Genomic DNA, 72,089 nt, shown 5'->3' on the forward strand with positions numbered 1-72,089 from the left:
AATCGGAAAAATAAATGAAAAAAAATTATAACTTTGCTGTTTTTTAATTTTTTGTTTAGTTCTTAGACATATAGTAATGGTAAAATATTTCCGATTTACGGTTTAAATTTCATTAAAATCGGACGACTATAGCATATAGCTCCCATAGGAACAATCGGAATAAATAAATGAAAAAAAATTATAACTTTTCTGTTTTTTAATTTTTTGTTTATTTCTTCGAGATATAGCAATTTTTAATTATTTCAGAAATATGGTTTAAATTTTATCAAAATCGGACGTCTATATCATATAGCTCCCATAGAAATAATAAAAATATATGAAACAACTATCTAATAATTGAGCTGCAAATCATCATAGTTTCAATGTTTTTCAGCATATATTCAAGTAAATCATAATTTAAATGTTTTCAAAAGTATTAAATTCATGCGATAGCTGCAAGGGTATATGAACATCGGCTTGACGAAGTTAGCTTTCTTTCTTGTTTTCTTTAATATTGGAGTTGGAGTGGTTGCAAAAGTATGACTTTTGTGGCAAGGTTGTATGAAGTTGGACCGAGTTCACTGTATTGAGGAGTTCGAGCTTAAAAAACTTTTGTTCAACCACATTTTGGAAAACCCGCAAGCTTAGCAGAAAAACGGATAAAACAGCTAGATTTCTCAAGTCCGCAACATCTAAGCGACTAAAGCTACGGATACGTATTATAAATCGCTAAAAAGGTTGTTTACGTTTTAAGTAATTTAGTTCTTCAAGTAAAATAATTACGGAATTATATGTGCCTAAAGCGCTTCCGGTGCCTGCTATTTTCTTTCTCATGCCCATCTTCAGTGCTATGATTATTCTTTCATATTATCCAAAGTAGTGGAAACACACTAATGTTGTTATGATCCCGAAAAATGGTGCCTCCCCCCGGCCTGATAACCAATTTGGCCTTGTGTAGTTAATCATGCTCTGAAAGCATTGCTGCGGAGTATTTCAGGACTTGTTTGGCACTGCGGCTTACCTTTAAGCCAAGCCAATTTTTCCTTTGACATAATTCAATCTTGTCCGTTTATTTCATGTCGGCAGAACGTTTCTGGTAGATGTTTGTGGATAAAAATCTGCAACACGACCTATACTGGCTGGAGCTCCTCAAGGAGCACACGCACAGCTCTGTTCTTTGCACCATTTTCACATCGAATCTTTTTTCACCTCTCACAGCTACGTTTGCCGATGACACTGCGTTTCTGGCGACGAGTACTTCCCGACGAGAGGCGGCAGAAATGGTGCAGGACTTACTAAATAAACTTGAACTTCCTTATGGAATATCGATGTTCATCCTGCCAAGTCTTAACATGTAACCTTCTCACTCAACAGGCTTAACATTTATCGACTCGTTCTGGACGAGTGGACACTGCCACAATTAAATACCTTAGTCTTATAGCCTGATTCCATTGCCGCATTAGTGGACTTTTTAAATGTGCCTGATTCCATTGGCGCATTAGCATTTAGTAAATGCTACTCCGACATGTGAGTGGCACTAACAGCTGATCTGGGCTTGTATACTTTTGAATTTTGGCAAATCCAAAAGAAAATAATTAAAATTATTGAACATGAGTGAGTTTACTAAACTCTGTAATGCTCAGCAGGACATCCATATTGCGACCGAGACATTTGCCAACTTGAACGACAAAGAAGAGAAGCTGATTGCGTTGTTATGACGGGTTTGCAATGGAGGCTACCTCAGTTTCTAAAAAAGGCAAGGATCCCCGTAAATGTGGAAGTAATTTTATGCCAGAGATCCAGCAATAAAGCATTGTGGTACTGCGAGCAGAATTTGCAGCGTGCGCTCTAGGTTTCAGTCATTCTTTTACAAAATAGATTTTATATTCAAAAGACATCAAAAATTGCGCCAACCTTGCTTATAGAAAACAGCTGTTGTAGTGGTGGCACGAACAAAATATCGTTAAACATCGGTATTTTCCAGTATTTTTTTAAAAACTTTCGGGGCGAATGGTTTTTAATCGCATTTAAAAATCGCATTTATTTTAAATGCGGCATTTAGCCTTATGGGATTCCCTGTGTAAATAAATGCGCATTTGGCTAAATGCGTTTTAATGCGGCAATGGAAACAGGCTATTAGTTGCTCACCTAGAAGCCGCATATAATGGCGGCTTGTGCTGATGAGGTGGATCCTTCCCCCAGACAGTGGACTCCCCTTAACAGGCAAAACAAGAATTTTCAAGGCTATCCGGCACGCCTAATGTAAAAAAAAAATTAAAGCATAATTCTGTAATATTTAACCATTGCTTAATGTCGAAGAACTAAAAAAACAAGAAAGAAAGTAAACTTCGGCAAGCCGAAGTTCATATACCCTTGCAGCTATTGCAAGAATTTAACATTTTTGAAAATATTAAAATTATGATTTACTTGCGTATACGTTTAAAAACATTGAAGCTATGATGTTTTGCAGCTCAATTATTAGATAGTTGTTTTATATATTCTTGTTATTTCTATGGGAGCTATGTGATATAGTCGTCCGATTTTGAATTTTTTAAACCGTAATTCTGAAATAAATAACCAATACTATATGTCGAAGAATTAAGAAAAAAATTAAAAAACAGCTAAATTATAATTTTTTTTTTAATTTTTTCCGATTGTTCCCGTGGGAACTATATGCTATAGTCGTCCGATCCGGCTCGTTCCGACTTATATACTACCTGCAATAGAAAGACAACTTTTGGGAAAGTTTCATGCAGATAACTTTTAAACTGAGAGACTAGTTTGCGTAGAAACGGACGGACAGACGGGCTGACAGACGGACGGACAGACGGAGATGGCTAGATCGACTTTGCTAGTGATGCTGATCAAGAATATACATATATACTTTATAGGGTCGAAAATGTCTCCTTCAATGCGTTGCAAACTTCTGACTGAAATTATAATACCCTCTGCAAGGGTATAAAAATGTATGCTACAAATGCTTTTCATTTTTTTTAATACCCTTGCAGAGGGTATTATAATTTCAGTCAGAAGTTTGCAACGCAGTGAAGCAGACATTTCCGACCCTATAAAGTGTATATATTCTTGATCAGCATCACTAGAAGAGTCGATCTAGCCATTCCCGTCTGTGCGTCCGTCCGATCTACGGAAACTAGTCTCAGTTTTAAAGCAATCTGCGTGAAACTTTCCCAAAAGCTGTCTCTCTATTGCGGGTAGTATATAAGTCGGAACGAGTCGAATCGGACTAAAAAATAAATATAAAAAATTTAAACTTCGCTGTTTTTATTTTTTTTTTTAGTTCTTCTTTAAGTTTTGCCTAAATTAATAGGAGTTTTCAACAATAACAAGTAAATAATGACATAAAAAAATTTTTTTTTCTCATTAAATTGGTGATGCATAATTTTGGGAGAGAATTCTAGCAAAGGCAGTGTTAGCTGCTCTGAACTGAAAAAAAGTTACCGTTTTTGACGTTGAAACCTTGAAAACAACTTTTTAGGTCTGTGTCAACCGTTGAAAAATATCAAAGTCTTAGTGCGCATTGTCTTAGGGAATATTATGCGTTACAACTCATTGTATATTTTATTTGAATTGCATGCTAAATTGTTATCGGAACCAAAGGCGATTCGGCCCTCGCTTTGGTTTCCCATTGTTAGTTATGCAGATTCTATATGTTCTGCATTACAAGTCGGCTATGTCCACGCCTAAGTAGTTTAGATTGTTATACATTCCCTACTGGACATAAAACGCATAAAAACGCATTAGTGGTCCATTTTGAAATGACAAATTGTCAGATCAGCCAAAATCGGAAGGTGGAAGATATATAGATAGATGTTTCCAACGGATGGACTGTGTGGAAAGAGGACGTACGTGATTGTTTTTGTTCTGATCGATTACAAAGGCAGCGAATAAAGAAAATTGAGGAGGGCACGCAAAATTATTCTTGTAATTGCAATTAGCTATTTTGAAAGCTACACATTTATATGACTTTGCTCCTCCTATATCAATGAGAAATGCAACAACAAAAGAGGAGCGTGCGCAATCCTGGTCTAGAAACATGCGGTAAGAAACGTTAATTCTACCATCTGAAAATAACAACTATCCAACTATGTAATTACGGACCGTCCAGCAAATGGATTGGATGGCTCTGTGGGAATATTGTATTTCTTAGTGTTTCAGCTTTTGTATCCAAAAGTGTTCATTATCGAACATTTCAAATAAGTGTTTTAGTTTATAATGTATTGGTACGCATTCTTGTCATGTGTTAATAAGTTTCCAAAATAATATAAACATAACGTACTTCATGGCGGACGATCTGCAAAACTACAAATTGCAATTGCAACAGGTGTGTTATATTGTTATCTTGTTTTTGTAGATATATGTATAATATAAAACTGCAATCATAACATGAATTGTGTTCATCGCTTTATCCCTATCTTCGTCAGATCTAAGAGTTCAGCAAAACAACAAGTCGAATTTAACGCTAAAAAACTACTACCATTTTAAACACTGCTCTTATTCTAGAGGAGAGTCGATCTAGGCATGGCCGTCTTTTTGTCCGTCCGTTTGTACGCAAACTAGTTTCTCAGTTATGAAGCTATGTACATACATGCATGAACCTTTCGCAAAAGTTGTCTTTATATTGCAGGAAATATAGAAGTCGGAACGAGCCGGGTCGGTCAACTATAGCATACATTGGTATATCTTCCATGGGAACTATCGGTAAAATAAATGAAAAAAAATAGAACTTTACTCATTTTTATACCCTGGCAGAGGATATTATTATTTCAGTCAGAAGTTTAAAACGCTGTGAAGGAGACATCTCCGACCCTATAAAGTGTATGTATACATATATATATATTCTATATCAGCATAGCATGTATAGGAAAGTCGATCTAGCCATGTCCGTCCGTTTGTATGCAAACTAGTCTCTTAGTTTTAGAGCCATCTGGATGAAACTTTCACAAAAGTTGTCTTCCATTTGCAGATAGTACAAAGGTATGTACATAAGTCGGAACGGCCGGATTGGACAACCATAGCATAAGATCCATAGAACAAAATTATAACTTTGCTGTATTTGATACCTTTGCAGAAGGAATTATAATTTCAGTCAGAAGTTTGCAACGCACTGAAGCAGACATTTCCGACCCTATAAAGTGTATATATTCTTGATTAGCATCACTAGGAGAGTCGATCTAGCCATTCCCGTCTCAGTTTTAAAGCAATCTGCGTCAAACTTTCCCAAAAGCTGTCTTTCTATTGCGGGTAGTATATAAGTCGGAACGAGTCGAATCGGACGAAAAAATAAATATAAAAAATTTAGATTTTGCTGTTTTTATTTTTTTTTTTGTATTTCTTTGACATATAGTAATGGTTAAATATTTCCGAATTACGGTTTAAATTTCATAAAAATCGGACGACATAACATAAAGCTCCCATGAGAACAACAAAAACATTAAAAAAAAAAATTAAAAAAAATTTAACTTTTCAATTTTGTAATTTTTTTTTAAATTCTTTTTGAACGTTTTATTATTTGACAGTTCAGAATAACGCTTTTAATTTTATTAAAATCGGAAAACGATATCATATAGATGCCATAGGAACTACCGAATAATTGAGCTGGAAATCATCATAGCTTCAATGTTTTTAATCATATACGCAAGTCTATCATAATTTTAATGTTTTCAAGAATATATAATTTTTGCAATAGCTGCAAGGGTATATGAACTTATGGTTGCCGAAGTTTGTTTCCTTTCTTGTAATGGTTAGTTAATGGTTTGGTTCAGTTCTGACTAAATAATTTCTACAATATAGGGTCTTAAATATTTTGTAGCCCAATGTATAGCTGCTAGCTCGGGTTCTTTTCTGTTTTTGTTATGTGTTTCTAACATTTTCTCTTGTGTATGTTTTAAAATTTGAGGAATGTAATCGTGCTCTATTTTATTATACAGTACATCAAAAGGTTTTTGGTTCGTTGTAGAATGAATGCTCTGATTATATTGTTGAGCGGATCTTATTACTATTTCGGAATAGTCGGTTAAATGAAATTCTTTAATGTATCGAGCTAACTCTGTTAATGTAGAATGTGCCCTTTCAACTTGTCCGTTTGAGGTACTGTGCGTAATGTAAAGTTAAGCCGCACCTTTGTGCAAAAGATTTAAATTGGGCCGAGGTAAAGCTCGGTTCATTATCGGTCACTATTATTTTTGCTTTGCTTTTTTAATTTATTTTGGATTTCTTTTACTACTAAAAATTTAGAGTAAGCGTCAATACAAGTTATGAAAGCAAGACTTATCGCGTAAAATATATCAATGTGTAAATTTTCCCCTTCTTTATTTGGGATTGGGGCTTTTCCAATTGTCTGTTATATTTGTCTGTTATATTTGATTTCATTGCAAAATTTTACAATTTTTGTTCTTTTAGTTTTGTAAGTAAGACCGAAGTCTGAGACCGATTCGTTACTGTTAGTTAAGTTGTTGATCTGAATCCTTGATAGGGCGTCTGCAACTACATTAGTTGTACCTGCATTATAAATGACTTTTGGAGTGAAACTTTTTATGAATTAGTAGCTGGGTTTAAATGCGTTAACTGTGGCTCTAACCATAGTGCTTCCTCCCGTCGTTGTCCTGCCTTTTTAGAGGCGGAGGGAAACGTAGGCCCAATACCTCTGTGGATCGCTGCCCGATTTAAAAGCGTGTCTTTCAATTTGCTTTGCACCCGGCTCATAGTGCTTGGTTTACCTCGCGACCTTCGGTATCCTCAAGTCAGCCCTTGCCAGTGCGTGATTCGCGCCAAAATGTATTGCCCCCGCTAAGCCAGCCAAACGTTGGAACTACTCAACAACCTGCACAGAACAGGTTTATGGAATTAATTGATAAGTTAAGAAAGCATCAAGAGAATGCTGCGATGGCTAAAGCGGCTGCAATTGACAAACTGTTTGATCAAATGATGTCGATGATGACGACGACGTTGCAAATACTACAGAGCGTGATGTTCAAGCACGCCATCCCGCTGGGGTCGACGCTTTACGATGACTAATTACGGAATTTGGAACGCCAACGGCTAAGTTGGCAAATCTCTGGAGGTTGAGCATCTTCTACTTATTTCGGAGACACATTTTACCAGCCGTTCTTTTTTCCGTATGTATGGATATGCTGTATACTGAGCTGCCGTTATTGTTAAGTCCCCCCTCGACTATAACCTGAGCGCCACAATATCAGAGACTCATTTGCAAGCAGTTGCCATAAAATTGGACACTGGGTTCGGCAGAGTTTCGTTCGGTGCTGTCTACTGTCCTGGACATCATCATTCTTGGTCAGCTCATGAATATCTGCCCCTTCTGCTAGAAGTGTTCCTATTCCTCCACCATCTTAGTCTGCTTTGAAGCCAGAAACTGCTACCTTGGCCAGAAAAGGTCATGCACTCCGCGCGTCTGGATGTGGACAAGGCATACCATCGGCATTGCAAGGTGGAAGGCTGCTGTGTCAGAACTTAAAAAGTCCTCCGTTTAGCCAAATCTGAATATCGGTGCCATCACGGGTTTTGCGCTGTGGGAATGCCCACAACCTAAAAAGACAGCCGCTTCAGAGATTCTCACTTAAACGTAACGATGGCACTTGGGCTCACAGTGATTCCGAGACTGCTGAAGTTTTTGCAGATGATTTGGAAAACCACTTCACTCCATGTGACTTTGCATCAAGCCAATAAGTCCAAACAACGATCTCTAGATTAGGACTCTCTTTTGGCCCTCCTGTTGATGTGCGTCCAGAAGACGAGGGTGAGGTTCGTGATCATATTAGATGACTAGTTTCCTTTAAGGCACCTGGCCTGGACGCGATTGACAGAAGGGTAGCAAATGCTCTGCCTAGCTCAGTCATTACGCAGCTCTGCCAACTCTTTAATGCCACCCTAGACCTTGGCCATTTTCCAGCCCCTAAAAACATGTTCTAGTCACAATGGTACCAAAAAAGGAAAAGAACCGTGCTTCCTAGTTTACTATCGGCTGTTTAGTCTCCTATCCACTTTTTCCAAGATTTTTGAGCGGATCATGCTTGCTAGGCGCTTAGCTATAACAGCGTTTGAAGCACTTCCAGACCACCAGTTTGGCTTTCGTAGTCGCCATTGTGCTGTTGAGCAATTGCACAGAGTAGTAAATCATGTACTGGGTGCTCTGGAAGATCGCAAATACTGCTCAGTTGTCTTTCGTGTTGTTCGACAGGCCTTTCACAGGGTTTGTCACGAAAGTCTCTTTTACAAACTAATGCCACTTTTGCCTAAGGGATTATGGAAGTTAATCATGTCATTCTTTTAAAAAATGCAGTTTCCTGTCGATAACCGTGGACGTCGTTCTGGACTACGCCCAATTCGTGCTGGGGTCCCGTAGAGAAGCGTCCTTGAAGCGGCGGATCTTCAAAACCCAGTTGCACGCGGTACACTCCTGGTCACCTATGCAGATGACACTGCATTTCTTGCAGTTGGTAGTACCTCATCGTCTGCCTCCCGACGTGTCCAGACATTCTTAAATTAATTCGAGTGTTGGGTTTCTCGGTGGAACATTGCACTGAACGTCGACAACACGCAGCACCCCAAATTTGCTCTCCGCCCTGGTCGTTCGCTTAACCTCTACCTTGTTGTTTTAAAGGACAAATTGACCGCGTGTGTGGCTCAGCTAGATAATAAATAACTTGCTCGGTCACAGCCTGGGGTTCATCTCTTAAATGGGTACAAACGTGAATATCAAAGGCGCTCAGGAGGATACTGGGGGTAAAATGGCACCATTGTGAAATCGAAAATCGTGTGTTGTTTCAGGACACGGGAGTGCCGACGGTTAAGGAGACAATTTGTAACATTTCAAATCGATAAAGAGATCGCTTGCAGGATTACACGAACCGTCTGGCTAGACGCCTTGCTACACCCAGCGGACCCGTGGGTTATTAACTGTGATAGACAAAGGCGTTTCTTATAACAACACAAGTGTGCTGACAAGCTTTTACCTGTCCTGCACTTAATACCCGAATATTTGGGATCTTTGAACACTCCTAAGCATACACGAAAACAAGGACTATCCTTGTGGGGCGTGTAAAATAAATTATTGACAAAAAAGAAAAAAATTCCACTGGCGCATTAGCATTCAGTTAATGCTACTCCGACATGTGAATAAAACGAACAGATGATCTGGGTTTGTTTACTTTTGAAATAATAGTAGTTAATTATGTCCTGACCATCCATGCAGAAGACACTGTAGCTACGCTTATAAACATTATCCAATGGATTCAAAGTAAACTCCAAGAGCTGACACGAACCAAAAACTTAAAAAAATTACTGATTAAACAAAAGACATTGTAAAGGGCTCCCCTAAAAGTAAGCCTTTGGAAAGAAAATGGCGTTTCCCAGTAGAAGTTTGTGCTTCTACAGTTCTTAAATAACCATGATATAAATAACAAGGTCCTTTCGGAAACCCAGCACAAAATGTACTTCACTTGAAGTTTTCGTTTCTGACAGAAACATTTATGTGCTGGTGGTTCTAGAGAGTCTTTGGTTTCTCAAAAATACTATTTTGGAACGACGGGCTTTAAGTTAAACCTAAGGCAGCCAATAAGCTACGGCTTATAAAAAAAAATGGTTCCATGCTAGGATTTTATCCTGCCAAGGATGACAATAAAAAAGGTCATTAAGGTCCTATTGGAATTAGTTAATATTGCAAATTGTATGTTGAATAATTGCACTATATTTTCCCTTGTATATTTTGTAGCTTTACTTGTGTGTGCTGTGAAACGCCAGAAAGATATTTTTAGAGAAACATCTAATCAGATTTTTTTGTTTTATTAAGAGCTCCAAGAGCAGATTTTGAGTCTGCGTCGGCTTTGGCAGCGTTTGCTGTATTGGTACCACTGTGTTTGATTGTAATCCACTTAGCAAATGAACAGTAATTTCTGGATCCAGTTTTGATGTCTGTTGCTGCATTATTCCTGCAGTGTTTTGGTGAAGAGTCGTATGACCCGTTGTTGTAACTTATCGCCTGAACATAAAATTTCTCGGGGTCGTGGTTGATGGTATGCACAGAAAGTTTTGTCGGGTGACTGGGTTTCGAGCAGCAATTTTTTGTTGTCTTAAACAAGTTTTTAACTCTAGATAGGGCAGCCTTTATAGCTGGCAGAGTGGTTTTTATATTTTTTGACAGAATGGTCCTCCCTTTTTACAGGGCAGGTGTCAGTTGGATCTGTAACTTAATTTGTATACCCGTTAATCGTAGAGTAAAAGTATTCGTTGAAAAGTATGTAACAAGTAGAAGGAAGCGTTTTCGAACACGACACTCTTAGTATATATACTCTTGATCAGATTTAATAGTCCAGTCGATATAGTCGTTTCTGTCCGTATGAACGTCGAGATCTCGGAAATAATAAAAGCTAGAGATTTGGGATTTGATATGCAGCGCATGTTTGTTTCTAAACGTCACTGAATAGTATGAAAAACTGAGTTCGATTTTAAACTGTTAGTGTCGTGCTCTGCCGCTGCATAAGATAGGGTCGTTGTACCGGGGGGTGTCCAGATTGTTGGTAAGGTTGTATGGGTCGAGAAACGGGTCTTGGACTCTACACGGCTCATTGAATTCCTTCATATAGAGAAGAAGGCGTTGTTACTGATTGACAAGATCCGAAGTTGTCTTGTTCTTGTTGCCAAGTTTTCCTCATTTAAAAAAAAAAGGTTTTGGGTCTTACACGTTGTTGTTTTGGTTTTTTGTTTTTATTACAATTCTCTATTTACATTACTTTATAATTTTACAGAAAAGTGTTTGTATAATCTGATCTGTACAAAATATTATATTAAAAACATTTCTTCTTTTCTAATTTATAGGTCGAAGCGGCTCTTCAAACAGATCCAGAAAATGATGAACTATTAAAACTCAGAAGTGACCTTCAAGAAGTTATTACCCTTACTCGAGATCTGATACAAACCCAATTAGAAGAAAAGCATAAATCTTCATATGTGGAACCGTCTTCAACTAAAAAAGCGTCATCCAACTATTTTGATGACATTGAAGCTGCACTTTTAGAGGCCGAAAAATTAGTCTCTGCTGCCAAAACTTGGAGGATTGGAGACAAGTGTCAAGCTAAATGGAAGGAGGATCGTCAGTACTACGACGCAACTATTGAAGACATAACAAGTAAAGGGGAAGTCAAAGTAATTTTTGATGCCTATCAAAATCGATCCACTACACATGTCCACGAGCTAAGAGAACGAACTACACGCAACGAAGTGTTTCCTTCAAACAAGTATTCATTTAAAAACAATATCAGTTAAAGTTAGTAACACATTTTTCTTACAGGCGTCACAGGCCCAATCAAAAAGAATATTTAAAAAAACGAAAGCAAAAAAAACAACAGCGTTTTAAAGATTTGGAAGAGGAACGAGAATCAGACAAAAATAAATGGCTTAATTTTTCCACTAAAAATCAGAAAAAAACTGGACTGAAAGCGAAAAGTATATTTGCCTCTCCGGATAATGTAAGCGGTAGAGTTGGCGTCGGAACATGTGGAACAGCAGGAAAAGGCATGACTGATTTTACTATAGGCGAGAAATATAGAAAGGGTCTTTAAACTGTGAAATCTATATGTTTTAAAGCGCTACAAAATAAAAGATTCCAAATAAAATATAAAAAAAAATTAAAAATAAAAACCGACCCCGAAGTGCTGGTTGCCATAAACTTAAAAATATGGTTTAATAATACGGTTATTAATATATATATTTTTAAATTTTACGCTTTTTAGGAGTTATATGAAAAAAAATGTTTTTTTTAAAATTTTTTTTTCATATAAAATTTAAAATTTTATTTTTTAAAAGATTAAAATTTATACAAGAAAAGAAGCTAGTTTAGACAAGTTTATATACCCTCAATTACTCGATCCTTCCTATGGCAGCTACATAATATCGCTTTCCGATTTAAATATAATTAAAAGCGTGAGTCTAAACTATCAAATTATAACTATGTATGTCCACAAGAAATTAAAAAAAAAATCAAAAATAGAGAAGTTAAAAAATTTTTTAATTATATTTTTTTTAATGTTCTGATTGTTTCTATGGGAGCTATATGATATAGTCGTCCGATTTTGATCTAATTTAAACCGTAATAATCCATCACTAAATATCAAAGAACTATAACACAAATGGAAAAACAGCAAACTTAAATTTTTTTTATTTTCTTTCCCGATTATTCCTATGGGAGCTTTATGATGTACTCGTCCGATCCGGCTCGTTCCGATTTATAAACTACCTGCAAAAGAAAGACAACATTTTGGAAAGATTCACGCAGATAGCATTGAAACTGAGAGAATAATTAACGTAGAAACGGACGGACGGAAAGACGGTCATGGCTAAAACGGCTCTCCTAGTGATGGTGGCGCATTTTGGCTTCGGCCGATTTTGGTAACGATACAAGATGCATCGGCGAAGGTACATTCGTAATCGATCTTTTCTCCAGCTTTTAAAATATGGGGTTGTTCGGGCCTTTTAAGTTCTCTCTGTTGCACATTTTCTATGATTTGTTAGTCCTGCATTTTTGGGTTTCCGCAACATTTTGTTTGTGTACATTTTTGTCTACTCTTTTTTAACACGCTTTAATAAATGATAAAAAACTTTAAATACCTGACGATAGAAATACTAGACACCCAAAAAAAAGCGGTGCACTGTAAGGAAATTAATTACGTAAATTTAAAAGTTGAAATCTAGAACAAACACATATGTATTAAGTGTCTCACTCTGGTGAACAAGTTCAGTTGATCAAGTTTGCTCACAAGTTTCCATTGCTGAAATTTTTTTTTGGTTTTCATACTAGCCTATTTGGCCTATGTTACTGTTAACATCCCTTTTTTCAAAGATTATAAAATCAGTACAATGTCATATGGCATATTATTTAAGATCATACAAATTTTTATTTATGTAACATTAGGAAAGAACTAGTCAGCAAATAAACAATTAAGCGAACAAAGATTATTAAGCAAAACATCATATTGGTTGACAATGTTGACATGCTGCAAGCAACCAAATCTCCTGGGATGAAAGCTAAACAAATTTGCAGACTAAAAGGCATAAATACAAAATCAAGTTGTCTGTAATTTGATTGCAATTTTGTATGCAAATAGTTTTAATTATATATTCTTTAAAAAATTTAAATTTCGAATTATATCTTAATAAAATAATGTTCCGATTGTTGCCACGGAACAATATGATATACTATACATGGTCGCACTTCTTTGTGTGAGTTATTTTTTACTCATCTTGTCGGCCTCTGCCGCCCCGCTGTGCTGCTCCCGACCACTGATATACCTTCTGTCAAAAAAGTACTGGGACTGGATTAATTAAAAAGCCTGTGCTGAACATACTTTGTAATATTTGTTGTTGTTGGTATAACTGTTCTGCAATACAAAGTGAAGTTTGAAGTAGTTTGCTTATATTCGTTGGTTACGACAGTCTGTGTTTTAGTTGCTTGCGTTGAAAAGTATTGAAAAGATAAAAGAAAGCGTTTCCGACTAAATAAAGTATATATAATCTTGATCAGGATCAATAGTCGATCTAGCCATGTCCGTCTGTATGAACGTCGAGATCTCGGGAACTATAAAAGCTTCAGGTTTGCGACTTGGCCTGCAGATTCTAGTAGTTCCTAGGCAGCGGAAGTTTATTTCAAAACGGAGCTACGCCCACTCAAACGCCCACAAAGATTGTATGTACTGTCACTCTGAGACATGTTAGATCCTAGGACTCTCTAATCGAGCTAATACCTTAAAAGTTATGGGGTTTTGAAGTCCACCACCGCCATTCTGCCGATGCTCGGCCGCTGCTGGCCGGTAATCGTTGCAGTAGACCTGTTAGAGGGAGGTTGGGGTGCTGCACGCCCTTAGCTTCTAAAAGATTTCGAAGCTAAAAGAATAAAGAAAAGGCCCGTGGGAGTCAGTCCTCCCAGTTGAGGCCCGACTAGTGTGCCATTTTCTTCTTTAGCTCCCTCTTAAAATACAAGTGGCTTACTTAATAAGCTGACTAAATTGTATTGTATTTGTGTTGTATTTTATTATAAAATGTCATCCTAACGCAACAAGTTTGGAACTTATAAGTTAATGCGCTAGTCACTAAGTTTTGGAAATATTAAAATATTACATGATACCTAAAACTAACTTAAAAAAAAACAACTAAAACTAAACTAGTTGGGTCACTTTTAGTCTCAATGACCTGAACACCGCGTAAGCTTGAGGTTCCTGTACCTCTCCACTTATTGTACGCCCCGTCACGCTGTAATATTGCGTCTTTTATGTTTATTGGAAACCATGGTTTTTCAGAAGAACGAATAACTTTACTTCGGACAATTACGAGACAGTTATATAAATAATAAATGTTGTGTTTGTAAAAGAATAACTTGTTCCTCTACTTTGGAAAGGGAATATATGTTATTCCAATGGCACGAAATAATGGTTGAGTCCAAGAGGTCATAGTTGATATATCTAACGTCCTTAAAAATTATTGTTTGGTCAAAGAATTGTAGGTCAAGTGCATAAGTCAAGAATATGAGGTCATCTTTTGAAAAGGATGGGACAATAAGTTGATCATATGTAGATACTCTGTCTGTATCAGACACAAAAAATAAATGTAAAAGCAAGTTGAGGGTTTTGGTGAAATGGGTACGGGACACGGAGTTAACCAGCTTCGTCAGCTCCCTTAAAATATCGCTATTAAAATCGCCCGTTATAATGACGTCTGAATAATTTAATGACACGTCTGGGGGATATTTAAAAATGGTCATAGTCAATTCGACAGTTGGGTCGGTATAAACACCCAATTAGCAGTTTATCAGCATTTCTTTGGTATCTAATTTCTATAAGTAAGTATTCTATTGCATTTCTGGTTGAATGTTTACATACAAACGTGGAACTAAACTTTGTTGCAACCCCACCCCCATAACTATCACGATCTGAGCGATGCAAATTATAAACATCACATTCAACTAAAAAATCACATAAATATGGAACAAACCAAGTTTCAGACACACATATAACATCGACGTTCGAATTGATAAAGAGGTATCTAAATTCTTAAATTTTTCGTTTGAGGCTTTAGTCATTTATATGACACACATTAAGACCAGCTCTCTTCTTTCCGAGAACCCTTAATATCGCATGGCTATTTGATCGATTTGGATTTATAATTATGTTATTTCTGTCACCCATTTTAAAATATTTAATTTAAAATTAGAGCCACTGATTCTAAGACTAAATAAATATAATAAAATTGATGATAATTTCTCAAAAGTAGAATATAAATATAAAAGCCTTTTAGGCGCGAAATGAGTTATCATTTGAAGTCCCTGAACTGTCAGCTTCCAGAGCAGCTAATTCATCGGTGCAAATCTCCATTTGAGCTAGTTCGCCCAAGTTTTGCACGCAAATCACCTCCCCTCCTTCTTTCTGCTTTACGTAGATATCTTCACGCCGAGAGAAAACAGCTGCTTTTGCCTCTTGAGATGCATCGCCCGCTTAAAGATTTCGTATTTTGGTTTGTTCAGCTGTTCGTTTATATATATGTCGGAGATTAATTAGAAATGCAATGAAGAAATATTATTTGTAAGTCTCTGAGTGTATTGAATAAACGAAGTTAAAAATAAATAAGGAAGAGAGAAGCTATTGAATGAGAGCGCGGTGGGGAAGGAGAGTGAAATCCCTACTGAGCGTGGCGCAATGAGAGGTAGAGAATAATGAGCGAGAGGAAGGCAGTTCAAGAAAGCCTGCGAAACGGAACAGACGCTCGTGCAGAAGAAGAACATATAATTCCATAATGGCAGACGAACCAGACTACATCAGAAGTGGGATCACCACCCCTACAAGACAATTCGGAGAACAGTTGGCGCACTCTTCTGAAATCCCAAAATAGTGATTGCGGAACTTTTGAAAGCAGCACAATCCACGCCGGCGCCTAGCACGCACCCTGTCTCGGCAGTGCTACCATCGTTCAACCCCGAAGCAGCATGGTGCAAAACGGCTCGCATGATTCTATGTGAACATCCGCAAGAAGGTGCATCTTTGGTAATGACGCTCAGCAAGTCGTTGCTCGGTAGTGCATCGCAGTGGCTATCACAAATATGCTTCGCCGGAATGAGCTGGGCGGAATTCAAGGAATTGTTCATAGAGCGCTATGAAGGCAACGAGACGCCGGCGGCATTATTGCTAAACATGCTGAAGGGACGCCCAAGCCCCAACGAATGCCTATCAGAGTACTCCAGCCGAATGGTTACATCTTTATTAACCAAGTGGAAAGCGATGACACGTCGTTGGTTCTGGCACGTTCGTCGCAAATTGATTCCAGACTGCAGCGCTTAGTGTTTACAACAAACATAAAGACAAGAGCGGAGTTACAACAACAACTCAAAGCGCATTCGTTCTTCTGAAATTCTGAATTCTCTGGAATGGACATGGGCCCCAAAAAGAAGAGGTTTAAAATGCAAACGCCGATTAGATGCCATAGTTGCGGAAAGCTGGGACACAAAGCAATAGAGTGTCGCAGGAGGAAAGCAGAAGAGAGGAACGAGACAAGAGCAGGCCATGGCAACGGCAGATCAACGATGATGGGAGAGAGATCAACTGTGACATGTTTTAAATGCGGCAAAGTTGGAGACATCGCATCAGTGTGCACGAAGGGACCAGCAGCAGCGAGTAAAAGCAGCGAGAGAAGAGTGGACATGTGCGCGATTCTTCAGCCTAACGGAACTGCAATACAATTCGGTGAGCGGTTTCCATTTTTCTTTGATTCGGGTTCCGAATGCTCGTTGGTAAAAGATAGTTAGGGACAAAATTCAGCAAATGTTAGAAGCAAATGTAATACGACCTAGCAGTTCTCCGTTCGCTAGCCCAATGTTACTAGTCAAAAAGAAAGACGGGAGTTACAGACTATGCATCGATTATCGTGAACTAAACGCAAACACTGTGTCAGATAGACCAGATTGATCGCCTGCGAGGTGGAAAATATTTTTCTAGCTTAGACATGGCCAGTGGCTTTTACCAGGTGCCTATTTACTCCGATTCCGTTGAAAGAACTGCATTCGTGACTCCGGAGGGTCAATACGAATTTCTATCAATGCCGTTTGGACTGAAAAACGCCTCATCGGTCTTTCAGCGCGCCATAGTTCGAGCCTTGGGAGATTTAGTCAATACGTATGCAGTAGTCTATATCGATGATGTGCTAATTGTTTCGAATTCCACAGATGAAGCATTCGAAAGATTAGAGGCAGTGTTGAGCGTCTTATCAAAGTCGGGGTTTTCTTTCAATGTAAAGAAATGTCAGTTTCTCCACACAGAGATAGAATACTTAGGTTTTCTAATCAGGGACGGTGAGCTAAAACCCAACCCTCGAAAAATCCAAGCACTAACTCAACTACCTAAACCAGCTTCAGTCACACAGATTAGACAGTCATCCTATTTCAGGCAATTCGTACCTAGATTTTGAGAAGTAATGAAGACGCTATATGAATTAACTTCAAAGTCAAATGCATTCGAGTGAAAAGAGCAGCATGAGGAAATTCGTCAAAAAATCATTAAGGTGCTAACTAGTGACCCTGTGTTGATTATATTTGATCCCAAGTTTCCAGTCGAATTGCACACGGATGCAAACGCTAATGGGTATGGCGGTATGTTAATACACAAGGTGGATGGCAAGCGTAGGGTATTCGAATACTACTGTAAATGCACCACGTTGGCAGAATCCAAATACCACTCATATGAGCTCGAAACATTGGCGGTGTATAATGCTATCAAACACTTCCGGTAGCGGTAGAAATTTCACCGTTTACACAGATTGTAATTCCATCATAGCGAGTCGTGAAAAAGCAGTATTAACCCCGCGGGTGCATCGATGGTGGTCATTCATGCAGCCCTTCGAATTTCAGGTAGAGTACAGAAAGGGGAGCCAAATGGCTCATGTTGATTGCTTATCAAGAAATCCCGTCGAAGTTGTTGCGCAGGCAAATGCAAGCAAAGTTGTGGAAGTACGAGTTGACTTGGCAACTATCACTCACAACTGGCTTGTATCTGAACAGCAGCGTGATCAAAATATATCCAGAATTATGAACGAATTGAATAGTGACGAAATGCAGAAAGAGCTTGCAAACAAAGATTTCCGCCATGTCAATTCAAATTCTTTCCCGCCAAAAGAAAAAACATCGGATAGAAACTTGCGGTAAGGAACGTAAATTCCATCGTCTTGCAATAACCGGGAAAATTTCGGCACGGCAAAACCTTACGGACCATCTCGGAATGAGATCGCGGATGGTAAATGGAGCTCTGTGGAACAAGAAGTGTGCTCGGCTTCTTTTTCCATTTGATTGAATACGATTTGTAAGCTACATCAGCAGAACAGCCGGACAAGCTTATGGAAAAGTAATTAATGTTGTAATATAAAACTGAAAGCATTCCGGCTTCAAAGTATGACAGGAAGAATCGGTTATCGAATGCGAATTTGCGCCTCTGGGTTTTTACCATAAAAACTCAAGCGACAGGGATCCTCAACACGAGTATTGCCCAGCAGGTTCGTCGAGCTGGTGCAAATGGCAACAAGCTGAGGCTGACAACACTCCTGAAAGCTTCGTCTATTAACACCAAGTTTTATACCAGCTGATCATCCGATTTATGATGATAATTTTATCGATGTCCGAATTTTATCCGGAACACAAAATAATAATGAATAACAATTCACTGTGATGGACTTTGGTCCGAAGCATATTCACGCTGGAACAAAAATAATTAAAATTGCTAATTATCTAGCAGTCGCCATTTTTAATAAAGGTCATAATTGGTACCAAAGAATTGAACGCACTAAGCAAGGATTTGCTAAAAGAACTTCCGAAGACCTGAGTTATGAGAAGAAGGAAAGTCCAATGTATGGATCTGGGATCGCCGATTGATGCAAAGTGAATATTACATATTATTTTTAGAGTTACTCCATTATAATTGTTTCCTAAACTTTAATCGCGTTTTTCTCAAAACAAATTTTTTTGAGGTGGTTGACATTATATTTCAAGTTCTACCAAATTTTAAAGTTTGATATATATCTTGTCTAAAAACTCGTTATCGCATCTACTTTGGATTTAAAAACAATTTTGATATAAACTATTTTTAAATATATCGAAAAAGTCGAAAAAATTGATCAAAAATCATTGACTTTTGTTGTTCCTTCTTTATATTCTCATAATGTCAATAAAAACATAGGAAAAATTAAAAATGTTTTTCATTTTTATTTTTTTACTTCAAAAAAAATGTCCATATGAATTTATATTAATATTTGTTTGTTTATTGAATTTTATATTTATTTATTGAATTATTTATACACATATATATAAGTTGATATTTAGCTGATCAGCTGGGCTATTGTGCAGACTGAGAACTGGGAAGAATCTAAATCTGGGATGGACGGGAAGCCGTCCTCGCCCTCATTGGAAAACCAGCTCCGTCACAAAATATCACGATATCCTGGTGAGCAATGAGTTAGTTTATGGAACTCCATAACCATGATTTTAAATTAATTTCGTTTCCATTTGAGATAGTTAAAAATGAAATTAAATTGTTGTTGTAACAATGGAATCAGGCACATTCAATGTGTGGGAAAGAAATCAGCGGGGTAAATATATTATAACAATAAAATTTGAGGTTAACTGTTAAAAGAAAAAACTAAAACCGATATCATGGAATTGGCCGAATAAGATGGTCAATGCAATGCAATAAGGCCATTTCCCCAAAACTGATTCCGGATTCCTCAAAAACTTATGGGATTATGGGATTTTTTACGAAACTTGGCCCTAAGTTGGTGTACCCAATATGTTCTTAAAACGTAAAAAACCGTTTACGTTTAACACTCCTCGCCAGGAATAGAATGTTAATGTCAGAAATCCAAAATTGTATGATCACTATCACTCTTGCTAAAAATAATATCATCAATCCTACTATTTTTAATCACAATGACTTAAAGGCTATTTTTGACGAACAGCTCACAGAGGTCCCAATAGTCAACCTTATGGATGTATCTAGGATTAAAATTCTTCAAAATAATATTCTTGTCCACGTTATAGTCCAGTATCCTAGAGTTAAGCGTTGTTCAGACGAACACTGATAAATATTATGTCTAAGATTTAATGAGCTCTGCACATGTCATGTAGAAATATGTAATTCGATCAAGAGCCATAATTTACGATCTGGGACCCGACAAGGGTTCAGTTTTTCAAATGCACTTGTAATCTGTAACAGCAGGCCACTTGAGCCTTCACCGAGAGTTCTTGTGCGGGGGGCAAAATAAATAACTCACCCGTCCAGACTAAAAAGATTAGGTCTCTGCGTAGACCATAGCTAAGATTAGAATAAGATTTTCACATAAGTTTCTTGTCAAGAAGTTTTAAATAAAATGAAACAGTTTCAATACAGAACTCAAACAAAAAGGTTGCATTTATTTACTATCCTTAACATTTTGGTCCTACGAGCAACTCTACAGTTTTCCCCCACCAGTGGTAAGAGACTTAGAGGAAAGCCAGCCACCTTAATTGACTCTTGTTTTCCCCTTTATGGTAAGAAACAGAGTATAAATTTAAAAGCAAAAGGACAAATAAGAGTCCTTATTGTTTAAAGCAATTTTCAAAAATAATAAAAAAATAAAAATTTTTTTGTGAAATTGTGGTCGAGAAATCGACAAGTTAAATTTAAAAAAAAAATATAATAAATTGTCTTCGAACAATTTTATTTTGAGGCGTTTTGGGGCCTTACAAAAAAAAGTGATTAATTAAAATCTGGCGTATTCGAGGCCACACATCGAAAAAGTGAAAAAAAAGTATATATATATATATATTTAAACTATCAGTGACAAAAAACAAATATTAAAAAAAAAAAACCCAATCTTAACTGTTCAAAAATAAATAAATAAAAAGATTTAAAAAAAAAACCTTAAATCATCTTTAAAAACAACAACGAAGACCCTCAAAGAGACGACAACTGAAGGAAGGCCAGCAGTATCAACAACAGGAGCGGCAACAGAGACAAGGACAACGGCAGCAGCAGCAACAACGACCATCAGCAACAACAACCGCAACAACAAGCGCATCAGCAACAACAGCATCAGCTAAAACAACTACAACGGCGACAACGGCAGTGACGACAACAAATACACCAGCTAAGTTAATCTTAAAATTTATTTTTATAAGTTACGAGCATTTTAATATTAAGAAAAGATAAATCCGTTCAGACGCTCTCGAGTTTTAACGAACAGCAATTTATTTTTATATATATACATATCCAAAACTAAAGTCAAAACCATGTTGTCCGCTGAAACTATTGCCTTAATAAAAAGGCAAGTAGAAATTACAAAACTAATTCATACCCTTAAAGAGCTACCTAGTCTATCATTTGAATATTTGAAACAGTATGAGGAATTAAGGTCCGAATGTGTTCAAAATCATTCGGTTTTGGTTCAAATTGGAGTAGCCGATCATGACTACTTCAAGAAGAATCATTATGAGAAAATGATGATAGATCTCTCAAACATAAAAGATAGGATAAATAGGGTTTTAAACAAAGCTGACAAAGTTGACTTAGAGGCCAGTAGTTCTAAAGTTGTCAATAAATTAGATAGGGCAATAGTACAGGTACGGGAATACTTAAAAGAAACTTTTAAAGACATTAAGCTAGATAATGTTTCAACTTTTGAGATTAGAGTCCAGAAATTAGAATTTTATTGGACAAAAATAGTAGGTCTTAAACAAGTCGACCAAGTAGATGTCACTGATAGGGGTTATGACGAGGAGTTGAACGAGTTAGAGTTCGACATCTCGTCAATAACCAACACAATGAAAAAAAAAATCGAACAAATTGTGCCCGGAAAGGTTAACGTTGGAAATCATAAAATTTATGATTTGCCAACGTTACCTAAAATTCAGGTACCCACGTTCTATGGAGATTCCAAAGACTGGGACCTGTTTTATGAGTTGTTTAATGAACTCATTCATTTAAGAGAGGATCTAAGTCCTTCTCTTAAGTTCAGTTACCTAAGATCTCACTTAAGGGAGAAGCCAAAAATGTGGTTTCTCACTTATTGTTGGGATCTGGGGAGAATTATGAGGCCGCTTGGGAGTTATTAACCAAGCGGTACGAAAATAAAAGGAAAATTTTTTCCGATCAATTAAACCGCCTTCTGGATCTTCAAATCGTAAATGTTGATTCAGTTAGGCAACTAAAAATATTTATTGACACGATTAACGAGTCAATACATATGATAAAACTGAAGGCACAACTTTCTGATGAAGTGGATATTATGTTTGCACATATAATAATTAGGAAGTTTAACAAAGAAGCTCTTCAACTATATGAGAGCCATGTTAAAAAAACTAAAGAGATTCAAGCGTTATCGGACGTCATTGAATTTTTAGAGCAACGGCTAAGTTCGATAAGCTCAGTTCAGGATGAAAAGCCTGTAAAAAAAATATATAGTAGCAATATAAGAGAATTAGCTACTAATAATTGTGCCATATGTAAAATTTCGGGACATTTTATATTCCAGTGTCAGAAATTTAAGGTTTTAAATCCATCAGAAAGGATGGAAAAAGTAAACAGTGGTTCTCAAAGCACCATAATTTCTGAAGAATCTGTGCAGATTCTAAAATTGCAAAAAATTCGATCTCAAACAGAGATCAGTGGAGTATCCTCCACAGGAAAGTGCATCTCGAAGCACAAAATTCATTTTTCAATTAAATGTAATGCTTCCCAAAAAATTTTAAAAGTTGAAGCATTAGTACTCCCAAAACTTATGAGGGCTCACATAAGTGAGCCCACAAAGTTAATGTTGACAAAACAAAATGAGAAAAATATAATTTGGCCGACCCCGACTTTAATAAGCCGGGGCGTGTAGATCTAATTATTGGAGCAGATCTATATACTGACATTCTACAGAGTGGAGTGGTCAAAATAAATGGCCTCCTCGGCCAAAAAACCGATTTCGGGTTGATTATCTCTGGATGTAAAAAATCAAAGGGACAGAAGACAATTGTAGCAACCACCATAGAATTAAAAGATATGGATCGGTATTGGGAAGTAGAGGATGAAGATAAAAATGATATCGAATCTGAAATATGTGAAAATAATTTCACAAAAACTACAAAGATAGATTCAGATGGGCGATACATTGTGTCAATTCCATTTAAAGATGATGTCACCTTAGGGGATTCAAAGAAACAAGCGATGGCTCGTTTCATGAATCTGGAGAAAAAATTAAAGAGAAACGAGAAACTAAGGGCAGACTACACTAATTTCATTAATGAATATATGAATTTAGGACATATGGTCGAAGTGCAGAATGAAGGTAAGTATTTCTTACCGCAACAAGCCGTGATCAGAGATTCGAGCTTGACGACCAAATTAAGAGTAGTTTTTGACGCTTCAGCAAAAACTACTAATAACAAAAGTTTGAACGATATAATGTGGGTTGGTCCACGAGTTCAAAAGGATATTTTTGACATTATCGTTAAATGGAGAAAATGGGAATATGTGGTATCCGCGGATGTTGAAAAAATGTATCGTCAAATAAAGATTGATGATGAGAATCAGCAATACCAGTACATTTTATGGAGAAACTCTCCAGATGAAAAAATAAAAAATTATAAATTGGCAACAGTCACTTATGGTACTGCATCCGCACCATATTTAGCTACCAGAGTTCTGGTAGATATTGCTGATAAATGTAATAATAATATTTATTTGGATAACGGAACTAATTTCGTAGGAGCCTCAAGAAAATTAGATCAAGATTTAGTTAAAGCAATCAAGGAAAATACAATGATTGCCGCGCAGCTCGAAAAAGATAGAATTGATTGGCATTTTATCCCCCCGGCAGGACCTCACTTCGGAGGTATTTGGGAAGCTGGAGTTAAATCCATGAAATACCATCTGAAACGGGTAATCGGGGAAAATAGTCTGACATACGAAGAAATGTCAACACTTTTATGTCAGATAGAAGCATGCTTAAATTCAAGACCATTGTATACCCATGAAAATGAAATTGATCAAGATGAAGTCCTAACACCAGGACATTTCTTGATTGGTAGACCACCGCTAGAAATAGTTGAACCAATTGAAAATGAGAGAATTGGGAATTTAGACAGATGGAAACTAATCCAGAAAATTAAAAGAGATTTCTGGGTTAAGTGGAAAGAGGAGTATTTACATACTCTGCAACAGAGGCACAAGTGGAAGAGAGACAGTCCTAATATAGAAGAGGGACAAATTGTGTTATTAAAAGATGAGAATACTCATCCAGCCAGATGGCCAATAGGCAAAGTAGAAAGGATCCACAAGGGCAAAGATGAAAAGGTCAGAGTTGTAGAAATAAAAATAAAAGATGGATTTGTAACTAGACCAATCACTAAAATTTGTCCTTTAGAAGGAATTAAGTCTGTGGACAAGGTTGAATCTGACCCTGAAGAAACAAAACCTGAAAGACGAACAAGAGGTACATCGACAATATCGAAACTTTCTTTTATAATGGTTTTGTTATTATGTATATTGTGTCAATTCTCTTACGCTTCAGCTAAAGTTGATCAGCCAAAATATGCAATTGAGAAAATAAACAAAACTTCGGCTATATATCTAGATCCAATGGGTGACGTAGAGATTGTAGCCTCCTCTTGGAATTTAATTATATTTTATAGTATGGACGCTTATTTCGAGATGATTAAAAAAGGTAAAGATTTAATCCCAAAAATGAGAGTAATTTGCGAAAGGCTTCTTAGTTTTGAGGATCAGTGTGTTTTAGTTCTCAATAACACAGAAAGGCAGATCTCAGACTTAGAAGAAAATAATAAACTTTTTATGGCTCAGGGGAAATCAAGAAATAAACGAGCTCCGTTTGGATTTATGGGATCGCTTTATCACATTTTATTTGGGATAATGGATCGAGACGACAGGATACAAATGGAGGACAATATGAAAAACTTATTAAGCAATCAACATAATCTTAATGAGTTAAGTAGGAAACAAACTTCCTTAGTTGATTCTACGACTAATATTTTGAAAAGATCTACTGAAGGAGTTAATTTCAACTTTAAAGGAATGAATAAAAGAATTGAGAACATGACGGCGGTATTGCAGGAATCTTATTATGTGTACAAGGAGTCCATCAACTTCTTCATGATAACAAAACAATTAATTAACATTATAGATGAATGCGAAAAGATGTAATCCGGAGTCATAAGCCTGTTAATTGACATCAATCATGGTCGACTTAATACCAATATATTGAAACCTAGTCAGTTGAAAAGTGAGATTTCCCAAATAAAAGAGAATTTAATTCTGCCAGGAAAAAGAACAGGTACAGAATTAAAAGAGGTTTATACTTTACTCACGGCTAGGGGGTTATTTGTAGATAAAAAGTTAATTATCAATGCAAAAATACCTTTGTTTGGAAGACATGCTTCGGTGCTTTATAAAATTATCCCAGTACCAGTTAGGCTAGATGAACGTATGATTACAGTACATGTCGATTCTCAGTACTTAGTTTACAATTTTGAAATAGATGCTTATCACCTCATGACAGAACCAACCATTAATAAGTGTCAAAGATGGCAATCTAATAAAAGGGTTTGTGAGGGAAGTTGGCCTTGGAGTAGTGCTAACGACAATAGTTGTGAGCTTAAGCCTCACAAACCAAATAAGCAATCAGATTGCAAATATAAATCAGTGATTGAGAGTAAATCATATTGGGTCGAGTTAGAAAGGAAGAGCAGTTGGCTTTTTAAGGTTCAGAACCATTCTAAGGCTAGAATTCAGTGCAGCAACTCGAAAATAGAAATAGTGGATTTACCTGAGCAAGGAATATTAACGCTAAGGTCAGATTGTACTGCTCGAACTGATGACAAAATATTAGTTGCCCAACACAGTATTCAGCTAGAAGATCAGGGAACATTTCCGGTGTCTTATATTGGAGAGGTTAATGATGTACCGAAGATAGTTTGGAACCAGCTCGATTTGCCCTTAATAAATCATACTGATGAAATCAATCGATTAACACAAGAAATACAATATTTAAAGACTCACAAGTTAGAATTAAAAGAATTAGACTTCCATCATGTAACTGGACATGCTTCTTTAATTTTGGCAATTATTATAATACTTGTATTAACTGTATATTTTATAAGAAAAATAAATGTACGAAGGCAATTACAAGCCATTGTCATACCAAACGGTATAATTAATATTTAATCAATTTATGTTATAAATAAATTATGTAAAAGAATGTTTTGATCAAAAATAAATAAATTAAAAATTCAAATTTTGTAATCCTAAAACATAAGTCATTTCAAGCCGTGCAAGGTGTTAAATTTATAATGCAAAATAAAATATATCGAATAAATACAGTCCACTAATTTTATATTGCAATTGAATCAATTATGTACTTACAACACATACACCACAGTTTGCCGGCCCTTGCCAGAATGTTCAGACGAACACTGATAAATATTATGTCTAAGATTTAATGAGCTCTGCACATGTCATGTAGAAATGTGTAATTCGATCAAGAGCCATAATTTACGATCTGGGACCCGACAAGGGTTCAGTTTTTCAAATGCACTTGTAATCTGTAACAGCAGGCCACTTGAGCTATCTAATATTATCGCTCTCAGATGTGCCTTCACCGAGAGTTCTTGTGCGGGGGGCAAAATAAATAACTCCCCCGTCCAGACTAAAAAGATAAGGTCTCTGCGTAGACCATAGCTAAGATTAGAATAAGATTTTCACATAAGTTTCTTGTCAAGAAGTTTTAAATAAAATGAAACAGTTTCAATACAGAACTCAAACAAAAAGGTCGTATTTATTTACTATCCTTAACAAGCGTATTTGTAAAAAAGTCCTGCTCTTCCCTGTCGCGCACTACCACACGATGCCACAAATAGAAGACAACATCGTGGCGGAATGTAGTGACGGAATCCTGGCAGCCTCCGATTGCACATCCACCAACTTGGCCACATTTTGCAAAAAAGCGCCCCACGACTCCTGCGCCACGCAATTACATGCAGGTGGGGCGGCTACATGCCGGACTCGGCCCAGCAATCTGGAACCCCTTACAATTGTGGACGACGGGGTAATTATCGGTAATGAGAAACTGACGAGGATCACCATCGATGACGGTCCCACAGTAACCATCGTTGGGACCCACCTTATCACCTTTGAGAGAAAGGATGTGATCAACGACTCCGTATATTTGAACCTCAATCACTCAGTGAATATGAGCCCGGGAATTGCGGCCTCCCCCTTAATTAACATCACAGGACACGATCACATACTGAGTCTTCCATTGCTTCAGCGGATGAATGAGCATAGCCTGCATCTAATGCAGGAGCTCCGGGAAGACGTGTCGGATGGAGGTTCCCCGAGGATTTGGTTCGCCGCAGGAGTTGCCGTCAGCCTCACACTATGCGGCTTAGTCCTGCTCCAACAAGACTGCAGGCGCAAACGAGAGGCAGCCCAGCTACAAAAATCCATCGACGAATTGGCTTTCAAATTTAAGGGGGGAGTAGTTAACAACCAACTCCCAGCTTAGGCTGAGCAGGCCAGTTCTTATTACTCTATTAATATTAATCATTTATCATGTTTATCATTCTCTAGTATTAATCACTTTTTATTATTATTATTATTATTACACTTCTCCCTCATGCATGTCCGCCCTAAATTGGGTCCACTTTATTGACCCTAGAGCTGAGTCAGCACATTGTGCCATTCCTAGCCGTGGCTCCCTTTCATTGGATGACAGCGATCGTATGACTTCTGCAAAATGTGCAAGGTCAGCGGTCTGCCACGGGCATCCGGCTATGCATGAGCTTTTGTTCAATCTTAAGTTTTAGTTTTTAATTTGGATTTGAAATAAAGAGCACTAGCTCTGTCATAAAACTCCGGCCTTAGCCGTTAAATTGATTCTGATTATTGAATTTGGTTACCGTGCCTTAAGGGCAGTGACTACGGAGATAAGTATCTCCCACCATACCTTCGGAAGAAGTAAGGAGTCGAAGCGACCACCCGACTCCCCAGTGGCTGCCAAACCAGGTGGTCACCAATACCTCAACCAGCGGCAGTATCCTACTGCCAGCCCCTCACGGTTATAACAACTACCGGCTCTACCCCTGCCACGGAGGAGACGCCAGCCGGCCCGGACATCTAAATAACTTATATACTCACAAGTGTCCAGACTGATCTTACTGATGGCGATTCTTATAAGCCAAATTTTCCATTGCACTGTATGTCTTTTAATATTTGCGAAGTCATTTGCAGTACACTCGTCTGAGCAGAACCACCAATTCGTCAACAACGGTAGATAAATTATGAGCTGCCGAAAACAGTCTATTCGCAAATTACAAAATTGTATTAAGTTTGCTGTGTTATCCATATTATTAGCAAAATAAATAAATTTGTAGGTATTCGTCTTCTTCTTCTTTTAAGGTTTGTTTTCTTATCGGTGGACAACCAGCTGTTTTTGCATCAGCGGCTGCCTGTGTGAAGGAGTCGCTTAAACTTTTTCGATGCAACTCTTTTAAGCGACTGTGTGCAGACGCTATTAGACCGACTCAACCGAAACGTTTCCAATATATCCAGAATTAAAATACTTTGCAGTATTTTTTGAGGGGTCTTTCACTCTATCAAACTCTTTAAAAAGTACTTTTTCGGCTCTTATTTTATTTTAATGCAATGGATTAGTTGTTAAAGCCAAGTTCTCAGATGTGCGTATTCCGTACGCCAGCCATGAGAGAGAGCGAGAGGCAAATACCCAGCGTACAGTTTTCGTCAGTGCCTTTACTCACCCCTGTACTTAGATCGAATAAAAAAATTAATATTTTGAGGTTGGAGCTGGCAGAAAACTCAGCAAAATGTACCACAATAATACAATGGTCACGACAAAATATACCCGTAAAAACAAAACTTCGTTCACACTAGAAAGAATAAACTTTTGCGCCGGCGTAACTGTTCGTCGATCGGAGTTCGAGGCTTATCTACTCTGCATTCAAATTGTTGCCTGGGTGAGCGTTAACCTCCCAACCCTCCTTTCTCATTCGACTACGCCTCTGGTTCACAGAAGCAAAGATTTCCGCCATGTCAATTCAAATTCTTTCCCGCCAAAAGAAAAAACATCGGATAGAAACTTGCGGTAAGGAACGTAAATTCCATCGTCTTGCAATAACCGGGAAAATTTCAGCACGGCAAAACCTTACGGACCATCTCGCAATGAGATCGCGGATGGTAAATGGAGCTCTGTGGAACAAGAAGTGTGCTCGGCTTCTTTTTCCATTTGATTGAATACGATTTGTAAGCTACATCAGCAGAACAGCCGGCCAAGCTTATGGAAAAGTAATTAATGTTGTAATATAAAACTGAAAGCATTCCGGCTTCAAAGTATGAGAGGAAGAATCGGCTATCGAATGCGAATTTGCGCCTCTGGGTTTTTACCATAAAAACTCAAGCGACAGGCATCCTCAACACGAGTATTGCCCAGCAGGTTCGTCGAGCTGGTGCAAATGGCAACAAGCTGAGGCTGACAACACTCCTGAAAGCTTCGTCTATTAACACCAACCACTGCATCAAAAAGTTTTATACCAGCTGATCATCCGATTTATGATGATAATTTTATCGATGTCCGAATTTTATCCGGAACACAAAATAATAATGAATAACAATTCACTGTGATGGACTTTGGTCCGAAGCATATTCACGCTGGAACAAAAATAATTAAAATTGCTAATTATCTAGCAGTCGCCATTTTTAATAAAGGTCATAATTGGTACCAAAGAATTGAACGCACTAAGCAAGGATTTGCTAAAAGAACTTCCGAAGACCTGAGTTATGAGAAGAAGGAAAGTCCAATGTATGGATCTGGGATCGCCGATTGATGCAAAGTGAATATTACATATTATTTTTAGAGTTACTCCATTATAATTGTTTCCTAAACTTTAATCGCGTTTTTCTCAAAACAAATTTTTTTGAGGTGGTTGACATTATATTTCAAGTTTTACCAAATTTTAAAGTTTGATATATATCTTGTCTGAAAACTCGTTATCGCATCTACTTTGGATTTAAAAACAATTTTGATATAAACTATTTTTAAATATATTGAATAAGTCGAAAAAATTGGTCAAAAATCATTGACTTTTGTTGTTCCTTCTTTATATTCTCATAATGTCAATAAAAACATAGGAAAAATTAAAAATGTTTTTCATTTTTATTTTTTTACTTAAAAAAAAATGTCCATATGAATTTATATTAATATTTGTTTGTTTATTGAATTTTATATTTTTTTATTGAATTATTTATACACATATATATAAGTTGATATTTAGCTGATCAGCTGGGCTATTGTGCAGACTGAGAACTGGGAAGAATCTTAATCTGGGATGAACGGCAAGCCGTCCTCGCCCTCATTGGAAAACCAGCTCCGTAACAAAATGTCACGATATCCTGGTGAGCAATGAGTGAGTTTATGGAACTCCATAACCATGATTTTAAATTAATTTCGTTTCCATTTGAGATAGTTAAAAATGAAATTAAATTGTTGTTGTAACAATGGAATCAGGCACATTCAAAGTGTGGGAAAGAAATCAGCGGGGTAAATATATTATAACAATAAAATTTGAGGTTAACGGTTAAAAGAAAAAACTAAAACCGATATCATGGAATTGGCCGAATAAGATGGTCAATGCAATGCAATAAGGCCATTTCCCCAAAACTGATTCCGGATTCCTCAAAAACTTATGGGATTATGGGATTTTTTACGAAACTTGGCCCTAAGTTGGTGTACCCGATATGTTCTTAAAACTCTACAATTGGCCGTTTACGTTTAACTGAGTTTATTTTTTATGGAGCTGACCTGTCCGTTAGCCACTGCATAGAGTATGAAATATATAGAGACATTATCCAATAAATTTTTCATATTTTAGTAATTTTTGGTTGAATTACACATTGCTTTGAGCACTCGGAAGAAGAAGACGTTGTAGAAGACGTAATTTGAACTGGTTATTACCTAATGTGCGACTTATTCACAGGGACTCCCATATGGCAAAAAGTCGCATTTAGTTACGGAAATTTCGTAAGTGCCGGCACAACAACAGCCGGGTTTTATTTGCAAGGATTTCATTTGATTATAAAGGCAAAGTAAAAAAGCAAGCGCAGATTCGGTGTCAAACACCACAATGTTTGTGAATAAGACATAGACACCATACAGAAATATGCGGTGTTAAGAGACACACTTAAAATTTTACTCTGTACGATAGGTGTTAATTGTCAGTCGCTAGGTTAATTATTTTTAGATCTGGCGAAATTATGAAATTTTAGGAACAATTATACTTTTAGGTACTGTGAGGAGTTGAATAACTCCCCACAAGTTAGAAAGCAAGCAGAGTAAGTGCATGCAAGCAGTGGAATTCTCCCATAGTGGTGCCCTAAGCACCAGGCAAGGATAGGGAGGCTCCGAGAGGGACAGCAATAAAAGAGAGTACCGAAGGGCCGTGTGCAGAAGGAAGTAACGGGACGGCACCAGACTTCGGACCCTGATATTGGTGCCCTGCGCAGAGGGCGAAAGGTCGAACGGTAAAACCGTGGACTTTGGACCAGGAGGCAAGGAGACGCCGATAACTAGCGGGAAACAGAGGCCTATATAAGCAGGCCGAGCGCAGGAAGCTGGATCAGTCGTTTTCTACCAAGTCAACAAGTAACAGTCATCAAGTAAACCAGTGAAACAACGTGAAGAACCAAGTAGAGCCGTGCGGAGTCATCAAGGAAACAAGATAGCTACGTCGAGACGTTCGGGACTTAGAGTTAAAGTCTCCGAATTGAGACACAGCTGAGGTCCTTACGGCATCACACGGCTAAGTCCAGGCGCTTTGTCACAACTTCTGTAGCGATTTGAGCTTAGCATCCCACCCGGCGTGTCCGACAGAGTTGAACAAATAGAATCCTTCGACGAAGAACCGTGGGCTCAGAGGGAAAGTGGTCTTGAACTAGCCGCCTGCCTACAAGGACTGCATTGACGAACTCCGGCGTACTCCTGATCGTCCTGCAGGATTTGTACAAGGTCCTGGTGCGACTAGCCCAGAAGGACGCGCGTTTGTTCAGCTAGTGCCTCAAAAGGCGTATGCGTTGAGAGCACAGCAGTTCACTGCTAGAATCCCAGAACGGCAGCTTACCGAATCGTGAGCGCTATGCCAACAAGGAGCGGAGCCAGTCGAGACATCCGGAAGCAGAGCAAGGACTACGAGGACACCCAGCGAAGAATATAAATACGTCGAATTCTGAAGTCTGCGGCAGAGGGGTAGGGTTGAAGCGTTCGAACCTTGCGCTTGACCAGGGACTGCGTTGGCGGCTTCCGGCGTACGCCTGAACCGTCAGGTAGAAACTCAGCCGACGTCCGGTGCGACCGGCCGGGACAGAGCAAGGGACAGGAGGCTGCGGCTGGGAAAGGCGTACGCCTTGAGAGCACAGTGCCTATTCACCCTAGTCTGGGAACGGTGACGCATCCCTAAGCCCTGTAATCCCGCAGAGCGATACCAGCGAGGGAGACATCACTTCGAAGCAATCGCAGCCCAGCGAGACGTTCAACGTGGGAAGGAGGCGACGGCGGAGCACATTTCCACATTGTCAATACAATACCCCGGCCGAGGGTCAAGTCGGCGAATAAAAGATCCTTGTATATTCCTAATCTTTCTGTGCGTTTTCACTGATCAATAGAGCGGTCACGTTTATATAAATTTGGTGGCACAAACACGAGCACGACATTCGTAGCGAGCAGATCAGTTCGTTACATCTGGCGCCCAAAACGTGATTGTCCTGACAGTGAAATTCAGCATCAAACAGAAATGGGGAAAGGATGGATCTATCCCCTCATGAAAGAGGATCAAAGGTGGCAGCCAAGCTTAGCATCATCCTGGAGGACATGCGGAAAGCCCATTCAGAATATGTCACAAAAACACAAGATGACCCAGGAATGGCGGAAATTTGGGCTGAGCTGGAGGAATTCTACGACAAACCAGGCTCATGCGGCAAATTGCTAGCTAGCCTAGGCGTGGAGAGCATGAAGGAGACAGGAAGATCCTGGGGCACAAGTCAAGAAAGAAGACCAGAACAGCAAGGGCCCATCGCACCAGACTATGCAAAAGTCGTAAAGCAAGTCAGGGAATGGTCTTTCAAGTTTGTCGGTACGGAAAAAACCGGTAGAGTTTTTTTAACAAGTAGTATGGTCAGCAAACATATACGGTTTGAACCTGAACCTCATTCCCCGAGTCATGGCAGAATTGCTGCAAGGCAAGGCCCTAAAGTGGTTTATTTCAATCAGCAAACACAGGACGACATGGGGAGAGTTCAACGAAAGTTTCCAAACTTAATTCTTGCCAAGGGGATTTTTCTCAAAGCTCGCCGACCAGGTCAAGCAAAGGAAAGGTCGAGCTGATAAAGGAAAACTGCACGCCTGATCTGAGGATTACCCTGAGATCATACAAGTTAGACGATCTCTAATCTCTAATGTTCCTGGCGGATGGGTATGAAGAGCTCGAGAAGGAGCGAGAAGCATTCATACAAGAAAACAAATTCTCGCGAATCAAAGCAACAGCACCACACCAAGTTACGTGTAGACGGTGCGAAGAAGAAGGCGAACACCAAGCAGCGGATCGAGTCAATGGACTCCAAACAACTATAACCACCAAAGCACGCTATGGAGGCCACCTTTTACCAATCAGAGGCCACCCAGCGCAGCACCAAGAGCCTACAGCTCACAAACACACGTCGTGAGCCCACACGAAGCATGTAGACGGTGTGGCGGTCACGGGCATTGGGCCGCAGAGAGGCGAGGAGGGGTCGCAAGGTGTGGTCTCTCCAAACTTACTGGCAAATTAATCAAAGAAGAGCAGCAGTTATCTGCAGCGGTAACGATTGGCGGAACCTCACACAAAGCTTTATAAGCGAGGAGCTGGCGGATATGCTGGCTTCTGAAGAAAAGATTACAAGTACGAGAAGGCAAGTTAGGTTGGCAGATGGCAGGTGCAGCGGGATAAGCACACAGCTCGAGGTAGAGGTGGAGTTCGGCAATAAGCGATTGCCCATCAGCGTGCTGATCCTACCAGGAGTGGTAGACTCGCTGGTCATAGGATGGAGTTTCCTCACAGGAGTCGGCGCCGAAATAAAGTGTGCACAACGGATAGCTCGAGGAAAAATTGTCTGTGGCAGTGGTGCAAATCACCTGTGAGGAATGCGATGTTGAAAAATTCCTAGAGCAGGAGCTCGCAGAGTTTCGAACAATGAGTGGAACATCCAACAAAGCCGTGCACCGAATCACCATGAAAGACGACAAGCCAATCAAACAGAGAGACTACCCGAAATATCCGAATCAAGGGGAAATCAATGCGAAAGTCGACGAGTTGCTAGAGAAGGGATGCATAAAACACTCGAGAAGTCTGTACAGCTCCCCGATTGTCATGGTGAAAAAGAAGACAGGTCTGTGGAGTCTTTGTGTCGACTTTAAACATATCAATGCCAAGTCAATAAAAGATACTTATCCGATGCCAAGGATAAATTACATTTTGAACCAGTTCAGGGAGGCGAGATACATAAGCAGTCTAGATTTGAAAGATGGCTACTGGCAAATTCCCCTAGACGAAAATAGCAGTGCCAGGAAAGGGAGTTTTCCAGTAGAAAGTAATGCCATATGGCTAGCACTCCGCCTCGGCGACTTTCCAGAGAGCACTGGATCAGGTTATAGGAACGGAGTTGTCACCACACTCGTTTGCGTACCAAGACGACATCATCGTGATCGGGCGCACTCTGGAGGAACAGAGAAGGACCCTGAGAGAAGTTTTCCGACGCCTAAAGCAGGCAAACCTCAGAATAAAACCCGGAAAAATGTGAATTCTTCAAAAGCGAACTGCTTTACCTGGGCCACCGCTTGACAAATCAAGGAATCGGCACTGATTCCATCCGGGAACTGCGCCAATACATACATCTTGGTAGAGACGATTCGTGCCCGATTTTGCTCGAATAGTGAAACCGTTAAGTGATCTATTGCGGAAAGGCACAAAATGGATATGGACTACAGATCAGGTAAAGGCAAGGTTAGTGGTCGATCCTGTGCTGGCATGCCCAGATTTCAATAAACCATTCGTGATGCAGACGGACTCAAGCGATTATGGTATAGGGGCAGTCTTGACACAGGAAACAGAAAGGGACGAGAAGGTCATTTCGTATTGAAGCCGGACCCTGAATGGCACGGAAAAGAACTATTCAACCAGCGAAAACGAAAAGGCGATACGGAAGCTCAAACCATACTTGGAAGGATACCACTTCAAAGTGGTGACTGACCATATGGCGCTTAAATGGTTGAAAAGCATCGAAAGTCCCTCAGGAAGGATAACGAGGTGGGCCCTGGAGCTCCAGCAGTATGATTTTGAAATATCGTACAGGAAGGGACAGCTTAACGTTGTCGCTGATGCACTGTCGAGACAGCCGCTGCCAGGAAGACACACAGGGAGGGAGGCGCGGTATATAGGCATGGCAGCATGGAAGCTCTGTGTCCCTCGGGAGCTGAGGAAAACCATCCGGAAAGAGAATCACGACTCACAAGCAGCTGGACACGTGGGAAGCTGGCGGCTCGATATTACTGGCCAGGAATGCATAGGGACGCCGGAGCACACGTACGAAAATGCGAGACATGCCTTAAATACAAACCTAACCAGATGCAGGCACCTGGCAAGATGCTGACGCAGATACCTGAAGAACCATGGGCAACAGTATGCGCAGACTTTGTCGAACCATTGGCAAGACCAAAGCATGGTAACCAGATGCTGCTAGTGCTGATAGATAGATTTTCAAAATGGACAGAGTTGGTGCCACTGCGAATAGCAACGGCAGAAACACTTCAAAAGGCGTTCCGAGAAAAAATTATCGCTAGATTCGGAGCCCCTAAGTTGGTAATAACGGACAGTTCAGCGAAATGGGCATTAAGCAACAATTCACAGCGCCATATACTCAGCAGAAAAATCCGACAGAAAGAGCAAAACGAACCGTTAAAACTATGAAAGCTCAGTTTGCAGGACAGAACCAGATGAATTTGAATGAGAAGTGGCCGGAGATTATGCTAGCGGTAAACTCAAGTACGTCGGAATCAACAGGGTACTCCCCGTGTTTCCTCACGCGGGCTCTAGAGCCTCGGCTGCCCAGCGCCCTGTACGACAGGGAAACCATTGGCACAGGAAAGCAGCCGGAAACGCCTGAAGATAAGGCCAATAAGAGAAGGAGATCTTCGAAATTGTGCGCCGGAACATGGAGAAAGCTGCTCAGGACAAAGCCAGGCATTACAGTTTACGAAGGAGGCAGTGGAATCAAACATATTTAGAATCCGCCACAAGGAAACAAGGAAAAGGGAACAAACTGTCCACGTCAGTGAGCTCAAACAACAAACACAAGAACTCGGAACAGACAAGCAAGGACAACACGGTCAGGCAACAACAAGCGGTGCGGACTATAGCCTCGGGCATATGTCAGAGTCTATATAGAACGCAGGATAACACGAGCATGCAACAACAAAAAGAGCGGACTATAGCGTCGGGCATATTCCAGAGTATATAAAGAACGCAGGAGAACACAAGCATGCAACAACAAAAATAGCGGATCAGTTGATGCGCCGCGTGGAATAAGGTGATGCACATGAGGCCGATCCCGAAACGGCAGCATTACGCGCCGGACGCGGAGACAAGGTTCGCGTTTATGCGCGAGGCGCTGGAAGGAGGTCATCCAGGTGGAACGGTCGGAGGGCATCACGGTTGTAACGATCCTGCTATGCTGAGGTGGCTCAACGGTGTCCAGGGGCTCGTTCCAACATTTATTTATGTCAGGAGTGGTTGCTGTAAGAGGTCGACCCGGTTCCCAGAGTATGACACGTAAGCGGGTTCAGTGAAATCGAATCGGTATGCGCTTATTAAGAATTATTTGTTACATAGGATATATATAGAGTTCGTGCTGCAGGGGCTCGTCCGCCCGTAGGTTGCCGGGGTTTTTCGTGTCGTCGTTCGGCGTCGTCGTTGGGCGTCGTCGTCCCGGTGGCGGCGGTGGCGGCGGCGGCGGCGGGTGCCCTGTGAATGAGAAAGAAAAAGCCACGTCCCTCTTGGCTATGCTTATGTCTAGGAGTATGAGACAGTTTGGAGGCCGCTTGGGTCTGCCAGTTTCGAGAAGAGGGTGGAGCCGCTTGGGTTTGCCAGTTCCGAAAAGAGGGTGTCGCGACCACGAGGGTTCGGCCTTGCCGATCTGATCGGTCTTAGTTCCGGGCGCGCAGGGACGGCTGTGGGCCTCGGAGAACCGAGTGGTGGTCAGGGCGCGTTGCGGACCGACGCAACCCGGGTGAGAACCAGGTGGGATCGGTTCGGCAGACGGCCGAGAAGCGCCTCGGAGAACCGAGTGGTGGTCAGGGCGCGTTGCGGACCGACGCAACCCGGGTGAGAAGCAGGTGGGATCGGTTCGGCAGACGGCCGAGGAGCGCCTCGGAGAACCGAGTGGTGGAGTCCCCAGAAGATCGGGTGTCACTAATGACGGTCGGTCTTGGGGTGTGGGATCCCAAAGGTCGGATATCACTGATGCCGGCCGGTCCTTAGGGGGTGGGAAGAAGGGGAAGGGGGGGGAAACAACTAACTACAATGTATTGGGTGGACGGGGTACTAGACCCTATCCCGAAAAAAGACTCCGCAGTTAACTCCCAGAGAAGTTTGCTCACTCCAAAGGGTAAGCCTTACCTTCTCCGATCGCCGTCGGCCGCAGAGTGATCTGTATGGGCCCCGGCGCCCTTTTTATATCCTCCCGGCCCTCGCCTGTGTGACTGTAGTTTCATAATCCTACAGCCATGGCCATACCGCGTGTGGCTTGTGGTGGCTATTGGTCAGTGTGACCGTTTCCTTTGTTTGGCGCGCCCGCCCGGATATTTAAATTTGAATATTTCCATTTAACTTAAATTTATTTCGGCTTCTTGCCTTTGAACTTATAATTATTTCGGCTTCTTGCCTTTGTACGGTATTGAACTTATAACTATTTCGGCTTCTTGCCTACTTAACGACTATCTATAGCTACTGCTTATGTTATTATATTTACTTTGTGCGCTCCTGAGCGTCACACCTCCCCCCCTCTTGAGAAGGCACGAAGTGTCTTATCGTGATACGGCTTCCCCCTCCAAAGATGACCTTCCACGTCTTTTGGTCGTCCATCCTAGGATACTCTGCTGTTTCCCCTTTCTCCTCCTGTTCCATCTCTCTTTGATTTCGTTGACCGCCCTGGCTGACATCGTCGCATCTCTGGGTACGATCCACCCTATCTCGTTTGTGAACCACTCCACTCGTGGCGCCTGTGCGTCTGGGCGTGCCTCTGTCTCCTGGCTTTGTGTTGCTTCCTCTGCCTGTGCATCCGCCGCTTGTGTATACATGTCCATCGGGTGTAGCTCCAGGCTGTCCCGGTCTGGCGACGGTGTCCTTGCCCGTTCTCCCTGTTGTTCCTGGACACTTCCGTCGGTCACTGCCTCAAGAGAGCTGCGAGGAACATGGGCGATCCGGGTCCGTCCGCCTCTATCGGTCGCCACGGCCGTTCTTGCTGGCGGTCGGGCTGTCTGTTGCTCCTCTGGTCGTGACTGCTCTTCTCTTTGTGACAGAGCTAGCCTGCACATTGATGGTCTGAGGCGAGTCGGTGCTGTCCTGACCCGTATGCCCGCCCCTGCTGGTCTCGCCGGTATCAACCTCGTCGTTCGCCTTTCTTGCTGCAGCCGTGTGCTGCTCTCCCGGAACTTCTTCTTTGTGACGTCGAATTTGTTCATGTTGTTGTTTTCTGAAATTAATAATACATCGTTTGAGTTACCTTTTGTTTCTTTCTTATCCCGGTTGGTTAGTTCATGGTTAGTGTCAATATACATTTTTATATCTCCAATGTATGCGCGTTTTGCTTTCTTCGATTTACAATTTTTTAATATAACTATCACCGGTGAACAAAATTTGTCTACTACCCACGGCCCGTCATATTTCGGTGCTAATTTAGCGTTGAATTTTTCCACTGCGTTGGATAGGTAGTGTGTTTTGCACCAGACGAGCTGTCCTACACTTGGCTTCCAGTCTCTTTTACGTAGGTCGTAATGGTATTTTTGTATCTCTGCTGCTCCTTCCATGTTCTCGATCGCTTCGCTTCTGATGCCTTGTAGTCTCTTCCACCTTGCTGCTACTGTTTCTGTCGCTAATCCTGACCCTTTGGTGACCTTGTCGAATAGTGCTCCCGGCAGTCGGAGTTCTCTTCCATACAGTATTTGGGCTGGGCTGAATCCCGTTGATTCGGATGTGCTGCTGTTGTATGCTAGCATTAGCTCCGGCAGATTCTCGTCCCACCTAGTTTGTTCCTCCCCTGCCATTTGTGATATCATGGTTTTTATGGTTCAATTTGTTCTTTCAGTTGGGTTCTGCTGCGGCGTATATGGCGCCGTGAATTGTTGTTGTATGCCCCACTGTTCCATGGCGGTCTTTGTTTTTCCTCCCGTAAACTGGACCCCATTGTCTGATATCAGTTTTTTGGCGCACCCACTCTGGCGATTATCCGTTCACGAAATATTTTCAGGAATGCCTCTGCCGTTGCGCTCCTTATTGCCGCGAGTTCAGTCCATTTAGAAAATCTATCCACTATCACTATTAGTGTGGTGTTTCCATGCTTCGTGCGTGGTAGAGGTCCGACGAAGTCGACACATACGGTTTCCCACGGTGCTTCGGTTATTCTTGTCAGCATTTTCCCTGCGGTTTTTTGTTGAGACAATTTGTATCGCTGGCAGCTCTCGCACGCCTTTACGAATTTGACAATGTCCTTCCGCATTCTGGGCCAAAAATATCGTTGCATAATCTTCCTCTGTGTTTTTAATATCCCCAAGTGCCCCGCTGTTGTGTTGCAGTGGTTTTCTTTAAGCACCGTTTGAATCTCGCTTTCTGAAATGCACAGCTTCCATGGTTGTCTGTCCCTATCTCTCCCGCATCTTTTGTAGAGTCTTTCTCCTTCTACTCTGAATTCTTTGATGCTCGGGTCTTTCTGCGCCTCCTCGTATGCCTCCTTCAACCAGTCGCCCTGACAGTTCGCGGACTTTATTTCTACTGGTGGGGCCCTGGACAATGCGTCTGCTACTGCGTTCAATTTTCCTTTTCGGTATCTAATCTCGAATTGGAACGGTTGTAGTCCGAGCGCCCATCTGGCTACCCTCCCTGAAGGGCTTTCTATGGAGTTTAGCCATTTCAACGCTAGGTGATCCGTCACCACTACAAATCGGTATCCTTCCAGATACATTTTGTATTTGTTGATGCTCCAGTAGATTGCCAGGCACTCTTTTTCTGTGGCGCTATAGTTTCGCTCTTCCTTGCTCAGCTTCCGGTTTGCGTATGAGATGACATGTTCCCCCTCGGCGTCTTCCTGGGTTAATACTGCTCCTATCCCCAGCTCGCTTGCGTCTGTCTGTAGCTTGAATTGTTTGTCTGGGCATGCTAGTACTGGTGCCATTGTTAAACTTTCTTTAATCTTCTCGAACGCCTCTTGATGTTCTGTCAGCCATTCGAATTTTTTTCCTTTCTTTACCAGTTCTTGTAGGGCGCTTGCTTTCTCCGTGAACCCTGGGATGAATTTCCTCTACCATGATGCCATCCCTAAAAAGCTGTGTACTTCCTTAGTGCCTTTTGGGGCTGGTAATTCTCGAATGGCTGCCACTTTCTCCGGGTCCGTCCTGATGCCTCTGTCGGTTACAATGTGTCCCAAGTATTTTAGCTCGGTTTGGAAGAAATTACACTTTTCCGCATTTATCTTTAGGTTTGCCGCTTGCAACCTTCTGAAAACCTCTCTTAATTTTTCCAAGTATTCTTTTTTGTTTCTTCCGATTACCACGATATCGTCCAGGTATGCGAACGCGAATGGCTCCATCTCTGGGCCTATGACCGTATCTAGAGCTCTCTGGAATGTGGCTGGTGCTGTCGTGAGTCCGAACGGCATGACCTTCCACTGGAACAAGCCTCGTCCCGGTACTGTGAACGCTGTGTATTGTCGACTGAGACCTTCCATTGGTATCTGCCAATACCCCGATTTCAGGTCTAGCGTGCTTATGAACTTTGCTTCTCTTAGCTGGTTTAATATAAAGTCCATTCTTGGTACCGGGTAGGCGTCTTTTTCTGTTCTTTCGTTCAACAGCCGATAGTCCACACACATTCTCCACTCGTTGTTCTTCTTTTTTACCAATACTACTGGCGCGCTGTATGGACTGTGTGATGGTTCAATCAACCCTAGTGCCAGCAATTCATCCATTTGTTCATTTATTATCGCTTGTTGTTTCGGGTTCCGTGGGTAGTATCGTTGTTTTGCCGGTCTGTCGTCCTTCATGTAAATTTTATGTGTCGTGATATTACTGGTTCCCTTCATTCCCTCGAATACTTGCATTTGTTGTTCCAGAAATTTGCTGATTTCCTCCTCCGTCGGCTCTGTATCGTCTGTGCTCTGCTCGGGTTCTATTTCTCCTTGTGTTGTCTCTGCCTCGGTGATATCTAATTCCAGGTTGCCGCATTGGATTCTTGTGCGCGTTTTGGCCAGAAAGTCTATTCCTAATAATATTCCTCCTGTCACCTGATTTAAGATGAGGAAGTCGAAATCGAATTCTTCTCCTGCGAACTGTATGTTGGTTGTAAAGTCTCCATCCGATCTTTGCTTTGATCCGTTCGCTAATGTTATTTCTGTCCTTCCCTTCCTCCATTTTCCATATTTTCTCAATTCGTTGTATCTTCTCTTGCTGATCACACTCCGTGAAGCTCCTGTGTCCACTGTTCCTTTTGCTTTTACTGGTCCGATTTTTACCGGTGCAAATATTTGGAATCCGTCACAACTTAATTGTTCACCTGTCGCTGGTATTTGTTTTTGGTCCTGAGCTACCAGCGTTACCTGCTCAGGCCTCTGGCGTTTCCCGCTCCAGCTCGGCAACATTCCGTTGTTCTTGTTCCATTTCTGCCGCATACCCAGCAAAACAGTCTTGGGGGGTTTGTGCAGGTTCTTGCGGCGTGCCCTGTTCCTCCGCATCTTATGCAGATTTCCGACGGCAAGTTCTGGTTTCCTGTTGTTATTGGTCTGTTGGTTCCTTCCATAGTTTCTATTTCTTCTACTTCTTCTGCCAACCTCAGGAATTCTGTTAATGTTTTAAATCCCGACCGTCTCGTGTAGAGCTTTATTTTACTTCTGCAGTTTCTGTATATCCGGTCCAGATTTGTCTCTTCTGAATACTCTGTAAATCTCATTAGTTTCCTCAGGTTCATTGCGTATTCCCTTGTTGGTTCTGTTTCTCGCTGCCGTAGTTGAGTGATTTGAGTTTCCAACTGTTCCTGATATCTTAGTGGCAAAAAGTATTCTAACAGTTCCTCCCTGAGGTCCTCCCATGTCCTTATCTGGCTCGGTGTTGTGTTCCACCAGTCCACTGCTACTCCTTCCAGGATGAATGGCATCGTCTGGATCAGGGCATTTTTGCGAATGCCGTAGCCTTTGGCCCATTCTTCCATCTTGCTGATGAATTCCAAGGGATTGGTTGTTCCTTGGTAGCGGATCCCCCAACTCCTTACTCGGTCTAGGATTTCCACTTCCACCTTTTGTTCCTTTCTGTCCGGTATGTCTGGAGTTTCTGATTCCTGCCGTGGTGGGGTGTTGATTTGTTTGACCCGTATGTCGATCTGGTTTGCCATTGTGTTGAGTTCCTCCGCTGGTGTGCTGTTCTGATCCGTTGCTCCTTTTTCCTTCTTGTGCTTCTCTGCTAGTACTCCTAGTCTTTGCATGATCGTCTCCGTGTGGTTTGGGTTCTTTGCGAATGCTGACAGTATCTGTCTTAGCTCCTCCACTTTTCCTGTTGTGTCTAATCCGAACTCTCTTGCGTACTTGATCAGATCCGCCTTAGTTGCTAGGTACACCCACGTCGACATAACTCTGTACCGATGTCTTTCTCTTTGCAACCACTTTAACCTGTTCGGGCGCCATGTAACGATCCTGCTATGCTGAGGTGGCTCAACGGTGTCCAGGGGCTCGTTCCAACATTTATTTATGTCAGGAGTGGTTGCTGTAAGAGGTCGACCCGGTTCCCAGAGTATGACACGTAAGCGGGTTCAGTGAAATCGAATCGGTATGCGTTTATTAAGAATTTTTTGTTAAATAGGATATATATAGAGTTCGTGCTGCAGGGGCTCGTCCGCCCGTAGGTTGCCGGGGTTTTCCGTGTCGTCGTTCGGCGTCGTCGTTGGGCGTCGTCGTCCCGGTGGCGGCGGTGGCGGCGGTGGCGGCGGTGGCGGCGGCGGCGGGTGCCCTGTGAATGAGAAAGAAAAAGCCACGTCCCTCTTGGCTATGCTTATGTCTAGGAGGATGAGACAGTTTGGAGGCCGCTTGGGTCTGCCAGTTTCGAGAAGAGGGTGGAGCCGCTTGGGTCTGCCAGTTCCGAAAAGAGGGTGGAGGCCGCTTGGGTCTACCAGGGAGGGAAAAGTGTCGCGACCACGAGGGTTCGGCCTTGCCGATCTGATCGGTCTTAGTTCCGGGCGCGCAGGGCCGGCTGTGGGCCTCGGAGAACCGAGTGGTGGTCAGGGCGCGTTGCGGACCGACGCAACCCGGGTGAGAACCAGGTGGGATCGGTTCGGCAGACGGCCGAGGAGCGCCTCGGAGAACCGAGTGGTGGTCAGGGCGCGTTGCGGACCGACGCAACCCGGGTGAGAACCAGGTGGGATCGGTTCGGCAGACGGCCGAGGAGCGCCTCGGAGAACCGAGTGGTGGAGTCCCCAGAAGATCGGGTGTCACCAATGACGGTCGGTCTTGGGGTGTGGGATCCCAAAGGTCGGATATCACTGATGCCGGCCGGTCCTTAGGGGGTGGGAAGAAGGGGAAGGGGGGGGGAAACAACTAACTACAATGTATTGGGTGGACGGGGTACTAGACCCTATCCCGAAAAAAGACTCCGCAGTTAACTCCCAGAGAAGTTTGCTCACTCCAAAGGGTAAGCCTTACCTTCTCCGATCGCCGTCGGCCGCAGAGTGATCTGTATGGGCCCCGGTGCCCTTTTTATATCCTCCCGGCCCTCGCCAGTGTGACTGTAGTTTCATAATCCTATAGCCATGGCCATACCGCGTGTGGCTTGTGGTGGCTATTGGTCAGTGTGACCGTTTCCTTTGTTTGGCGCGCCCGCCCGGATATTTAAATTTGAATATTTCCATTTAACTTAAATTTATTTCGGCTTCTTGCCTTTGAACTTATAATTATTTCGGCTTCTTGCCTTTGTACGGTATTGAACTTATAACTATTTCGGCTTCTTGCCTACTTAACGACTATCTATAGCTACTGCTTATGTTATTATATTTACTTTGTGCGCTACTGAGCGTCACACGGTGGCCCCAGCGGTCGTCGCAGTGCAGAGACAAGGAGGGAAGCGGTGCGTCCTGGTGCAGCAGGGCAGCCGCACGTTCCGATTGCGGATCGGACCCGTAGGAGTCAGGGTGTTCACACAATAATAAAAAAAAAAGAAAAAGAAAAACACATAAGCCACATTTGCATTGGTACGGGGTCAAAACAAGCACACACGCAGTCAAAGAAAAAAAAACACACACAAAAAAAAGGGTGTATATTTCCAGATTCGTAAGAAACAAAAAACTTGAAGAAAGAAAAAAGGAAGTTAGTAGGAATTATGAAAACAGACGGCTTACTTACACATTAAGTGGGCGAGGGGTCCAACCAAAAGGGGGGGGGTGCGAAAAACGCGTCGTCCAAGTTGTGGTGGTGTGCATTTTGCCAGATTCGGGCAATGAAAAGGTTGAAAGAAGGAAAGAAAAAGTTGGCACGAGCTATGAAAACAAACGGCTCACTTACAAGAAATCGGCGAAGGGTCCAACCGAGCGGGGGGGATGCAAAAGAAAACGCATCACACTCTTCTTCGGGTCCAATACGCGGCATCTACACTACTTGCTAGCGTAATTTTCCATAAGTTATTCACCATCAAAGCTCGAGATCATATCGTCCTCTCGATCACTCTCAACGATTGGCCTAGTGGCGTGCCAATTTTAAGAGTGGGTTTCGTTTTGGTTGCGTGTGTGTGTGTGGTGTGTTAGAGATGTGCGCGCTGATAACTTATCGAATATTTATATATAACTTATTTAATCTAAACTTAATTAAACGTTTCCAGCTGGCATTCATGATTTTGGCTTTTATGGAATGAAAACTTAACAGATATATTTTTGTGGGGGACCCAGGCTCCTTACATTCCCCTTCTACTTTGGGGAACGTTTTGAGAGGGCGATCTTGCCCCGCTTGTTAATTTGGACTCGAAACTCCACTGATCCGGCTCAGAATAAAAATCTCCTGTCGGCTCGCCGGCCGTTATGTTCTTGTGCAGCTAGGTGCTCCAACAGGGATCGGGGTATATGCCTCGCGCCCATTCAATTTCTCCAATGGGATGGAGGTAAGACTCGTTTCTCGTCGGGGAATCCATTTCTTGTCGCTGACCCGTCCAGCCTCATTCGTGAGGCCTGGCTTCTAGAAGCGACCGGCTCCTCGGGAGTACCATGCAGTTTGATGCCCGCCTCCATCCGTGGTGGAACCCTCGTTTCGGTCTTCGGGCAGGTCCAGTGAGGGAGTGCGGTCGCCTTCTCCCAGTCGCCCATTTCCATTTGGATGGACTAATGTTGCCTGGGTCCTCGTTTCAGACAACGTGGCTGTTCAGACCAGAGTCACCTGAAGATGGGGCCTAAGGGCTGCTGATCACTCCTACAGCCATGTCCAGCTGAGGTGAAGGGCCGCTGTTCGTGGTGGAGTGGTTGGCTGGGACTCGGAGGTGAGAGCGAAAAATCCCTCAGCTAAGATAGGGCTCTCAAACTCGCGCCAATGTTCCGTCAAATACGACTGGGTTAAAATATTTTGGTTCGCTAGGGGAATGGGAGTCGGTGCTCGAGGTGCCGTTGTCTCTCCTGCCTCATCGTCTTTGCCCCAGAAGAAGTCGAGTAGGACTCCATTGGACAGTCGGCCAGTGTGTTCATGAGCCCGACGGTCTGGATTCTCCACAGAAGTGGCGACTCACGTGGCTGTCCGATCCGCTGCCTTCCAGGTGCCCATTGTTACCACCCTCTACCACCCTCGTCGTCGTGCTCCAGGCTGGGACACGGTTCGATGGCCTTCTCCACACATCGCACTAAGTGCCACTAATGTGTGGGGTCACCAGCTGACATATGTATATTAAACTGTAAATGTAAATTAAACTGTTAAGCGTTAAGAAAGAGAAAGAATATAGAACAAAAGAAACTAAGCAACGAGTTATTTGTGGTTCCTTTTATTTGCATAATTGAGAACGAGAGAAAGTGTCGTCTCATCCGACTGTGGCGCGGTCGCGTGTTGGTTGCCTTTGAGAGGGAGAGAGAGAGAGAGAGAGAGAGAGAGATCAAAATGGAATGGACAATTGGATGAGGCAATGCTGCATGGCGCGTGCCATGGTGAAGAAGGAAGAAAAGGCAGTTTGCTCTGACATCTAAGATAGAGAAGTACACGTTGACCGCGACTCACTGCGTATCAGTACCAAAATGCAACGGGAAGAACAAGAAAAGTTTCAGCCTCTGACATCAGAAGTGGGATCGGCTCAGGCCCAGCGTGATAGTGAATGGCGATCGCTGTTAGAAGCACAAAATCTACGATTTATTGAAATACAAAAAACAATGCAGCAGCCTGCTTCAACAAATTCAAGTGAAAAATTGATTAGATTGCCAAAGTTCAATCCAGACGTGGCTGAAGCTGACGCCAGCGCCTGGCGCACAACAGCCGATATGATTTTCACGGAGCATCCCCTGGAAGGCAGTGCGCTAGTTATGTCGCTGAGCGAAGCACTAGAAGGGAGCGTTTCCCAATGGCTGGCACAGATCAGCTATGCTGGCATAACCTGGCCAAAATTCCAAGAACTATTTGTTCTTCGCTACGACGACTCCGAGACGCCGGCCGCCATCTTGTTAAATTTTCTCAACGGAGGGCCGGAAACAGGCGAGTGCTTGTCAGCATATGGTAGCCGATTAGCGATGGACATCAAGGAGATAGCTGTCTCTTTCGTAGTTGCACACATGTCGCAAACCAACACTAGACTGCAGCGTCTACTGTTTACCATCAATATAACGAACAGAAATGAACTTCAGCAGCAGTTGAAGGCGTATGCGTACAGAAAGCAAAGTGAACATCTGGCTTCAGAGGATTCGATCGGCCCCGACAGGAAGAGATTCAAGGCAAACACATCAATGAAGTGCCATTACTGTGGAATTTCCGGACACAAAATGCTGGAATGCCGTAAGAGGTAGGCAGAACAATCAAAACCAAGTCAATCGTTTGGAAAACCACTGGCGGGACGAGACAGGACTGGAGTGACTTGCTTTAAATGTGAAATCGTCGGTCACATTACATCCGCATGTATGAAGGGGACAGCAGCAACGAGTAGCAGAATTAACGAGAAGCGAGTAGATGTCTGTGCAGTGTTAGAGCCCAAAGGAATTTTATGTCAATTTGGTGAGGCCTTTCCATTCTTTTCCGACTCGAGTGCCGAGTGCTCCTTGATGAAGGCAAAGCTAGCAGAGAAATTCGCGGGAAAAAGACTTAATAATTTAGTCATTCTAAAAGGAATTGGCACAAATACTGTACACTGTAATTTACAAATACTGTCCACCATACAAATTTGTCAATTTAATTTGGAAATCATGTTTAATGTAGTTGAAGACGAGTATTTGAAACATGACATAATGATTGGTCGTGAAATCTTGGCACTAGACTTTGGTATAACGATGGATGCTGATAAATTTAATATTTTTAAAACTAAAGTAGTCAATTCAATATCTGATGAAACTATTATAAGTTATGTTGAGCTATTTGATAAAAATTATGATTTAAGTGATATTGATACATACACTGAACATTTTATTATTGGAATACCGAGCAGACGTGTCACGACTGGAGAATTAGAAATGCCAACAAGAATTAGGATGCCAACAAGACTGTGCAAAGACGCCCATATCGGGTTGGCGTAGATGAGAAAGAAATGTTGGCAGTAAATGTAATTCGTCCAAGTAATTCTCCATTCGCGAGTCCAATTTTGTTAGTGAAAAAGAAAGATGGCAGTGATCGGTTGTGCATAGACTATAGAGAGCTAAATGCAAATACAGTGGCTGACAAATAATCATTGCCTCTAATATCAGATCAAGTGAACAGACTGCCTGGGGGTAAATACTTCTCTTGCTTAGATATGGCTAGTGGGTTTTATCAGATTCCTATAAATGCAGGATCCATAGAGCGAACCGCTTTTGTAACCCCTGAGGGCCAGTATGAGTTTCTATCCATGCCATTTGTGCTGAAGAATGACCATTCTATTTTTCAGCGTGCTATAGCGCGAGCACTAGGTGACTTGGCGTACTCCTATGCAATTGCTTACATTGATGATGTAGTAATAGTAGCGAGGGCTAAAGAGGAAGCATTTGAAAGACTGACAGTCGTGCTGGGGGTTCTATCGGAAGCAGGATTTTCATTTAATATAAAAAAATGCTCTTTTCTGAAAACCGAAATAGAATATCTTGGCTACTTGGTCAAGGACGGTAGTATTGAACCAAATCCGCGAAAAATACAAGCTCTGGCTGGCTTCGTTTGGTAATCAGAGCATGAAGAACTACGTCAAAAAATTATCTCAGTACTAACAGATGCAAGTGCAAGTGGATATGGTGCCATTCTCATGCACAAAATAGACGGTAAGCCTAAAGTGTTCGAATATTTTAGCAAATGTACATCGTCCCCAGAATCGAGATATCATTCTTACGAACTAGAGACCCTCGCAGTATACAACGCTGTAAAAAGTTTCCGCCATTACCTTCACGGTCGAAAGTTTGTAGTATTTACAGACTGTAATTCATTAAAGGCAAGTCGAACTAAAGTAGAATTAACGCCAGAGTACACCGTTGGGCATATTTACAATCATTTGACTTCACTGTAGAGTACCGCAATGGAAACCGTATGGCGCACGTGGACTTTTTATCCAGAAATCCGATTGTCACTGAATGTGAAACAATGAATAGGATACCCGAAGTTCGCATCGACTTAACAGAGGTGACAGACAACTGGCTTTTAGCTGAGCAGCATCGTGATTCGTGCTTAAGGGAAAGTATAGCCCAGTTGAATGGTGGAGAGGTGCAGGAGAGTTTAGCGAAGTCGTATGAGTTAATGGTATGAGTAAATGAAATGGAAAGACACGCTGTTTACCTGTAATCCCAAGAGCCTTTAGGTGGTCTGTAGTAAACCATGTCCATGAAGCAATTATGCATTTGGGGTGGCAGAAAACGTTAGGTTAGGTTAGGTTTACGATCAGTATTGGTTCGAGCACATGCCCAAGTACGTACGAAAATTCGTAGAGAACTGCATAACATGCAAGCTGGCAAAGGTTTCAGCAGGTAAAATTCAAATGGAACAGCATCCAATTCCGAATGTTAAGATACCTTGGCACACTGTGCATATTGATATTAGTGGAAAGTTGAGTGGTAAAAATGATACCAAGGAATATGTCATAGTACAAATATACGCATTTACTAAATATGTTCACTTGTATCATACTTTGTATTTAGATGCAGAAAACTGTATTAAGGCTTTAAAATCAACGATATCACTCTTTGGGGTACCTAACCGTATTATAGCAGATCAAGGTAGGAGTTTCGCTTGTGGAAAATTTCGTGAGTTCTGTTCAATGCACAAAATAGAATTACATTTGATAGCAACAGGTCCAAGTATGGCCAATGGACAAGTGGAGAGGGTCATGAGCACGATGAAAAGTATGTTGACAGCGGTAGAGATAGGTGAACGTTCCTGGCAGGATGCACTTAGTGAGGTGCAGTTACCCATGAATTGTACGACGAACAGGGTGAAAAAGTATAGCCCATTGGAATTATTGATTGGAAGAGAGGCCAGGCCAATGGGTTTATTGCCAATAAATGAAAAAACTAAAAAAGATTTTAAGCAAGTGAGTGCTCAGGCCAAAGAAAATATTGAAATTAATGCGAAATATGAGAAAAATCGAGTTGATAAGAATAAGGCTAAGATTGTAAAACACACGGTTGGGGATCATGTCTTGCTGAGAAGTGAAGAGCGGCATCAGACCAAACTGGATCCTAAGTTCAAAGGACCTTTTGTGGTTGCCGAGTTGTTGGAAGGTGATCGATACCTGTGAAAATCGTTGAATAGCAAGCGAACGTATAAGTATTCACACGAAAGTTTGAGAAGGCTGCCAGACGAGCAATTCTCTGATGAGACCATTGAGAGAGGTGACGGTGGTGAAAAAGACACTCGTCGTGGGTCATCAAACACAAGGGCTAACCTGATCAACAATAGTCATGCCTGGTATGGATGATATTGTGTGGTGTAGGTTGGATCTGAGTAGATCGTGGCACTAAAGGTGCAAGGCGTCGTGTGAGGCGGCAAGAGCCTGTAACTGTGGTTTGATGACGAGGATAGCCAAGTGGGCATGTTTGCGCAGAAGAGTACGACCTACTGAGAGAGAGTTATACCAGCTCAAGCCGAAAGCACAAGTGTGGAACCAGGGGTGTTCTGTCATGGCGTGTGACGCGGTAGACTGGTGTAGTAAGTTTGAAAAGACTCACTGTATGATGTGAGGAAGCGAGATAGCCTGCGAAACCGACACTTGATGACCCGGTTTATGAAGTTGTGTGTGAAGACTATGTGTTTTGATAAGAATGATGTTGAGAGATAAAAAGAGAAATGAAGCAAGAATTGTACCAACCTAGTGTTACAGTACGCACACGAGGACGTGTGAAAGTCAGGAAGGTCGTGTCGGAGATGTATAAGAAGCAAAATGTAAATTAAACTGTAAAGCGTTAAGAAAGAGAAAGAATATAGAACAAAAGAAACTAAGCAACGAGTTATTTGTGGTTCCTTTTATTTGCATAATTGCTGAGAACGAGGATTGAGAACAAGAGAGAGCGTTGTCTCATCCGACTGTGGCGCGGTCGCGTGTTGGTTGCCTTTGAGAGAGAGAGAGAGATCAAAATGGAATGGACAATTGGATGAGGCAATGCTGCATGGCGCGTGCCATGGTGAAGAAGGAAGAAAAGGCAGTATCAAAATGCAAAATGCGTATCAGTACCAAAATGCAACGGGAAGAACAAGAAAAGTTTCAGCCTCTGACATCAGAAGTGGGATCGGCTCAGGCCCAGCGTGATATGCTGGCATAACCTGGCCAAAATTCCAAGAACTATTTGTTCTTCGCTACGACAACTCCGAGACGCCGGCCGCCATCTTGTTAAATTTTCTCAACGGAGGGCCGGAAACAGGCGTGTGCTTGTCAGCATATGGTAGCCGATTAGCGATGGACATCAAGGAGATAGCTGTCTCTTTCGTAGTTGCACACATGTCGCAAACCGACACTAGACTGCAGCGTCTACTGTTTACCATCAATATAACGAACAGAAATGAACTTCAGCAGCAGTTGAAGGCGTATGCGTGCAGAAAGCAAAGTGAGCATCTGGCTTCAGAGGATTCGATCTGCCCCGACAGGAAGAGATTCAAGGCAAACACATCAATGAAGTGCCATTACTGTGGAATTTCCGGACACAAAATGCTGGAATGCCGTAAGAGGTAGGCAGAACAATCAAAACCAAGTCAATCGTTTGGAAAACCACTGGCGGGACGAGACAGGACTGGAGTGACTTGCTTTAAATGTGGAATCATTGCATCCGCATGTATGAAGGGGACAGCAGCAACGAGTAGCAGAATTAACGAGAAGCGAGTAGATGTCTGTGCAGTGTTAGAGCCCAAAGGAATTTTATGTCAATTTGGTGAGGCCTTTCCATTCTTTTCCGACTCGAGTGCCGAGTGCTCCTTAATGAAGGCAAAGCTAGCAGAGAAATTCGCGGGAAAAAGACTTAATAATTTAGTCATTCTAAAAGGAATTGGCACAAATACTGTACACTGTAATTTACAAATACTGTCCACCATACAAATTTGTCAATTAAATTAGGAAATCATGTTTAATGTAGTTGAAGACGAGTATTTGAAACATGACATAATGATTGGTCGTGAAATCTTGGCACTAGGCTTTGGTATAACGATGGATGCTGATAAATTTAATATTTTTAAAACTAAAGTAGTCAATTCAATATCTGATGAAACTATTATAAGTTATGTGGAGCTATTTGATAAAAATTATGATTTAAGTGATAATGATAAGTTGAAATTGAAGAATATTATTGATACATACACTGAACATTTTATTATTGGAATACCGAGCAGACGTGTCACGACTGGAGAATTAGAAATGCCAACAAGAATTAGGATGCCAACAAGACTGTGCAAAGACGCCCATATCGGGTTGGCGTAGATGAGAAAGAAATGTTGGCAGTAAATGTAATTCGTCCAAGTAATTCTCCATTCGCGAGTCCAATTTTGTTAGTGAAAAAGAAAGATGGCAGTGATCGGTTGTGCATAGACTATAGAGAGCTAAATGCAAATACAGTGGCTGACAAATAATCATTGCCTCTAATATCAGATCAAGTGAACAGACTGCCTGGGGGTAAATACTTCTCTTGCTTAGATATGGCTAGTGGGTTTTATCAGATTCCAATAAATGCAGGATCCATAAAGCGAACCGCTTTTGTAACCCCTGAGGGCCAGTATGAGTTTCTATCCATGCCATTTGTGCTGAAGAATGCCCCTTCTATTTTTCAGCGTGCTATAGCGCGAGCACTAGGTGACTTGGCGTACTCCTATGCAATTGCTTACATTGATGATGTAGTAATAGTAGCGAGGGCTAAAGAGGAAGCATTTGAAAGACTGACAGTCGTGCTGGGGGTTTTATCGGAAGCAGGATTTTCATTTAATATAAAAAAATGCTCTTTTCTGAAAACCGAAATAGGAAATACTTGGTCAAGGACGGTAGTATTGAACCAAATCCGCGAAAAATACAAGCTCTGGCTGGCTTCGTTTGGTAATCAGAGCATGAAGAACTACGTCAAAAAATTATCTCAGTACTAACAGATGCAAGTGCAAGTGGATATGGTGCCATTCTCATGCACAAAATAGACGGTAAGCCTAAAGTGTTCGAATATTTTAGCAAATGTACATCGTCCCCAGAATCGAGATATCATTCTTACGAACTAGAGACCCTCGCAGTATACAACGCTGTAAAAAGTTTCCGCCATTACCTTCACGGTCGAAAGTTTGTAGTATTTACAGACTGTAATTCATTAAAGGCAAGTCGAACTAAAGTAGAATTAACGCCAGAGTACACCGTTGGGCATATTTACAATCATTTGACTTCACTGTAGAGTACCGCAATGGAAACCGTATGGCGCACATGGACTTTTTATCCAGAAATCCGATTGTCACTGAATGTGAAACAATGAATAGGATACCCGAAGTTCGCATCGACTTAACAGAGGTGACAGACAACTGGCTTTTAGCTGAGCAGCATCGTGATTCGTGCTTAAGGGAAAGTATAGCCCAGTTGAATGGTGGAGAGGTGCAGGAGAGTTTAGCGAAGTCGTATGAGTAAATGGTATGAGTAAATGAAATGGAAAGACACGCTGTTTACCTGTAATCCCAAGAGCCTTTAGGTGGTCTGTAGTAAACCATGTCCATGAAGCAATTATGCATTTGGGGTGGCAGAAAACGTTAGGTTAGGTTAGGTTTACGATCAGTATTGGTTCGAGCACATGCCCAAGTACGTACGAAAATTCGTAGAGAACTGCATAACATGCAAGCTGGCAAAGGTTTCAGCAGGTAAAATTCAAATGGAACAGCATCCAATTCCGAATGTTAAGATACCTTGGCACACTGTGCATATTGATATTAGTGGAAAGTTGAGTGGTAAAAATGATACCAAGGAATATGTCATAGTACAAATATACGCATTTACTAAATATGTTCACTTGTATCATACTTTGTATTTAGATGCAGAAAACTGTATTAAGGCTTTAAAATCAACGATATCACTCTTTGGGGTACCTAACCGTATCATAGCAGATCAAGGTAGGAGTTTCGCTTGTGGAAAATTTCGTGAGTTCTGTTCAATGCACAAAATAGAATTACATTTGATAGCAACAGGTCCAAGTATGGCCAATGGACAAGTGGAGAGGGTGAGCACGATGAAAAGTATGTTGACAGCAGTAGAGATAGGTGAACGTTCCTGGCAGGATGCACTTAGTGAGGTGCAGTTAGCCATGAATTGTACGACGAACAGGGTGAAAAAGTATAGCCCATTGGAATTATTGATTGGAAGAGAGGCCAGGCCAATGGGTTTATTGCCAATAAATAAAGAAACTAAAAAAGATTTTAAGCAAGTGAGTGCTCAGGCCAAAGAAAATATTGAAATTAATGCGAAATGTGAGAAAAATCGAGTTGATAAGAATAAGGCTAAGATTGTAAAACACACGGTTGGGGATCATGTCTTGCTGAGAAGTGAAGAGCGACATCAGACCAAACTGGATCCTAAGTTTAAAGGACCTTTTGTGGTTGACGAGTTGTTGGAAGGTGATCGATACCTGTGAAAATCGTTGAATAGCAAGCGAACGTATAAGTATTCACACGAAAGTTTGAGAAGGCTGCCAGACGAGCAAATCTCTGATGAGACCATTGAGAGAGGTGACGGTGGTGAAAAAGACACTCGTCGTGGGTCATCAAACACAAGGGCTAACCTGATCAACAATAGTCATGCCTGGTATGGATGATATTGTGTGGAGCAGGTTGGATCTGAATAGATCGTGGCACTAAAGGTGCAAGGCGTCGTGTGAAGCGGCAAGAGCCTGTAACTGTGGTTTGATGACGAGGATAGCCAAGTGGGCATGTTTGCGCAAAAGAGTACGACCTACTGAGAGAGAGTTATACCAGCTCAAGCCGAAAGCACAAGTGTGGAACCAGGGGTGTTCTGTCATGGCGTGTGACGCGGTAGACTGGTGTAGTAAGTTTGAAAAGACTCACTGTATGATGTGAGGAAGCGGGATAGCCTGCGAAACCGACACTTGATGACGCGGTTTATGAAGTTGTGTGTGAAGACTATGTGTTTTGATAAGAATGATGTTGAGAGATAAAAAGAGAAATGAAGCAAGAATGGTACCAACCTAGTGTTACAGTACGCACACGAGGACGTGTGAAAGTCAGGAAGGTCGTGTCGGAGATGTATAAGAAGCAAAATGTAAATTAAACTGTAAAGCGTTAAGAAAGAGAAAGAATATAGAACAAAAGAAACTAAGCAACGAGTTATTTGTGGTTCCTTTTATTTGCATAATTGCTGAGAACGAGGATTGAGAACAAGAGAGAGCGTTGTCTCATCCGACTGTGGCGCGGTCGCGTGTTGGTTGCCTTTGAGAGAGAGAGAGAGATCAAAATGGAATGGACAATTGGATGAGGCAATGCTGCATGGCGCGTGCCATGGTGAAGAAGGAAGAAAAGGCAGTTTGCTCTGACATCTAAGATAGAGAAGTACACGTTGACCGCGACTCACTGCGTATCAGTACCAAAATGCAACGGGAAGAACAAGAAAAGTTTCAGCCTCTGACATCAGAAGTGGGATCGGCTCAGGCCCAGCGTGATAGTGAATGGCGATCGCTGTTAGAAGCACAAAATCAACGATTTATCGAAATACAAAAAACAGTGCAGCAGCCTGCTTCAACAAATTCAAGTGAAAAATTGATTAGATTGCCAAAGTTCAATCCAGACGTGGCTGAAGCTGACGCCAGCGCCTGGCGCAAAACAGCCGATATGATTTTCACGGAGCATCCCCTGGAAGGCAGTGCGCTAGTTATGTCGCTGAGCGGAGCACTACAAGGGAGCGTTTCCCAATGGCTGGCACAGATCAGCTATGCTGGCATAACCTGGCCAAAATTCCAAGAATTATTTGTTCTTCGCTATGCCGACTCCGAGACGCCGGCCGCCATCTTGTTAAATATTCTCAACGGACGGCCGGAAACAGGCGAGTGCTTGTCAGCATATGGTAGCCGATTAGTGACGTCTCTTCTGACGAAATGGAAGGCGATGGACATCGAGGAGATAGCTGTCTCTTTCGTAGTTGCACACACGTCGCAAATCGACACTAGAATGCAGCGTCTACTGTTTACCACCAATATAATGAACAGAAATGAACTTCAGCAGCAGTTGAAGGCGTATGCGTACAGAAAGCAAAGTGAGCATCTGGCTTCAGAGGATTCGATCTGCCCCGACAGGAAGAGATTCAAGGCAAACACATCAATGAAGTACCATTACTGTGGAATTTCCGGACACAAAATGCTGGAATGCCGCAAGAGGAAGGCAGAACAATCAAAACCAAGTCAATCGTTTGGAAAACCACTGGCGGGACGAGACAGGACTGGAGTGACTTGCTTTAAATGTGGAATCGTCGGTCACATTGCATCCGCATGTATGAAGGGGACAGCAGCAACGAGTAGCAGAGTTAACGAGAAGCGAGTAGATGTCTGTGCAGTGTTAGAGCCCAAAGAATTTTATATCAATTTGGTGAGGCCTTTCCATTCTTTTTCGACTCGAGTGCCGAGGCAAAGCTAGCAGAGAAATTCGCGGGAAAAAGACTTAATAATTTAGTCATTCTAAAAGGAATTTGCACAAATACTGTACACTGTAATTTACAAATACTGTCCACCATACAAATTTGCCAATTTAATTTGGAAATCATATTTAATGTAGTTGAAGACGAGTATTTGAAACATGACATAATGATTGGTCGTGAAATCTTGGCACTAGGCTTTGGTATAACGATGGATGCTGATAAATTTAATATTTTTAAAACTAAAGTAGTCAATTCAATATCTGATGAAACTATTATAAGTTATGATGAGCTATTTGATAAAAATTATGAAAGAATTAGAAAGAATTAGTTAGAGATAAAATCAAAGAAATGTTGGCAGCAATAATTCGTCCAAGTAATTCTCCATTCGCGAGTCCAATTTTGTTAGTGAAAAAGAAAGATGGCAGTGATCGGTTGTGCATAGACTATAGAGAGCTAAATGCAAATACAGTGGCTGACAAATAATCATTGCCTCTAATATCACATCAAGTGAACAGACTGCCTGGGGGTAAATACTTCTCTTGCTTAGATATGGCTAGTGGGTTTTATCAGATTCCAATAAATGCAGGATCCATAGAGCGAACCGCTTTTGTAACCCCTGAGGGCCAGTATGAGTTTCTATCCATGCCATTTGTGCTGAAGAATGCCCCTTCTATTTTTCAGCGAGCTATAGCCCGAGCACTGACTTGGCGTACTCCTATGCAATTGTTTACATTGATGATGTAGTAATAGTAGCGAGGTCTAAAGAGGAAGCATTTGAAAGACTGACAGTCGTGCTGGGGGTTCTATCGGAAGCAGGATTTTCATTTAATATAAAAAATGCTCTTTTCTGTAACGCTTGTGGCAAGTAAATCGATGGGCAGTGCCATCTATGAGATATCACGTTTTATTTATATGTCTTGGTAAAATATATATATCAAATGAATTACTTTGCGTCCCACCGTACAAAACCTAGCAGTTCGAATAATCCATAAAGGAGAAGAAAAAAAATAAAAAAGGGAGCGGATTTACCATCTCTCTTGTCTCTCAAATTTTTGAGTGAGATGAATTTCGAAATAAGTAAAACAAACCACTCAATTTGATTTCGCTGCAATTTTCTGCCATTTCCGTATTCTCGCTCTCGAATAATATTTTTTTGGTTTTAATTCGTATTACATCTTACTGCGAAGGTTAATTTAATAATTCAATTGTATTGCATGTATTTATGTTCTCATTTAAATTTTTTTCAATATGTTCTCAAATTTTAAGAATTTTAATTAGGTTTTAAATACACTTTATAATGATTAGCTAAATTGTATTTTTGTTTGCCTTCGACTAGGATGAGTCCCCGGTAGAACCCGAGTCAGTAGAAGGGGCCGTTCGATAATATGATGGGAAGTTTTCGGTAAAGAACGGCCAAGGCAGGGAGGGCAAATGTGGTTCCGTTAGAACACCCACTTGGCGATCTACACAACTTACAAGACGAAATGCGGTCATGACTTCCATAAGACTTGCATAACTAGTCATTCGAAGACTCATAGAGAATGTCCGATTTGCGGAATCATTTGTTTTCAACTCCCACCGAGTGGTAAAACGATTGTCAATTCGCCAGCCCCCTCTGGGAAAACCGGCGAAAATCGCGCTGAGGTAGACATAGGGAATTTAGTGACTCAAGCGGTCCAGGGGATGAAAAATGATTTACTCACTCAACTTTCTCAGCAAATGGCTCAGATTATACAAGCTAATATTGCCGCACTGGTTCCCGGGAATCCCTTAGCACCCCCAAACCCAAGCACAAACACCAACTGGACGGATCAAGAGAGATAGCCAGTCGAAAATTTTGATCAATTCCGGAGTGAGTCCAGATTTACTCCTGTCAGCGTAGAATCCGATGCCATTTATAGACCAGATAGGGTGGGCCAAATATTAAATAGTTGGAAAATTCGTTTCAATGGCAGTCTTGATGGCATAAGCGTGGACAATTTTATATATCGAGTGGAGGCGTTAACAGAGCAAACATTAAATTCAAAGTTTGAAATTTTAGCTAGCGTTTTATTGTTTGATGGTAAAGATCGCGATTTCTATTGGCGATATCATAAATCCTGCAATGGAGAGGGGCTCGATTGGAAAGCTCTCTGCCAAGCTCTTCGAAAACAATTTCGGGATACCCGCTCCGATGTCGATATCCGTGAAGCAATTCGGGATAGAAAACAAAAAGAGAAGGAAAATGTTGATACTTTTCATGATGCCATTGTCTCATTAACGGATGGGTTAGAAGTGCCGCTCTCGGAAAAGTCCGTGGCAGAAATACTAGCTAGGAATTTGCGCCCTGAAATACGACATGAACTCCTTCATATCCAAATTAATTCGGTGGGGCAATTGAGAGAAATTTGTAGGCGAAGGGAAAGTTTTCTGGAGGATGTGAGGCGGAATTATGCATATACAAAGGCAACTCCTTACCGGAAGCAAGTTGCTGAACTGCTTGAAGATCCGTTGTCAGATGAAGCCGCCGAATTTTCCGACATCGAAAGCGAAGTGGAAGTGGGAGCTTTGGCTTTGATTTGTTGGAATTGCCACAAAGAAGGGCATCGTTACCAAGACTGTGAAGGGAAGCGTAGGATTTTCTGCTATGGTTGTGGAAAGCCGAACACTTACAAACCTTCGTGTAGTAAGTGCCAAAAAAAACGCGAAGGGGAACACACAGCCTCGTCAGCAGCCGTGTGTTCAACGCCACCGCCCGACGAATTCCGAGGCAGAACAATAGACATTGAAAATACTCCTGTAGAAATAGAAAATCCCAATTCTTCAGCACCAACTTCTGTTCAAAAATCTTTTTGGTCGAAGAAATTAAATTTACAAATAAATTAATCTAAAATACATAGTTGTTTAAAACATCAAAAGTCTCAATCCAGAAACGCACAGCGAATGAGAGGGTATTGGGCAGCTTTGAAAACAATAAATACGATTTGGTATAAGGAGAAGGATAAGCGTCCCTATGCCGAAGTGGGTCTTTTGGATCGTATTGTTATGGGGTTATTGGATACGGGGGCAGCTATTAGTGTTATAGGCGGAAACCTGGCTCAACAAATAATAAGAAGTAAAATTACTTTTAAGCGTGGAACAACTTCAGCATGCACCGCCGACGGAACGAAGCAAGAAGTCGTTGGACGAATAAAAACTGTAGTAAAGTACAACAATCAGGAAAATGAATTGGATCTCCATCTAATTCCAACTCTCAGTCAAGACTTATATTTAGGGATTGATTTTTGGACTAAATTTGGTTTATTGCCAACAGAAATGCAGATCTCTGAAATTGTGTCTGACACCCATAGTCTTACGGCAAAACAAAGTGAAGATTTGCAAAAAGTTATTAGTTTCTTTTCCTCGTTTTCCGTTTCTGGGTTGGGAAAGACAAGTATTCTCTCGCATTCGATTGATGTTGGAGATGCTAGGCCAGTAAAACAGCGGCATTTTCCAGTATCGCCGGCTGTGGAAAAACTTTTGTATGCCGAAGTAGACCGTATGCTGAAGCTGGGTGTAATTGAAGAGTCGGATAGTGCTTGGTCGTCACCGGTTGTGCTGGTTCAAAAACCAGGGAAGATTCGCCTTTGCTTAGACAGCAGAAAAGTAAATGCAGTAACAAGAAAAGATGCGTACCCGCTTCCCCAAATGGATGGCATCTTAGGGCGTCTCCCAAAAGCAATGTATATTTCAAGCCTCGACCTCAAAGATGCTTACTGGCAAGTGCCTCTCGATCCTCAATCTCGTGATAAGACGGCGTTTACTATACCTGGAAAGCCTCTTTATCAATATAAAGTCATGCCGTTCGGACTGACCAACGCTTCACAAACCATGACTCGCTTGATGGACAAAGTCATTTCTGCTGAACTCCGTAACGAAGTATTTGTTTATCTGGACGACTTATTGGTTGTCTCAGATAGTTTTGAGTCGCATTTAAAGGTATTGGAGATAGTTGCGGGGCATATAAAGGCGGCTGGGTTGACTCTTAACGTCGAAAAGAGCAAGTTCTGCATGCGATCCGTCAGGTATTTGGGTCATATTGTGGGAGAGGGTGTAATAAGAACGAATCCCGATAAGATCTCAGCCATGACAAACTTTCCGCTACCAAATTCATTGAAAAGTCTGCGAAGATTTTTGGGAATGGTAGGCTGGTATCGAAAATTTATTAAGAATTTTGCATCTGTGGCTTCCTCATTAACAGATTTGTTAAAGCCGAAGCAGAAATTTGCCATGACGGCGGAAGGAAAACAGGCCTTTGAAGAGTTAAAGAACATGTTATGCTCTGCGCCAGTTCTTCGTAGTCCAAACTTCAATAAACCATTTTTTGTGCAGTGCGACGCTAGTAAAACTGGTGTCGGAGGAGTTTTAGTGCAGAAAACAGCTGAGGGTGATGATAGCGTTCGTGTCAAAAAAATTAAATAAAACACAAAAATGTTACTCAGTTAGTGAACAGGAGTGCCTGGCCGCACTAGTCTGCATTAAACGATTCCGGGCATATATCGAGGGTCATGAGTTCACTGTTATTACTGACCATGCGTCCCTTAAATGGCTTTTGACTCAAACGGATTTACATTCTCGTTTAGCTAGATGGGCTCTGAAACTGCAGGGATTCAATTTTAAAATTGAGCATCGCAGCGGAAAGTTAAATGTTGTTCCGGATGCGCTGTCTCGAGTAAATGAGGAAAATATGGCTGCGTTAGATGCTGGACATGGATTGTTAGTGGATTTGGAATCGGCAGAATTTAAATCTCCCGAATATGTGGAATTTGTGGACCGACTAAAAGCGAACATCGAAAAGTTGCCAGATATAAACGTTACCGATGGTTTGGCGTACAAGAAAATGGATTACGCCACAGGAGATTCACTTCACGACGAGTTTATTTGGAAGTTATGGATCCCGAAGGGGTTAGTTCAGGAGGTTTTAAAGAATGCTCATGATCATCCCATGGCTTCGCACGGAGGGATACATAAAACTTTAGAGCGTGTTAGAAGATATTATTATTGGCCTGGTCTGGTAAAGGATGTAAAGGCCCATGTTCTTTCTTGCGATACGTGTAAAATGATTAAGGCTCCTAATACAGTTCAGAGACCTCTGCTAGGGGTACCACCAGAGTCGGGAAGATTCTTTCAGAGGTTATATGTTGATTTCCTGGGTCCATATCCACGTTCAAAAAGCGGTAACACAGGCATTTTTATCGTATTAGACCACTATTCGAAGTTTGTGTTCTTAAAAGCAGTCAAGAAATTAAATGCGGACGTAGTGATTAAATATCTGCAAACTGACCTGTTCCATACATTTGGAGTGCCAGAAACGGTTATTTCGGATAATGGGTCACAATTTAAATCAGATGCGTTTCAAAAATTTCTTCGGAACCACCGGGTAACACATTCATTCACGTCAGTGTAGTCGCGAGTAAACAGGTCGGTCATCATATGTTAGGCCCGATCAGAAAAATTGGGACGAAGAGCTGAGCAGCATTTGCTGTGCATAAAGATCTGCGGTACACTCTTCTCTGGGAACGACACCCTATTTTATGGTATTTGGCCAGCATTTTATAAATTCCGGATCGACATACAAGCTGCTAAGAGCTTTGGGGTTGCTGGATGATCGTTCTGCGCTATTTTCTAGAGAAGATTCCTTAGAGTTAGTGCGGAATAGAGCTGTCGAAGTTATGAAAAAGCAAAATGAGAAAAACGAGCGACTTTATGATCTGCGGGCTAAGGACGTTTCCTATGACCTTGGGCAAGAAGTATTTTTAAAGAATTTCAGGCAAAGCAACTTCCAAGCAGGCTATAATGCTAAATTGGGTCCGAGGTATCTTAAGGCCAGGGTACGCCAAAAGGTGGGAAATGCTTACTATGATCTGGAAGACTTGCAGGGACGATTAATGGGTAGATATCATGCTAAGGATATGAAACAGTAATGTAGCTGCCTCAAGCTCAGTTTTGGTCAGCCTTGTGTGTTTCACCCCCAAGTCTGATCTTGTGAGGGAGGAATTTGTAACGCTTGTGGCAGGTAAATCGATGGGCAGTGCCATCTATGAGGCAAAAACCGAAAGTGTCGCCATCTAGTGGTCAGTTGGGTGCCGCGATTGGGGTAAGAATTTTCGGAGACGAAGAGGCAACAGAGTCAATTGTCATGATCCCGGAAAACGGAGAGTTATTCTATGGGGGCTAACTTAGCTTCCCGCCCAGAGCCACGAGCTGCTGGCTTTCTTTCCCTTTTCGGCAGCCATCGAGTGCGGTTTAGTTCAATTGTAAGTCTCGTATTTAATTAGTTGGTGAGAGTTTGCTTGAAAATTATATCTCTATAGTGGACTTGCGTAAAGTGACGGGTAGAATTTCCGGATTAGATATAGCGCTAAATCCTGTTTATGGGTAAGAAAAAATGAAATGGTTGTGAAGATTGCAGACCCAAAAGTGATTTTTGATTTAGGTTTGGCGCTTAGTATCCGATATTGGATCCGGCCGTTGCTGTAGAGGGAACAATTCCTCAAGACACCCCAAAAGAAGAGCGAAGTCATCATATTACATATAATATTTATATTCCCTCTTCATCATCTTCGTTATCTCCCGCCTGCGAGCGAAACTTAGCGAAGCTCAGCTTGGCAGGCAGTTTTTCGGCGCGCTGATCTAGGTTAGACGCTTCGATCCACGGTCGGACGAAAATTCAATTTAACTCGGCGTATAACAACATGGAATAATTGTTAAGTCGCCGCACGGGATGTAAGGCAGTTCAGAAAGCCAAAGATCGGTCGGAGTTTGCTGAAAGTGGATAGTTTATAAGCTATTTTATAAGTTTTTTTTCCCCTTTTTTTTTGTGGTCTAGGTTATGTGAAATAAGCCAGTGAGAGTGAAAGAGTAAGAAAAAGAAGGAAAAGAAGAGGAAAGTGCAGTGATAGTTAGAAGGCCAGAAAGGCTTTAATAATGAATAGCTAGAAGCACGAATTGCTTTAGGCATAATTTATTTTAATTTTTTTTTTGGTGGACAAACAAGCCAATGTGTTAAAAAAGAAGGAAAGAACTGCAACGGAAAAGAAGAGAAAAAATTTTGCTGTTGTTTTGCACAGTGGGCTTGCAGTGTATATATAAAGAAATTTGAATTTTCAGCCTAAGGTGCACTTACGGAAGCGCTTTCGTCGGTGGATCTCCGGAATGTTGGTGAGTCTGATATCACGTTTTATTAATATGTCTTGGTAAAATATATATATCAAATGAATTACTTTGCGTCCCACCGTAAAAAACCTAGCAGTTCGAATAATCCATAAAGGAGAAGAAAAAAAAAAAAAAAAAAGGGAGCGGATTTACCATCTCTCTTGTCTCTCAAATTTTTGAGTGAGATGAATTTCGAAATAAGTAAAACAAACCACTCAATTTGATTTCGCTGCAATTTTCTGCCATTTCCGTATTCTCGCTCTCGAATAATATTTTTTTGGTTTTAATTCGTATTACATCTTACTGCGAAGGTTAATTTAATAATTCAATTGTATTGCATGTATTTATGTTCTCATTTAATATTTTTTTCAATATGTTCTCTAATTTTAAGAATTTTAATTAGGTTTTAAATACACTTTATAATGATTAGCTAAATTGTATTTTTGTTTGCCTTCGACTAGGATGAGTCCCCGGTAGAACCCGAGTCAGTAGAAGGGGCCGTTCGATAATATGATGGGAAGTTTTCGGTAAAGAACGGCCAAGGCAGGGAGGGCAAATGTAGTTCCGTTAGAACACCCGAGGAACTTTAGGAATTCCATGAGTAAAATAACTATCCCTCTTCGTGCTGGCGCGGATTCACATGATTTTTCCTACCCCATACCACTTGTCGCTGCACGCGAAAATTCGATAAAATTTTAGAATTTACTGGCTCGTGACGAAGGACAAGATCACCACCCCAAATAGCCGACAAGGAGCAACTGGACCATCGCGCGTGCGTCCTTATCGTCATGCAACAACATCATAGCCACGTACTCGTTACATTTCTGAAAACCGAAATAGAATATCTTGGCTACTTGGTCAAGGACGGTAGTATTGAACCAAATCCGCGAAAAATACAAGCACCGGCTGGCTTCGTTTGGTAATCAGAGCATGAAGAAATACGTCAAAAAATTATCTCAGTACTAACAGATGCAAGTGCAAGTGGCTATGGTGCCATTCTCATTCACAAAATAGACGGTAAGCCTAGAGTGATCGAATATTTTAGCAAATGTACATCCCCCCCAGAATCGAGATATCATTCCTACGAATTAGAGACCCTCGCAGTATACAACGCTGCAAAAAGTTTCCGCATTACCTTCACGGTCGAAAGTTTGTAGTATTTACAGACTGTAATTCATTAAAAGCAAGTCGAACTAAAGTAGAATTAACGCCAGAGTACACCGTCGGTGGGCATATTTACAATCATTTGACTTGACTGTAGAGTACCGCAATGGAAACCGTATGGCGCACGTGGACTATTTATCCAGAAATCCGATTGTCACTGAATGTGAAACAATGAATAGGATACCCGAAGTTCGCATCGACTTAACAGAGGTGACAGACAACTGGCTTTTAGCTGAGCAGCATCGTGATTCGTGCTTAAGGGAAAGTATAGCCCAGTTGAATGGTGGAGAGGTGCAGGAGAGTTTAGCGAAGACGTATGAGTTAATGGCAGGAATTCTATATCGGAAAATTCAGAGAAATGGAAAGACACGCTGTTTACCTGTAATCCCAAGAGCCTTTAGGTGGTCTGTAGTAAACCATGTCCATTAAGCAATTATGCATTTGGGGTGGCAGAAAACGTTAGACAAGGTTTACGATCAGTATTGGTTCGAGCACATGCACAAGTACGTACGAAAATTCGTAGAGATATGCATAACATGCAAGCTGGCAAAGGTTTCAGCAGGTAAAATTCAAATGGAACTGCATCCAATTCCGAAAGTTAAGATACCTTGGCACACTGTGCATATTGATATTAGTGGAAAGTTGAGAGGTAAAAATGATACCAAGGAATATGTCATAGTACAAATATACGCATTTACTAAATATGTTCACTTGTATCATACTTTGTATTTAGATGCAGAAAACTGTATTAAGGCTTTAAAATCAACGATATCACTCTTTGGGGTACCTAACCGTATCATAGCAGATCAAAGTAGGAGATTCGCTTGTGGAAAATTTCGTGAGTTCTGTTTAATGCACAAAATAGAATTACATTTGATAGCAACAGGTCCAAGTAGGGCCAATGGACAAGTGGAGAGGGTCATGAGCACGATAAAAAGTATGTTGACAGCGGTAGAGAATGGTGAACGTTCCTGGCTGGATGCACTTAGTGAGGTGCAGTTAGCCATGAATTGTACGACGAACAGGGTGAAAAAGTATAGCCCATTGGAATTATTGATTGGAAGAGAGGCCAGGTCAATGGGTTTATTGCCAATACATGAAGAAACTAAAAAAGATTTTAAGCAAGTGAGTCCTCAGGCCAAAGAAAATATTGAAATTAATGCGAAATGTGAGAAAAATCGAGTTGATAAGAATAAGGCTAAGATTGTAAAACACACGGTTGGGGATCATGTCTTGCTAAGAAGTGAAGAGCGGCATCAGACCAAACTGGATCCTAAGTTTAAAGGACCTTTTGTGGTTGCCGAGTTGTTGGAAGGTGATCGATACCTGTTAAAATCGTTGAATAGCAAGCGAACGTATAAATATTCACACGAAAGTTTGAAAAGGCTGCCAGACGAGCAAATCTCTGATGAGACCATTTAGAGAGGTGACGGTGGTGAAAAAGACACTCGTCGTGGGTCATCAAACACAAGGGCTAACCTGATCAACAATAGTCATGCCTGGTATGGCTGATTTTGTGTGGTGCAGGTTGGATCTGAGTAGATCGTGGCACTAAAGGTGCAAAGCGTCGTGTGAGGCGGCAAGAGCCTGTAACTGTGGTTTGATGACGAGGATAGCCAAGTGGGCATGTTTGCGCAGAAGAGTACGACCTACTGAGAGAGAGTTATACCAGCTCAAGCCGAAAGCACAAGTGTGGAACCAGGGGTGTTCTGTCATGGCGTGTGACGCGGTAGACTGGTGTAGTAAGTTTGAAAAGACTCACTGTATGATGTGAGGAAGCGAGATAGCCTGCGAAACCGACACTTGATGGCGCGGTTTATGAAGTTGTGTGTGAAGACTATGTGTTTTGATAAGAATGATGTTGAGAGATAAAAAGAGAAATGAAGCAAGAATGGTACCAACCTAGTGTTACAGTACGCACACGAGGACGTGTGAAAGTTAGGAAGGTCGTATCGGAGATGTATAAGAAGCAAAATGTAAATTAAACTGTAAAGCGATAAGAAAGAGAAAGAATATAGAACAAAAGAAACTAAGCAACGAGTTATTTGTGGTTCCTTTTATTTGCATAATTGTTGAGAGCGAGGTCGCGTGTTGGTTGCCTTTGAGAGAGAGAGAGAGAGAGAGATCAAAAAGGAATGGACAATTGGATGAGGCAATGCTGCATGGCGCGTGTCATGGTGAAGAAGGAAGAAAAGGCAGTTTGCTCTGACATCTAAGATAGAGAAGTACACGTTGACCGCGACTCACTGCGTATCAGTACCAAAATGCAACGTGAAGAATAAGAAAAGTTTCAGCCTCTGACATCAGAAGTGGGATCGGCTCAGGCCCAGCGTGATAGTGAATGGCGATCGCTGTTAGAAGCACAAAATCAACGATTTATCGAAATACAAAAAACAATGCAGCAGCCTGCTTCAACCAATTCAAGTGAAAAATTGATTAGATTGCCAAAGTTCAATCCAGACGTGGCTGAAGCTGACGCCAGCGCCTGGCGCAAAACAGTCGATATGATTTTCACGGAGCATCCCCTGGAAGGCAGTGCGCTAGTTATGTCGCTGAGCGGAGCACTAGAAGGGAGCGTTTCCCAATGGCTCCATTCGCGAGTCCAATTTTGTTAGTGAAAAAGAAAGATGGCAGTGATCGGTTGTGCATAGACTATAGAGAGCTAAATGCAAATACAGTGGCTGACAAATAATCATTGCCTCTAATATCAGATCAAGTGAACAGACTGCCTGGGGGTAAATACTTCTCTTGCTTAGATATGGCTAGTGGGTTTTATCAGATTCCAATAAATGCAGGATCCATAGAGCGAACCGCTTTTGTAACCCCTGAGTTGAGTATGAGTTTCTATCCATGCCATTTGTGCTGAAGAATGCTCCTTCTATTTTTCAGCGAGCTATAGCGCGAGCACTGACTTGGCGTTCTCCTATGCAATTGTTTACATTGAAGATGTAGTAATAGAGCGAGGTCTAAAGAGGAAGCATTTGAAAGACTGACAGTCGTGGTGGGGGCTCTATCGGAAGCAGGATTTTCATTTAATATAAAAAAATGCTCTTTTCTGAAAACCGAAATAGAATATCTTGGCTACTTGGTCAAGGACGGTAGTATTGAACCAAATCCGCGAAAAATACAAGCTCTGGCTGGCTTCGTTTGGTAATCAGAGCATGAAGAAATACGTCAAAAAATTATCTCAGTACTAACAGATGCAAGTGCAAGTGGCTATGGTGCCATTCTCATTCACAAAATAGACGGTAAGCCTAGAGTGATCGAATATTTTAGCAAATGTACATCCCCCCCAGAATCGAGATATCATTCCTACGAATTAGAGACCCTCGCAGTATACAACGCTGCAAAAAGTTTCCGCATTACCTTCACGGTCGAAAGTTTGTAGTATTTACAGACTGTAATTCATTAAAAGCAAGTCGAACTAAAGTAGAATTAACGCCAGAGTACACCGTTGGTGGGCATATTTACAATCATTTGACTTCACTGTAGAGTACCGCAATGGAAACCGTATGGCGCACGTGGACTTTTTATCCAGAAATCCGATTGTCACTGAATGTGAAACAATGAATAGGATACCCGAAGTTCGCATCGACTTAACAGAGGTGACAGACAACTGGCTTTTAGCTGAGCAGCATCGTGATTCGTGCTTAAGGGAAAGTATAGCCCAGTTGAATGGTAGAGAGGTGCAGGAGAGTTTAGCGAAGACGTATGAGTTAATGGCAGGAATTCTATATCGGAAAATTCAGAGAAATGGAAAGACACGCTGTTTACCTGTAATCCCAAGAGCCTTTAGGTGGTCTGTAGTAAACCATGTCCATTAAGCAATTATGCATTTGGGGTGGCAGAAAACGTTAGACAAGGTTTACGATCAGTATTGGTTCGAGCACATGCACAAGTACGTACGAAAATTCGTAGAGATATGCATAACATGCAAGCTGGCAAAGGTTTCAGCAGGTAAAATTCAAATGGAACTGCATCCAATTCCGAAAGTTAAGATACCTTGGCACACTGTGCATATTGATATTAGTGGAAAGTTGAGAGGTAAAAATGATACCAAGGAATATGTCATAGTACAAATATACGCATTTACTAAATATGTTCACTTGTATCATACTTTGTATTTAGATGCAGAAAACTGTATTAAGGCTTTAAAATCAACGATATCACTCTTTGGGGTACCTAACCGTATCATAGCAGATCAAAGTAGGAGATTCGCTTGTGGAAAATTTCGTGAGTTCTGTTTAATGCACAAAATAGAATTACATTTGATAGCAACAGGTCCAAGTAGGGCCAATGGACAAGTGGAGAGGGTCATGAGCACGATAAAAAGTATGTTGACAGCGGTAGAGAATGGTGAACGTTCCTGGCTGGATGCACTTAGTGAGGTGCAGTTAGCCATGAATTGTACGACGAACAGGGTGAAAAAGTATAGCCCATTGGAATTATTGATTGGAAGAGAGGCCAGGTCAATGGGTTTATTGCCAATACATGAAGAAACTAAAAAAGATTTTAAGCAAGTGAGTCCTCAGGCCAAAGAAAATATTGAAATTAATGCGAAATGTGAGAAAAAACGAGTTGATAAGAATAAGGCTAAGATTGTAAAACACACGGTTGGGGATCATGTCTTGCTAAGAAGTGAAGAGCGGCATCAGACCAAACTGGATCCTAAGTTTAAAGGACCTTTTGTGGTTGCCGAGTTGTTGGAAGGTGATCGATACCTGTTAAAATCGTTGAATAGCAAGCGAACGTATAAATATTCACACGAAAGTTTGAAAAGGCTGCCAGACGAGCAAATCTCTGATGAGACCATTGAGAGAGGTGACGGTGGTGAAAAAGACACTCGTCGTGGGTCATCAAACACAAGGGCTAACCTGATCAACAATAGTCATGCCTGGTATGGCTGATTTTGTGTGGTGCAGGTTGGATCTGAGTAGATCGTGGCACTAAAGGTGCAAAGCGTCGTGTGAGGCGGCAAGAGCCTGTAACTGTGGTTTGATGACGAGGATAGCCAAGTGGGCATGTTTGCGCAGAAGAGTACGACCTACTGAGAGAGAGTTATACCAGCTCAAGCCGAAAGCACAAGTGTGGAACCAGGGGTGTTCTGTCATGGCGTGTGACGCGGTAGACTGGTGTAGTAAGTTTGAAAAGACTCACTGTATGATGTGAGGAAGCGAGATAGCCTGCGAAACCGACACTTGATGACGCGGTTTATGAAGTTGTGTGTGAAGACTATGTGTTTTGATAAGAATGATATTGAGAGATAAAAAGAGAAATGAAGCAAGAATTGTACCAACCTAGTGTTACAGTACGCACACGAGGACGAGTGAAAGTCAGGAAGGTCGTGTCGGAGATGTATAAGAAGCAAAATGTAAATTAAACTGTAAAGCGTTAAGAAAGAGAAAGAATATAGAACAAAAGGAACTAAGCAACGAGTTATTTGTGGTTCCTTTTATTTGCATAATTGCTGAGAACGAGCCTCTGACATCAGAAGTGGGATCGGCTCAGGCCCAGCGTGATAGTGAATGGCGATCGCTGTTAGAAGCACAAAATCAACGATTTATCGAAATACAAAAAACAATGCAGCAGCCTGCTTCAACAAATTCAAGTGAAAAATTGATTAGATTGCCAAAGTTCAATCCAGACGTGGCTGAAGCTGACGCCAGCGCCTGGCGCAAAACAGTCGATATGATTTTCACGGAGCATCCCCTGGAAGGCAGTGCGCTAGTTATGTCGCTGAGCGGAGCACTAGAAGGGAGCGTTTCCCAATGGCTGGCACAGCTCAGCTATGCTGGCATAACCTGGCCAAAATTCCAAGAATTATTTGTTCTTCGCTTTGCCGACTCCGAGACGCCGGCCGCCATCTTGTTAAATATTCTCAACGGGCGGCCGTAAACAGGCGAGTGCTTGTCAGCATATGGTAGCTGATTAGTGACGTCTCTTCTGACGAAATGGAAGGCGATGGACATCGATGAGATAGCTGTCTCTTTCGTAGTTGCACACACGTCGCAAACCAACACTAGACTGCAGCGTCTACTGTTTACTACCAATATAATGAACAGAAATGAACTTCAGCAGCAGTTGAAGGCGTATGCGTACAGAAAGCAAAGTGAGCATCTGGCTTCAGAGGATTCGATCTGCCCCGACAGGAAGAGATTCAAGGCAAACACATCAATGAAGTACCATTACTGTGGAATTTCCGGACACAAAATGCTGGAATGCCGTAAGAGGAAGGCAGAACAATCAAAACCAAGTCAATCGTTTGGAAAACCACTGGCGGGACGAGACAGGACTGGAGTGACTTGCTTTAAATGTGGAATCGTCGGTCACATTGCATCCGCATGTATGAAGGGGACAGCAGCAACGAGTAGCAGAGTTAACGAGAAGCGAGTAGATGTCTGTGCAGTGTTAGAGCCCAAAGAATTTTATATCAATTTGGTGAGGCCTTTCCATTCTTTTTCGACTCGAGTGCCGAGGCAAAGCTAGCAGAGAAATTCGCGGGAAAAAGACTTAATAATTTAGTCATTCTAAAAGGAATTTGCACAAATACTGTACACTGTAATTAACAAATACTGTCCACCATACAAATTTGTCAATTTAATTTGGAAATCATGTTTAATGTAGTTGAAGACGAGTATTTGAAACATGACATAATGATTGGTCGTGAAATCTTGGCACTAGGCTTTGGTATAACGATGGATGCTGATAAATTTAATATTTTTAAAACTAAAGTAGTCAATTCAATATCTGATGAAACTATTATAAGTTATGATGAGCTATTTGATAAAAATTATGATTTAAGTGATAATGATAAGTTGAAATTGAAAAATATTATTGATACATACACTGAACATTTTATTATTGGAATACCGAGCAGACGTGTCACGACTGGAGAATTAGAAATGCCAACAAGAATTAGGATGCCAACAAGACTGTGCAAAGACGCCCATATCGACTTGGCGTAGATGAGAAAGAATTAGTTAGAGATAAAATCAAAGAAATGTTGGCAGCAATAATTCGTCCAAGTAATTCTCCATTCGCGAGTCCAATTTTGTTAGTGAAAAATAAAGATGGCAGTGATCGGTTGTGCATAGACTATAGAGAGCTAAATGCAAATACAGTGGCTGACAAATAATCATTGC

General features: G+C 41.5%; 3 protein-coding genes and 1 long non-coding RNA gene across 5 annotated transcripts; 2 read left to right on the top strand and 2 right to left on the bottom strand.

The window, feature by feature from the left end:
- Positions 1-4,196: 4,196 nt before the first annotated feature.
- LOC108135401 (survival of motor neuron-related-splicing factor 30) lies at positions 4,197-11,688 on the top strand. The gene is made up of 3 exons (XM_017256099.2): positions 4,197-4,321; positions 10,831-11,249; positions 11,303-11,688. Exons 1-3 carry the CDS (start codon positions 4,280-4,282, stop codon positions 11,571-11,573), a joined length of 732 nt encoding a protein of 243 aa, XP_017111588.1. The 5' UTR covers positions 4,197-4,279; the 3' UTR covers positions 11,574-11,688.
- A 26,205-nt stretch (positions 11,689-37,893) lies between these two features.
- LOC121467243 lies at positions 37,894-44,786 on the bottom strand. Of its 2 annotated transcripts, XM_041708569.1 has the most exons (3): positions 44,754-44,786; positions 44,410-44,485; positions 37,894-38,855 (listed from the first exon to the last, which is right to left on the bottom strand). In XM_041708569.1, exon 3 carries the CDS (start codon positions 38,842-38,844, stop codon positions 38,188-38,190), a length of 657 nt encoding a protein of 218 aa, XP_041564503.1. In that variant the 5' UTR covers positions 38,845-38,855; positions 44,410-44,485; positions 44,754-44,786; the 3' UTR covers positions 37,894-38,187. The 2 variants fall into 2 exon arrangements, with proteins under 2 accessions (XP_041564503.1, XP_041564502.1); XM_041708568.1 differs by lacking the exon at positions 44,754-44,786 and having other exon boundaries at positions 44,410-44,673.
- Positions 40,677-42,991, bottom strand: LOC121467232. Its single transcript, XM_041708553.1, has 2 exons — positions 42,201-42,991; positions 40,677-42,138 (listed from the first exon to the last, which is right to left on the bottom strand). The coding sequence occupies exons 1-2, from the start codon at positions 42,989-42,991 to the stop codon at positions 40,677-40,679; spliced, it is 2,253 nt and encodes a 750-aa protein (XP_041564487.1).
- A 13,202-nt stretch (positions 44,787-57,988) lies between the features above and the next one.
- Positions 57,989-64,394, top strand: LOC121467230. The gene is made up of 3 exons (XR_005977363.1): positions 57,989-58,043; positions 62,708-62,711; positions 64,346-64,394. It is a non-coding gene; the product is annotated as an uncharacterized LOC121467230 (long non-coding RNA).
- Positions 64,395-72,089: the final 7,695 nt, after the last annotated feature.

The sequence above is a fragment of the Drosophila elegans genome, unplaced genomic scaffold (genome assembly GCF_018152505.1).
Source record: "Drosophila elegans isolate 14027-0461.03 unplaced genomic scaffold, ASM1815250v1 contig_271, whole genome shotgun sequence".
NCBI lineage: Eukaryota > Metazoa > Arthropoda > Insecta > Diptera > Drosophilidae > Drosophila > Drosophila elegans.

What these genes read in the sequence shown, in the direction of transcription:
- LOC121467232 (XM_041708553.1), bottom strand. Translation starts at nt 42,991, where the DNA reads ATGTCGACGTGGGTGTACCTAGCAACTAAGGCGGATCTGATCAAGTAC. An exon ending in ACATTAACAGAATTCCTGAG is followed by an intron (nt 42,139 to 42,200) that starts GTTGGCAGAAGA and finishes CAATAACAACAG; the next exon opens with GAAACCAGAACTTGCCGTCG.
- LOC121467243 (XM_041708569.1), bottom strand. Translation starts at nt 38,844, where the DNA reads ATGAACAAATTCGACGTCACAAAGAAGAAGTTCCGGGAGAGCAGCACA.
- LOC108135401 (XM_017256099.2), top strand. Translation starts at nt 4,280, where the DNA reads ATGGCGGACGATCTGCAAAACTACAAATTGCAATTGCAACAG. An exon ending in ACAAATTGCAATTGCAACAG is followed by an intron (nt 4,322 to 10,830) that starts GTGTGTTATATT and finishes TCTAATTTATAG; the next exon opens with GTCGAAGCGGCTCTTCAAAC. An exon ending in GAAGTGTTTCCTTCAAACAA is followed by an intron (nt 11,250 to 11,302) that starts GTATTCATTTAA and finishes TTTTTCTTACAG; the next exon opens with GCGTCACAGGCCCAATCAAA.